Source organism: Eurytemora carolleeae, unplaced genomic scaffold (genome assembly GCF_000591075.1).
Source record: "Eurytemora carolleeae unplaced genomic scaffold, Eaff_2.0 scaffold69, whole genome shotgun sequence".
Classification (NCBI taxonomy): domain Eukaryota; kingdom Metazoa; phylum Arthropoda; class Copepoda; order Calanoida; family Temoridae; genus Eurytemora; species Eurytemora carolleeae.
The window spans coordinates 100160-172248 of record NW_019396021.1 but is presented as its reverse complement, the minus strand read 5'-3'; the positions used below and the strand labels follow the sequence as shown (position 1 = coordinate 172248).

The window sequence follows — 72089 nt, the reverse complement described above, 5'->3', positions numbered from 1 at the left end:
ACAAGAAAATACCATGTAAAAGAGTTTCATGAAAAAAGAATGTTCTGAAGTAAACAACGGACACTAGTCAAACTATTTATTGACTCCCTATATTTTGTAGAGTTTGGGTGTAGTACTGTATGTTCTGGTGTGTGGAGCTCTGCCTTTTGACGGAGCTTCTCTACCTCTTCTCAAGGAGAGAATTCTATTCGGCAGATTTAGAATTCCATTTTTCATGAGTTCAGGTGACCAATTTATTATTTTTAAATCATTATTTAAAAACCGATTCTCAAAATAATTCCTTCAAAATTAATAATCAATGATGTTTTCAAGGATTGTATTTCGCTCTTGTTGAACAAACATGCACTGTAAAAACGTCTCATAGGTCTCAAATGAATCCTAAGAAATTGCTCTACAATGCTGCATTCTCAGCTAAACTGCCAAGTCTAGCCAGACACCGCCTTTAAGCAGAGACGTAGAATAGATGTCTAGTCTGCGTGTATATTGATATGTTACCGTAACAAATCGTAACATTTTATTGTAATATAAAGAAAAAATGTGATCCTTGTATCCCGACACTCCCCCCTAGTAGATACATATTATTCATTATTTTAAAATTTAATATAATTTTAGTAATCATTTTTTATTTGTATATTTGTTTTCACCGTGCTTTTTGTTTTAGAATGTGAAACACTGGTCCGTCGTATCCTTGTAGTTGACCCTAGTAAACGATATTCTTTACAACAAATCAAGAACAGTGCTTGGATGCAGGCCCAGGTAAAGCAAGAACAGTGCTTGGATGCAGGTCCAGGTAAATCAAGAACAGTGCTTGGATGCAGGCCCAGGTAAATCAAGAACAGTGCTTGGATGCAGGCCCAGATAAAATAGGCTGAAGTGGGGGAAGGAAAAAATGTTTGAAAGGATGAAATAAGCAATGAATTCCTCTCCGCCAAACCCCACTTTTCTTCCGGTCAGTGTACTGCACATCAACGCAGCATGTACCGAAAGCTTAGTTTAAGGTGTTATATATTGAAATAGTACATTTTTCAGTTTTACTGTGTAAAATATTCATGTGTGTATACTGCTCAAAGTTTATCTCCTGATTGGTTAGATTTGCCTTCCGACCGACAAGGCTAGTAATTAGGACAATTAGGACAAACAGAGAACGAACGATGGGGGATCAAGTAACCATGCGCTTTGTATTTGTACTTTTCGATGAGCAAGATCTGTCCTCGTCCCTTTACGATATTTTACTCATAACGTTTTGATGAAAATAAAACATGCATGACTCCATGTGCACACTGAAATTTTATGAAAGCAATGCAAAACTTATGTAAAAATGATTTTCTCCGAGTATTCTATTAAATCCTGGATAATTTTCGTTTGATCAAAATGTAATCTACACTAATTGTAGGAAGAAACGATGTAATATGATAATTATTATTTTTATGATAAAATTACTTTCTTGGCTGGGTTGATTATTCAGGGGAAAAATAACTTGAAATGTTACACCAATGAGAAAAAATCTGAATTTAGTGGAAAATGTCTAATCTAAAACTCGAATCATATATTTAGGCCCCTTCGCCCAAATCTTAGCAAAAGGAAAATATCAAATTATTTCAAAATACTGGTATGACTTTGTGACCTTGGATCTCATCTAGTTTTGAGTTTACACCAAAATTTGTTGGTTCTTACTTCATTTAAAGAAAGAAGATAAGATTGAAAACTTTTATAACATTTATAACATTCTTGGAGTTACAGATGCTATTTTGTATATCGGTCAAAACTATTCTTTAAGTTTGCTAGTCTTAAAAAACCTGAAATTATATTTTAATGAAATCCATTTCAACAGGGTAAATCAAACATCATAAACATTTTAGAAGTTCTTTGTATACTTCCCCTTTACCAGTAGTAAAATAAAATGTTTGCAAATCCTTTATCTAATATTGAAGTTGACAAGAATTGAAATATTGGACGTCATAATTAATTTTGATTACGTCATAACCGCTGAATTAAACTTCTGAATTTAGAAACTGAATTAAAGAAACGGTAATTCTAACCTTTATATTTCATAAAAATTAGCTTTATCTATAATGTGATTAAGCTCTTCGCCCTATATATATATATATATATATATATATTTACATGTAAGTTGTAGCTGGTGAAACGGCTGTACCAAATTGGCTGACATTTTTTTAAGAAAACCCATTGGTATCCCAAAGGTAGCTTAGGCTAAAAATCTTTTATTTTTCAAGATGCTGATGGAACATTTATTTTTATAATGTATTAGATAGTATTAAATAATGTAGCGGGTGGTTTCGATCTTTCATCCTGATCCCAATATATCATTTAGGTTCCCGTTTCCCGAGCTCAATGTGACAGTTTAAATGATGAGCTGAACAGATCTTCTGAGACTAATGAGCTACACCTAGCTCCTGATGCTGATGAGCTGAACCTAGCTCCTGACACTGATGAGCTAAACCGAGCTCCTGTAAACGAGCAGATCTTGAGACTGATGCAGTCTCTGGGAATAGATCCAGTTAGAACAAAAGAGGTCGGATTTAACATTATTTAAAAAGTATTAAGAATTCAACGTCAACGACGACACTAAATTATCCAGAATTAAATTTTTCACAAAAAAAAAAAATATTTTTTTTGCCCTTTAAATTCTGCAGCTACGAATGATTTTTTAAAAGCATTATGCAAGATTTCTTTTATAAGATTTGTTATGGCCACAAACTAATGCACATTTTTGATGGCATATTTAAAACTGTAATACGAAAGAAAATTAATGTTTGCCGCAAACTCTTGACAACCTTAAAATGTAAACCTTTGATATTTTTAACTTTTATCATTTGATCTTACAGAATTAGTAGTTTGAAAAGTAAAGGTCTTCGAATTTGTGTTTGTGAAATATACGGATTCTTCAGATATTAGTAAATAAATCAATTTCCAAATGGAAACTATTTAGGTTGCTATTGTATTTGAGAATCCTTAAAATATGCACTAGAGGAAAAAGTTATGAAAATATCAAAATTAGGGGTAAGGGGGGCCTAGCTTCTCAAGGGGGGAGGAGGGTAGTCATCTTTGTGAGAAAAAAACTAGAAGTCTACTGAGGATAAATAGGGCGAACGGTGAAAGATTTGAAATTCTAAGATTTCCTAATACTAAAAAATGATAAACCCCCTTTAGCAAATAACTACAGTTGCGCCTTAACAGGGGCGGATACAGTATTTAAGTGAGGGGGGGGTTATTTTTACCAAACAAGGATTAGTATTTTATTTTTTCATAAACTGCATCTTCAAAAAATTAAAAATATCACAATTTTTTATATATTTTCTACATTTAAGTTTTTTTTTGGCTAAAGCAAATAATAATTGATACGGATATTTTTAATAAAGAATCTAATATAGATAAGAGAGTAAACAATAAGCTGCGGTGTAAGATAAAGTTGTTCAAGCTAAAAGTATAAAAGAAACATTGAGATCAGATGTATGTTTAAATTGCATGAAATGAATGAGTGTTAGATATGGGGGGGAGGGGGAACTTTACACAATAAGCATAGACTTTCTGCTTATAAATATCAACATAATCTTTTTTGAGCCAAAAGCTTACTTTTTAAGTACACTACGTCTTATTTTTAGAGAAAATTATTGTGAAAAATAAACTGTTGTTTATTTGTTTGGGTTTTGAGATTTCCTTTTGTCAAAAACTTATGATTTTTTTTTTATAAATTTGTGACCAACACTTTGAATCATAATGGAACTATAACGTTATTCAATTTGATGAATAAAGTGAAGGTTTAGCTGATGACTAGCTTTTCTTCGGAACATTTACTACTAAGAAATCATGTTGAAAAGTAATCTTTAAAATGGAAACAAATTACTACGCAACTTATTTCTTCAATTTTACGTACTTACATTTCACAGGGGGCTCCTTCAAGAAAAAGCTTGTGAGAACGGAAATTTACAGGACAAAAAAGATACAAATAATGAAAATCTTAACAACAAATTGTAGATAAAAAAATAGTCTATATTCTAATTTGAACTTAAAAACCTTTTATCTTTATCTTTGAAAGTTGGATATCTTTAAAATGTAACTAAAGACCTACAAATGAAAAATTTTATTTTATTTCAGTCTGTGATGAAGGACTGGTATGATCACTACTCAGCTATTTACCATTTACTTGTGGAGCGACTAAATCAGCAGAAACAGTCTGTGGGAAAAGGTCCGACTGACGTGAAGAAAAGGCGCCCAAGTACAATAGCTGAACAGCCCCTGAAGGGAATTCCTTGCACGGAGAACCTTCAAAGCCTTCGCCTTCGAACCACAAGCGAATCAGAAAAAGAGGCGTCAAGATCATCTTCTCAAATGCGTAGTGGAATGGGGCAGACTGACTTCACCTGCATCACTTGCGGGCAACAAATCCTTGAAAATACGACTAGCACCACCTCTTGTGCCAAGTGTGCTCGACTTAGGACCCGGAGAAAGAATTTCGCACATCCAGTCCAGGGCAATATCCCTAGTAATAGCCTAGGACCCTGGAGCAGTAGGGATAGTGGGGATAGCGGTATTAGCAGCCAGGATTGCGGGGAACTAACTCCTACAGTGGAACGACCACCAGCATTTCCCCGGGCTTGTCTCGGGCAGAAAGAACATCAGATGAATAAGCTTGTGCGGAAGCTATCTGAGATCGAAGGAGTGGATCACAGTAGCATATATCGTTCTATAAAAACCTCTGTGGATGAAGGAGTAGAACTAAACTTTTCAGATTCCACATTATCCGATTCTTCTACTGGATGTCTGAAAGGAGGACCTGCTCCACAGACTGCTGGAAGTAGAATGAAAGTGGAAGATGGTAAGGAATATCTGAGTAGCAGTGCTGCTAGTAACTCATCTAGCAATTGCGAAAGTATTGGAAGCTCTAACCTAGACTCAGGATGGACCCAGAGCTTACCCTCCTGTTCTCAGTCTGGTTCTACACTTCAACCAGACCAAGCCCAGGTTCAAATGTATAGAGGAGTCAGTAGATACAATCCCATAGCTCCTCATCTCCTATCAAGCGGATCAGCATATGATCGCAGTCTCACAAGATCTCCAGTTCACTTTAGAGAAGGTAGAAGAGCATCGGATGGTTTGGTTGCTCAAGGTATAGTAGCTTTCCAACAAAAACTCTATGAGCAAGATAACACTGGGGGAATGATTCAACTCCAGGAAGTTCGAGAGGAAGCACTTAAATTGAAAAACCTGTTTTCAGAATCAAAAACTGAAGACGGTAAACCTTCAGGAAGAGCTGGTATATCTAAGCGGATAAGTGTGCCTGAAAACTTTGTTTACTTTCCCCCCACAAAGCATCTTGCCCTGCAACAGCAACTGCTGCAGCATAAACTGCTGCAGAAAAGACAAATATTACAGAAGCAGAGATTTTCCCACGGAGATACTCTGACTGGGTTTCGAAGAGCACCTTATGGCAAACCTTACATGCCGACAGTAGGGCTTCCATTGGCCCAGCAGGGATCAGATTGTCTGTTTCAACCAATAGCAGAGGATGAACCGGGTTTAGATTCCCTGGACTATCTCAAGAATACTTTAACCCAGTCTGCTTCCTGTGGTTTAGTAACATATACAAACAGTAATGTGAATGAGACAACTCTTGATGGTCTACCTCGTGATATAGAGACTATATGTACACTGTCAGATTCACCAAGTAGATCACAACAGTCTTGATCATTTTGCAAACATTTAGGATTAAATATATACGTAGCGAGGTCAAGCAATATTGCCTTAATCCTCACTAGTTATTTATCTTAGGAAAAAGAGAACCTTAAATCTTATTTTCAACCAATATTTAGGATGTCAAAAAAATTACATTTAAATAGTTTTGAAAAAAATAAGATGTGTGTATGTTTAGCTAGAAGCAAAATACACGAAAAAGGTTCGAAAATTTTATTTAAATTTTAAAAATGATGCAGATTTGTTTAAAGTAGAAGTAAAGTAATACAATGTAACCACTCTGTATAAAACTTAATGAATAGTTATATCAATATTTCAAATGCTGAAAAGTCAAGAATTTAACGAAGTTCTTTTTAACAACGATATGAAAATGAGTAAATTAGTATAATATAACGTCTTATATAGATATATATACATAAATGTATAGAAAATATATGTTAGGAAGAACAAAATTAAAATTCCCCCCATATCATTTTATTAAGAAAACTATTATAGCAAAAAAATGTAACTTGCATGATTTGAAATATTAAATGAAATATTATGGCTAAAAATAGCCACTTTACATTACAAATTTATTTATGATAAAGGAATTATTAGTCTTTGCCACAAACTTAAGTTTTCTAATCTTTATATTTGCAACCTAATGGCCTACACCTATGAAATTTCTAACCTAAATTATTTGATCTAACAGAATTCATAGTTTTAAACATCTAAGGTCTACGACATACATATCGGGTTAAAAAGATATAGGGATTTATAGAAAATAAGAATTTGTGGCAAAGACTCAATTCCATTAGAAATTTAACTAAGTTTGAAAATTTTTGAATGCATTCTAAAATATGATGTTTTCATTGAAGGTAGAACTAAAAAGAGGACATTTTTACATATTTCTCTGACGCCTAGGACAGCTCAGAAACTAGATTTATTTCAAATAATAACAAAGATTATATACAAGACACTGTACGGGCAGTATGGTTGTAACTGTACAGGAAACAAGACACGGTACGGGCAGTATGGTTGTAACTGTACAGAAAACAAGTCCTGTAGAAAATGTTCAAAAAATCTTGTTTGTTTACAATTAAACCAGTTCTAAAATTGTTCTGTTACGTCATAGTAAAATATGTAAACAAACCTCTATCTTTCCTTAGTTCTAGTTCTTCTCAATGCTATTGGTAAACTGTGATAGAAACCTACTTAATTATGTTTGATTGTGAGCTAGTGTACTATATTATAGAAACCCTAACCTTGCTGCGAACACATTTAGAAATATGACTATTTTGTTTGAAATTAAAAAGAAAATTTAAAAATACTAAGTTTCTCAGCAAAATGTTTTTATTTTTGAAATGCTTTCAGTCGTTCGACTTTTATGAAAAAATAATAGTTTTTGTTCTATTAGTGCACCATACACCGAACTATAGTGTTCAGTATATGTTCAGTAATAATACACAATGAATATAATAAATACAAAATAATTTTGTTTAATTTTTTGTGAACTACTCAAGGAACAGTTGTGTACTGTAAGGACTGGGCATATTCCTCTTTAATAAAGAAACTTGAAATGAAATTAATTACAAAGAAAATCCCTTTGGTAAAAGAGAAATAAAGGAAAAAATGTTGTCAAAACTTTGAAATAACAAAGGCAAAATGTTTTTTAATAATAATGTAGTTTTTATTATTAAAACGACGATCTAGAGAAATTGTTTACGAATTCTGATGTATTTTTTATCCTAAAGAGCTTGTTCTTGTGTTTCTAAAAATTATTATAGGGAAAAATCAACGAGAGTCAGTTCGTCCAAAGCCCAAAAAATATGTTCTTTTATTGTCCTTTTCCCTTCATTTAAATATAATATCTGAAGTTTCTTTTATTTTTTTTTAAGGAAGTGTTCACGAAAAATGAGAAAGGGTATTATATAGGCTGATTAAATAGAATTCGATAGTGATCGCTACTTATTTTACTTCTATCTGTTGTGTTTATCCTCGAAATTTCAGGAATTATTATTTTCAAAAGTAACACAAGGATCCAGGGGCGGATTAGATGGGGGTCCGGGGCCCACTGGCCCCGCCCTGAGCTTCTGGAAAGGCCGGCCTTTCCTAAGGACATTTTAGTATATGAAATAATAGCATCAAGTATTCAGACGTAGCAAAAATAGAATTAAGTAAATGACCTGAAATAGTCGTTAAAATTGTTTTCTCATCTTATTATTTATACTAATTAACTAATTCTCCTTGATTTATCCTACTATGCATACATCATTACAGAGAGGAAGTGTGAGAACTGGCGTTTACAGATCGAAAGGACGATAAATGGAGATTACAGATAGATAATAGGAGAACTGGAGTTTACAGATAGAAAGTAGAAGAACTGGAGTTTACAGATAAAAAGAACGATAAATGGAGACTACAGATAGAAAGTAAGCGAACTAAAGTTTACAGATAGAAAGTAGGAGAACTGTAGTTAACAGATAGAAAGTGTGAGAACCGGAGTTTACAGATTGAAAGTATGATAACTGGAGTTTACAGATAGAAAGTAGGAGAACTGGAGTTTAAAGATTGAGAGTAGGAGAACCAAAGTTTACAGATAGAAAGTAGGAGAACTAGAGTTTACGACAAAAAGTAGGAGAGAACTAAATTTTACAGATAGAAAGTAGGAGAACTAAAGTTTACAGATAGAAAGTAGGAGAACTGGAGTTTTGCAGGCAGAAAGTAGGAGAGAACTAAAGTTTACAGATAGAAAGTAGAAGAACTGGAGTTTACAGGCAGAAAGTAGGAGAACTAAAGTTTACAGATAAAAAGTAGGAGAACTGGAGTTTACAGATAGAAAGTAGGAGAACTGGAGTTTACAGATAGAAAGTAGGAGAACTGAAGTTTACAGATTGAAAGTAGGAGAGAACTAAATTTTACAGATAGAAAGTAGGAGAACTGGAGTTTACAGATAGAAAGTAGGAGAACTGGAGTTTACAGATAGAAAGTAGGAGAACTAAAGTTTACAGATAGAAAGTAGGAGAACTGGAGTTTACAGGCAGAAAGTAGGAGAGAACTAAAGTTTAAATATAGAAAGTAGAAGAACTGGAGTTTACAGGCAGAAAGTAGGAGAACTAAAGTTTATAGACAGAAAGTTGGAGAACTAGAGTGTGTAAACTTATATTTTTTGAACAAATAAGAAATAGGAATGTATTCCTTTTTATTTAAATTTTAGGGTCCTTACTCCTTACTGCTCTGATCATTTAAAATAAAATTAGTATGAATGATAAAGTACACAATAGTTTCATACAAATCATAATTACAGGCAGACCACATTTTGAAATGTGTCCCACGAAACATGACAGTTGGTAAATAGCTTAGAATGTCTTCTTCCATAATTTTTTAATTTGTTTGTCATATTAAAGTAAAATCAATTTCAAAGTAAAATATATTGAGCAACAGATTTTTTAAGCGAAATAAACTGCAAACAGCCTTTAATATCTAAGACAGTGTATAGAAGACGACATTCAAAACTATTTACCAACTTTATGTTTAGATATTTTTTTCAACAACCATAATTTAAGCCTCTATATATTTCAGGGGATATTAGTTCCAAAAATAACACTTGGCCCATTTCTAACACTGTGTATTAGAAATGGGCCAAATCTGGAAAGTTATCTTTTTCAACAGTATATCTTTAACGCGACAATGTTTCAAATTCAGGATATGTTCAAAAATGGAAAACCTGACGTTGTCTTGAAAACGGTCAAGAGATTTATATAAAAAGAACTTCTATCATAATTTTGGTTTTTTTAAAAAGTTTAAAATTGGGAATTGTTGTCCTTGTCACGTTAAATAAAATATTGATTATAGTTTTACTCTCAACTTTTACTCTGGAATGGGCCGGGATCCCAAAAACCAAGTCTATAGATTTGTGCCCATTTCTAACACTCAGTGTCAGAGATGGACTAAGTGTTAATTTTGGAACTATAATATCTCCTGTATTTATCAAAATCAAACTTTCTTCTTTAAGTAAAGTGATCACAATAAAACAGATAGTCAACTTCTTTCTTTCTCCTATTGCTGAATATTTTTTTATGCTATTTTGAAATATTTTGTCATATCAAAAGAAAGAATGAAGATGAAAATAAATTCATTTTTTTCTCACACTTGCATTAGCTTCAGATTAGTTTTGCTAAAAAAGTTGTTGTTGTCCATCGATTATTGTAAATTTACAGCTTTTGAATGTCGTCTTCCTAGTAATCTTCATTACAGTTATCGAGGTGGATACCTCTTTGAACTACCACCGTTTGAACTATTGTTCGTTCGAACTATTGTTCATTTGAACCACTGACATGACGTCATATCCTGTAGTTCAAATCAACACATTACTTGCTTACTTGGACTATTTTTCTATAAATTCAGTTTTGTTATAATTTATGAAGTTAGGTCGTACAATTAACGATATAGTTAAAACAAATACAACAAATAATTCAAATGAACATAAAATAGTTTAAATGAACCAAAAAATAGTTCAAATGAATCAAAAAATAGTTAAAAAACAAAAGTGTTCAAATGAAATTGTTCAAATGAACCAAAAAATAGTTTGAATGTATCAATTAGGGTTAGATTAGGTTAAGACAATTTGAGGGCCGAGCGCTGCGGCTAGGACAGGCTAAGGGGCCGAGCGCTGCGGTTAGGACAGGCTAGGAGCCCGAGATCTGTGGCAAGTAACAAAAAAAATAGTTCAAATGAACAAAATAATATAGTTAAAATGTATGTATTTTTATGATTAGGTTACGACGATTTCTGGACCGAGCGCTGCGGCTAGGACATGCTAGAGGGTCAAGCGCTGTAGTAAAGGAGGTGCGAGAGGGACGAGGGCCACGGCTATAAGACAAGCAGGTGGCAGGCGCTGCGGCCACAAATTTATAAAATAATGATGCCAATGTATTCAAATAAAAAAAAAATTTTAATTAGGTCATTTGAAAATGATTATTTTTTATTTTGTTCATATGTACATAATGTTTAAATGTGCAATTGTACGTTAGTCTAATCGGCCATTGGTCCTATCGATTTAGCATCCTTAGATGATTTAACAAAAGCTTAACGAAAAAAATGGATCGTTCAGAGAAATGAAAAAACCGGCCGTTTTTTGCTGCAGGGTCACCCACAAAGAATGTTGTGGGCGATTTCCCAAGGGATGGGTTGATCCCTGGGCGTCTATGAATATCAAGAGGATTTCCTAAGGGAGGGGTTGATCCCTGGGCGTCTATGAATATCAAGAGGATTTCCTAAGGGAGGGGTTGATCCCTGGGCGTCTATGAATATCAAGAGGATTTCCCCCGGGATGTTCCCCACAGCTTTATTTGTTTCTCTTTCTTCAGTCAAATTAATCAGTTTATCCATCAAAAAAGATTTTCAAGGTACAACTTAAAATTCAGCTTTTGGATTGTCATATAAAAAAGTTTCAGGTCGTCATTGAAGTCCCATCTATTGTGGGTAAACCTGAATAGGAACAAAAAACGAAATCTCTGAAAACGTTAACAATTACTCAAAATTTTTCAAAACCGTTCGTTCATGAACAATCAAAATCGTTTACATAGTTCATTATTTCTATTCCACCATTGTTCAAAGTGTGATTTGATTATTGTTTGTGTTATTGTTATAAAATATCTCCATTTCTGTGCTGATTGATTGATTGCCAAATCCTCTCCGTCTCTCATCTGTTAAGCAGAACAGTGTGAAAAGTGTCTTTACTCCTTAGTTTTCTCCAAACCTTCTCCAAGAACGGGAGGACCACAGTTCACAATGAAAAAACGAGAAAAAAAAAATTAAGTATGCAGGATGTCTCCTAAATAACCAATTTCAGATATTTTAAGCTTTAAAATTATCGTTTGGAACAGACAAAAACATTTATCATTTAATAAAAATATTTTTGCCCAGTTTAAACTTTAGGACACACTATGATGCATTTCAGCTTTTTTTATCAGATTAGTTGATGCCACGCTCTCAGTTTTTAACCGATTTTCCGTTTTTAGGACCTTATAACTATAAATTCAACATTTGTTCGATCTAATATTTTGTCATATTTATGAAGAAATGGCTTATCTAAGAAATGTTCTATCTATAAAATTATATGTCTTTAAAATCTTCTGACCATGAAATGTCCATCTATGAAATGTCCATCTATGAAATGTCCATCTATGAAATGTCCATCCATCTATGAAATGTCCATCTATGAAATGTCCATCTATGAAATGTCCATCTATGAAATGTCCATCTATGAAATGTCCATCTATGAAATGTCCATCTATGAAATGTCCATCTATGAAATATCCATCTGTGAAATGTCCATCTATGAAATGTCCATATATGAAATGCCCTGCCTATGAATTGTCCTTTAACAGTGTTGAACAATTATATAAATACAATGAAGACGACTTTTTTAATCAAGTAATCAAAGAGATCCTCTTTTAACTGACAGCTTATTTTAACTTCTATATTTATTTGTGTGTATCCATGCTGTTTTACAGCTTTATGTAAATCAAAATTGAAGTCGAAAGTCGTCTTCATTGTATTGATATAATCAACTACCACTGTATTTAATGTCCCAACAACATTAAATTTCATTTATAATCCAAGAATTATTTTAAAACAGTGATTGAACCTAAAAAATCTTAATACGGTGATATATGCCTATTGACCATCATAATACAGACGACATTCTAGTGCAGCTTCGCTTTCTATCTAGCTTGTATGTAAACAAAAAGAAGCTTTTTATTTTACAGGCCAATATTCTTTGCTGTCAAAGAACATATTTTCTTATGACAAAGAATTATAATTGGACTACTACTTGTCACTTGAATTTGAACTGAGTATAAATACATTATCCATTTTATTATTTTTGGGAAATCAGCTAATGGCCCACGTGCAGAAGCTTTTCTGATATCCCAAATCGAAATAAAAAATGACTACATAGTTTGAAAAAAAAAAATTAAGCCGTCCTATCTAACTTTCTTTGAAATTTTATGCTTTATTATGCAGAACTAATCTATGTAGAACTGAACCAAGCAAAACTAAACCATATGTAGAACTGAACTAACAGAATTAACTATAACAACTAAACTATGTAGAACTGAACTAACAGAATTAAACTATGTACAACCAAACTATGCAGAACTGAACTAACAGAATTAAACTATGTACAACTAAACTATGTAGAACTGAACTAACAGAATTAAACTATGTACAACCAAACTATGTTGAACTGAACTAACAGAATTAAACTATGTAGAACTAAACTATGTAGAACTGAACTAAGCAAAACTAAACTATGTAGAACTGAACTAACAGAATTAAACTATTACAACTAAAATATGTAGAACTTAACCAAGCAAAACTAAACTGTGTAGAACTAAACTATGCAGAACTGAACAAAGCAGAACCTTATGTAGAACTGAACCACATAGAACTGAATTGTGCTGAACCAAGGAGAATGGAATAGAAGGGAGATACAACTGACGCGGCCTGCCATACTCCTTGGTTCAGTACTGCAGTTCAGTTCTACTTCGTTAAGTTCTACATAGTTTATTTCTACATAGTTTAAGTTCTACTTAGTTCAGTTCGGCACTAATAAGCAGCTGCAGAACTGAGCCAGACAGATTTTGAGGATTTGGAGGAAAGAACCCAGGGTCTGGAATAGATATCCTAGGGTATGGAGTAAAATCCCAGGATCTTGAGGGTCTCGAGTAAAATTTTAGGATCTGAAGTAAAATTCCAGGGTCTTGAGTAAAATCCCAGGGTCTGGAGTAATTCCCGGGGTCTGGAGTAAAATCCCAGGGTCTTAATTGTAAAATCCCAGGGTCTGGAGTAAAATCGCAGGGTCTGGAGTAAAATCCCAGGTTCTGGGAGTAATTACCGGGGTCTGGAGTAAAATCCCAGGGTCTGGAGTAAATCCCACGGTCTTGAGTAAAAACCCAGGGTCTGGAATAAAATCCCAGGATCTGGAGTAAAATCTTAGTATCTTTAGTAAAATCCCTGGGTCTGGAGTAAAATCCCAGGATCTGGAGTAAAATCCCAGGGTCTTGAGTAAATCCCAGGGTCTGGAGTAAGATCCCAGGGTCTGGAGTAAAATCCCAGGATCTTGAGTAAATCCCAGGGTTTGGAGTAAAATCCCAGGGTCTGGAGTAAAATCCCAGGATCTTAAGTAAATCACAGGGTCTGGAGTAAAATCCCAAGGTCTTGAGCAAAATCCCAGGATCTTGAGTAAATCCCAGGGTTGAGTAAAATACCAGGGTCTTGAGTTAGATCCCAGGATCTTGAGTAAATACCAGGGTCTTGAGTAAAATCCCAGGGTCTGGAGTAAATCCCAGGGTCTTGAGTAAATCCCCAGGATCTTGAGTAAAATCTCAGGGTCTTGAGTAAATCCCAAGGTCTGGAGTAAAATCTCAGGGTCTGGAGTAAAAGCCCAGGGTCTTGAGTAAATCCCAGGGTCTGGAATAAAATCCCAGGGTCATGAGAAAATCCCAGGGTCTTGAGTAAATCCCGGGATCTTGAGTAAAATCCCAGGGTCTGGAGTAAAATACCAGGATCTTGAGTAAAATCTCAGGGTCTGGAGTAAAATTCCAGGGTCTTGAGTAAAATCCCAGGGTCTTGAGTAAATCCCAGGGTCTGGAGTAAAATCCCAGGATCTGGAGTAAAACCCTAGGGTCTGGAATAAAATCCCAGGGTCTTGAGTAAATCTCAGGGTCTGGAGTAAAATCCAAGGGTCTTGAGTAAATCCCAGGGTCTGGAGTAAAACCCCAGGGTCCGGAGTAAATACCAGGATCTTGAGTAAAATCCCAGGATCTTGAGTAAAATCCCAGTATCTTGAGTAAAATCCCAGGGCCTTGAGTAAAATCCCAGGGTCTTGAGCAAAATCCCAGGGTCTTGAGTAAAATCCCAGGGTCTGGAATAAAATCCCAGGGTCTTGGGTAAATCCCAGGGTCTTGAGTAAAATCCCAGGGTCTGAAGTAAAATCCCAGGGTCTGAAGTAAAATCCCAGGGTCTTGAATAAAATCCCAGGGTCTTGGGTAAATCCCAGGGTCTTGAGTAAAATCCCAGGGTCTGAAGTAAAATCCCAGGATCTGGAGTAAAATCCCGGTGTCTTGAGTAAAATCCCAGGATCTGTAGTAAAATCCCATGAATCTTGAGTAAAATCCCATGGATCTTGAGTAAAATCCTATGGATCTTGAGTAAAATCTATGATTAAACTGAATTAATCTGCACTGAACTGGTTTTGGTGTAGCTGAAGTGAAATGTTAAGTGAATAAACTAAAGAAAGCGCACTGTAAAAACAATATCGGGGCAAATGAATATTTTCTTTTCTTCTAATTATATTTTTCTAATACAATTTTCGACCAATCTTATTTTCTATTAGGATGGATATCGGACACAGAGAAAGTACAAAAACTCTTTTGTCATCCAATCCAATCAAATAAAAAACTTTTTGTATGTTTAATATATCTAATGTACTGAGTGATGAGCATAGGTTTTTTATGTTTAAACGTTGTTTTTTCTTTTTTCAAAAGTTTTTTTAAATTCTTGGATTTTTGGAATATTTCGAGAGAAAAAATAGTGCTGCTTTAATTTTTTTAATTTATTTTAATTTCATGGGTTTAAATTTAAATACAACGGCTGACATTAAAAGTGAAAGTTCTGAAAGTGAATGAATTCCAGTTATATTGTTTAAACACCGCACTGTAACTTTAAAGTGACTGTCGAAGTTGTTTAAAGAAATCCGCCCCACCCCGCCCCGTTTAAATAGTTGCAAGTCTGATTCACAACATTACCCGACAACCCTGACTTTTAACAATACTAAATGTAACTAGTCCTTGCTTTGTATTGCATGCAATTTTAGGCAGAAAAAAGAACGAAAGTCGCCCAATTTTTTTCCAAAACCTCTAGTTCCGTTTGTTATCGATTCGAAAACTAACAGTTTTTGCCGTTTGTAAAAGGTTAAGAGGTTAAGTGCATGCAGTGCATATTGTACTGCAGTTTCGGGGGGNGGAATGCAACTCATGATTATTCATATCACTACAAAAGTGTACTGCTGTTTATGGGGGGAAATGTAAACAAACACAATACTACTCAGGCGGCTAACAATAATCACCTAAGAAGTACAGATGGGCATAGTTTTGAAGCCCGTTTAATATAAATATTTAAGGATTGTGGTTTTCATGGGGCTCATAAAGTATATGATATGTTTATCGTGTTTATCCTATCTCTAAATTGTATGCTCTATAAGTATCTATATAATATATATATGAAGTAGCAATATCTATTAGATTGTTGGTAAGAACCCCTGGACCGATTTGCCTCAAATTTAGTTGGGTGAACTCTGTAGAACCATGGAAATGTTTTCAGATTTACTTTAATTTAAGTTGCATTGGTTGGATTTCATCGCCAAAGTTTAGTTAGAACGCTGGGTTCCAAAGCTAGTATAATATATACCAATGCAATTTCTCAGAACGATTGGAATCATCATTTTGATAAATAGTTTGAAAAATCATTTTGATAATTAGTTTGAAAAATCATTTTAATTAATCGTTTTGAAAAATGATTTTTCTAAATAGTTTTGAAAAATCATTTTGTTAAATAATTTTGGTTAATATCGTTAGTCAGAGATTATTTTTCATCATCTAACAAAATTACAGTTCTGAAGAAACAAATGATGAACGAGACACATCTCAGATTTGTTGAATCACCTTTAAACGATGATCATTCCTGAAACGTGTCTGTGTTTGAATACTGTAGAACTAGTGTTACCTCTGCCTAAAAGTGGGTACGATATTTTAAACGTAGTTTTAAGTGTGTTCAGTGTTTAAGTTTACAATATATCTTGCTTTGTTTTCCAGAAAAATAACATTTTTAAAAATTTTTAAATTATAAATTAATTTTTTATTAATATTATTATTAGAAAATAATATTTGAAAATGAGCGGGATTCAAATGTTTCCTAAGCTGAACTGCACAGCATTATACAGGTAAAGGATTATTAACAACACATGATCAGACTTTCATGATCAGACTTTCCTGATCAGACTTTCATGATCAGACTTTCATGATGAGACTTTCTTGATGAGACTTTCATGATCAGACTTTCATGATCAGACTTCCATGATCAGACTTTCATGATCAGACTTCCATGATGAGACTTTCATGATCAGACTTCCATGATGAGACTTTCATGATGAGACTTTCATGATAAGACTTGCATGATCAGACTTCCATGATGAGACTTTCATGATCAGACTTCCATGATGAGACTTTCATGATGAGACTTCCATTATGAGACTTTCATGATGAGACTTTCATGATCAGACTTTTATGATCAGACTTTCATGATCAGACTTTCATGATGAGACTTTCATGATCAGACTTTCTTGATGACCTAAAACTTTTCATTTCTGATGTCTGAAGGTTTGACTTGGTCATAGGTCTTATACATTTTTTTATATAAATTTTTATATATTCTAAACTAGATCATTTTAAAGAAAGTAAAAGGTTTAAACGTTAAACAACTATGAAAAAAAACAGACTGAACGTTCTTTTATTTTTCTACTTTCACTTTTAAACTACTGTTTTAATTTCAACGTACTTTCATAATTTTTCCATAACAGCTTTTATTACTTCTCCACTTCCCAAACTCAGCAATTGTTTTCCCTTTTCATAACTTCCCAACCTTACAAAATTTTTCAAATCTTATAAATTTTCTTTACTTCATCTTTATATTTTTGCCTAAAAATGTATCTACACCATTGGTATATTAAAAATATTGGATATATGTAAGGCTACATAGATATATAAAAATATTGGATATATGTAAGGCTACATAGATATATAAAAATATTGGATATATGTAAGGCTACATAGATATATAAAAAATGCCACAACTAAATTAAAAAATAAATACTCAATAATTTGTACAAAATCGAAATGAAAATTATGAAAATTTAAAAATAAAGTTTGATATCTTTAATCACAGAAAAGTTTACGTACTTATAATTTAACTTGAAACTTATTGGTTTCATGTTTAGATTAGATTCGGTTATCGGAGATTTCTCCCACGTGGAGCACTTTCTCACCAGGTACTGTTAGAAAGACGACCTTTTCTATTATTAATTTATTTTAACTGTGTAAATTTCTTTCGGTTCATTAAAAGTTTGACAATCAACGATTCTTGCACCAATTTTGGCTTAAAGAAACTGTAAGTGTAATTTCAAGTGACCCTCCATGCAAAGATGGCAATGCCCGATTTACACCAGAACCCTTAAAAGTTTTGTCTACGAAGTATGATTAGTTATTCATCATGCATGCTTTTTTATTTAAGCTATTTATTTTCATTTGTGGTTTTTCTGCAAGAGTGACTAGCGCATTTCTTTCTGATAAGAAACAGCGGAGAAATTCACAAAAACATAAAAACAACGCTTTATCTTCAACATCTTTAATGAGATAAATGTTTAAAGGGTACCTTAGAAATCGGACATTTAGCATGGATTGGCAGTGCTTCTTTGGATATAATATTTACCAAAATATTTCTTTTCTTTAACACCGGTACTCTTAAAAGCTTTTGTCTGATCAACAAGGAATTAGGTATCAAGAGACTTGAGCATTTTTGCTTCAGAGACAATGGAGAAATTATCAGACTGAGACTTCCAGGCTACCGTTGTGATTGTAGTGAGAATCTTTTTAATAGAATTTTCATATTTTCATACTTTCATGATTGTTACGTAATTAATGCGAATAGTTAGGTTCATCTCATCTATCTAGTTAATGAGAGGGAATCATAAGTTTTCTAGGCGTAAAATAAAAGATAAGATTAAACTGTTAACGACTGCACTGGGTACGGATAATTACTTGATCCAGGAATATGACCTCTCAGATATGACTTTTGTGTTCAGAAGCATTAACCTTGAACGCTTGATCTAGAAATTCAATTGGGGTCCTTTTAGAATCAATGCTAAATCCCACAAAAAAGGTATTCCGGAGGTTGCATAAGATGAGATCAATGCTTGATCAAGAGGTTAATAGCTCAAAAGTTCTGACTTCTGAACTCACTGAACTACTTACTACCGGCTCAAATTTGAATCAACGATAGAAAGGTAAAAATCAAGTTAAGATTTAAATCGTTGATTCAAATTTGAACAGGCGGCAGGCAATTCAAATTCATTTAATTCGGCCCAAGGTTTTTTTCCAGATTAAATAACCTTGGCTTGGTTTCTGGATCAATACATGTACCTATCCTCGACCTAAAACATCAAGGTTTTGCAGGATAAACAAGCTAAGGGAGTAGGCAGATCACATTACATCCAGTTAATATTGTATTATTCATAATTCATAAATACAAGGATGGGAAGATTGTGCACGTTTTCCATACTTTGAAAATGGTATTATGTCTAAATTAAGACTATTAACCTTAGGACTCGTAACCTTTCATTTATAATATATTGTAAAAACTTTTGCAAAAAATATTTTAATTTAATTCCTCCGAAAAAAACGTTGTAAGTTATTAAAAACGATGATGAAGTGTTGACCGTTTGAACCATAGTTCCAGAGTTAGTTCCACTACAATTAATTAGTTAATTTTCACACACATATTGCATTCATTTTTAAAATTCTATTCTTGTGTTGAGACATATTCAACATTTTAGAATTGACTGGTACTTTACTTCCTAATTGCACGTACAATACCACTAATAATATTGTATCAACGACTGTCAGTTTTGTTCTTATTTGAGATACCGAATATACGTACAATACCACTAATAAAAATATATCAACGACTGTCAGTTTTGTTCTTATTTGAGATACCGAATATACGTACAATACCACTAATAATATTGTATCAACGACTGTCAGTTTTGTTCTTATTTGAGATACCGAATATACGTACAATACCACTAATAATATTGTATCAACGACTGTCAGTTTTGTTCTTATTTGAGATACCGAATATACGTACAATACCACTAATAAAAATATATCAACGACTGTAAGTTTTGTTCTTATTTGAGATACCGAATATACGTACAATACCACTAATAATATTGTATCAACGACTGTAAGTTTTGTTCTTATTTGAGATACCGAATATACGTACAATACCACTAATAATATTGTATCAACGACTGTCAGTTTTGTTCTTATTTGAGATACCGAATATTTTCTAATCCTCCTTAAAAAAGGCTTTAAAGTGAGATTCACTAAACATAAGAATTCCGAAGTAACATTTTTATTATTGAATCTAGCATTGATCCTGGTTTTTAAACACCGTGTAATGTATCCAGGGAGGAAATTTGTGAGATAAAATCTGGTTGGGTGACAATAGTTGGAGAGGATACAGGGGGACATGGAATCAACATATTTCTCAGGTAAAATTAGTTTTAAAACTAGATTTGCTTTTTTTAACTCGTCCTTTCGTTATGGTATATCTATAAAAATCTAAATTTTGTCCCCCCCCCCTCAACCGCCTAGTAATTGTTTTTACGCAAAATAGTTTAACTTTAATACAACTTGTAATGTGTATTTATCTCGACTCGTCGTTTCGTTCTGGTATATCTACATTTTTAATAAATTCTGAATCTAATTCAATCTTAAAATCGGTGTATTTAATCTTTACTCCTGTCACCGTATACTCAAATGTTATAATTCTAGCATACAAATTGTATTATTGTAATATCTGACTTCACCATGCGTATCCTGTGTCCATATGTTTGAAATTCTTACATTGATTTCTTTATGTAACAATCTTCTTGATCAACCCTGTTCTAAATCATCAATTTCTAAAAAATATTTCGCCATGCACCATTTGAATTTTTTTTAATAAAATGCTTAATTGCCCTCAAAAATATTTCTCCTGGGATATTGAATATATTCTTTGAAAATATACTTTCCAGAAATGAAAGTTGTTTTTTGTTTTGTTCACATGAACTGATGGCAAACATTGCTGGGTTCTTCTGTTTTATTGAGAGCATCTTATTAGATTCATCTACTTTCTGCTTAAAAACATATTTTTGAACCATGGATACATGGCAAGAGCATTTAAAAATGTATAAATATTTTTTGGTGCCCCCAAATTTTAACCTTCTGCTTCTTAAGAAACCTTCATCAATTATTTGGTGAACCGTATCAACATATCAACGAAAAAGCGAAATAAATTGTTTTCTGTTTTTTATCATGATAAATCAATATTTTTTTGTTCATTCAATCATTTTTTTACTGTTTAGGATGTTTAAACATTACCCTGAGTTCAGGTAAAATAAATAGATAATATACACACATGATAATACAAAATTGTTAAGAAATACAAAAATTATAATTTTTTTAAAGATCTCAATACTTTGGTTTCCTGGCGACCTTGCGTGAAGATGAACTAAGAAAAAGTCCACGGTATCACTTTACTTTCTAAAATACATCATATGCTATTTTTTTTTTCTTTAACCAATTAACCCTCACAAAGTTTATGACAGAAGTGGTTAATTAACTTACAAACTTAAGCATTAAACAAACTATTTTCAGTCTTTTTTTTAAATATTCAATTTTAGCTTTGTCAGGGTTGGCTTACGTAGTTCCAGGGGGGGGGTAATATTTGAATTACCCCCCCCCCCCACAGAAAACAGATGTATGATAAGTGCAAAAGAAGATACATCAGCCAGAGAATAAATTCACTGCCCTTTTAAAAAATGTTGTTAAAATTTAAATTTACAATTGAATGTTAAAAAAGTATACTTATATAAAAATCTAAATTTTGTCGCCTGCAGGCCAAACATTTTTTGGAATCTTTTCTTGGAAATCAAAATCGAAGGTCTAAAAGGGTCTGCTTTCTCAAATATTTTCCAGGGGAGACGTCCCCCTTCAACCGACCTGTAATTGCTTTAAAAATTTACGCAAAATAGTTTAAACTAAATACAACTTGTAATGTGTATTTATCTCAACCTCTGAGAACAATTTCTTCAAAAATTCCTCCATCATATTGATTTAACACTTGTTATGTACGCCTAAGCAAACATTTACAAGGTTTGAAAAATATTTAAAGAGAAAAGATTTTTTCACATTTACAAGGTCAAATACTGAATTTGAGAATTCTTGAATTACATAACTTTGCTTAATTTAAAGATCTAAGAGTTACTTTTAAGAAATCTTTAAAAACCAATAAATCGAGTCTTAATTTGAAGCAAACTTCTGATTTCATTTTTCTTTTTAAATCGGTTTGATTTCTATTGAATTTAATTTGTTTTCTAGAAATCAATTTTGTTTCTGAAGAAATCAATTTTGTTTCTGAAGAAATCAATTTTGTTTCTGAAGAAATCAATTTTGTTTTTTTATGATATTAATATGATTTCAAATAAAAGAATTAAGTTTTTGCCACAAACTCATATTTTCTAATCCCTAAATCTTTGCAATTCCATGTCGTTTACCTTTATATTTCAATTATATTAGATCAAATAAATCTAAGTTTGAAATATCAAAGGTTTAACAGGTTGCAAAGATATGGGGATTGGAAAATCTACGTTTGTGGCAAAGATTCATTTCATAGTTTGCTGATTATTTTATTTCTAGTTTAAACTCCCACGCATCAGGTGTTCTACTCGGGGTTACACAGATTATTAACGGATTAGACAATCAGGTAGTGTAAAGATTGTAAAACTAGATAATCATAAATCTCCCCTGCATGTTATCCTATAACTATTGCTTTCAAATTCGCCATTATTTTATCGTTGTCTCAAAACAAATATTTTGCGAAACATTCTGTTATAATAAAGGGATATTCAAATATCGTAAGAGTTCACATTTTTTCGGTCAAAATTTTCAATTTCAGCCGTCCATAAACCGTTCCTTGGCTTCGTTGCCACAACAAAATTTTGGCCTAACTGGTGTAGACATTTTGACGTTTGGTGGATGCAAACAAACAACTAATATAAATATCTATAAATGATTTTAACAGTCTATAAATATTCATTAATATTTGTTTTTTTTTTCTAGGAAAATAAATAGTTTTTATTTCCTTTTCAGTTAATTGTGGAAGATGTTGCTTCTAAATTTGCAGTTTCCCATTTCAAGCGAGGCGTGCGCGCCAAGAATGTGCGAGTTCTCACCAATATTATAGTCGAGTATCTCCAGGTGAAACTATAAGGGTTAATATGAACAAATAACAATAACGAAGAATTGCACACGACGATTTATAAATTCCGCTGGAAAGCCTAAGTGAAGCTTTTACCATATTTTCCAAAAGAATGGAGTTTATTTCAATTTTCACATTAGGATTAAAAAAGAAAATATTATGGTTAACTAATGTTAGAAACACTGCGTAAATAATGATCTATGAGGAAGATTTACTCCGGGGGTGGTGTAATGGCTGAGAATTTTTTCAACCGCCCGTTTTTATTGTTCCAATGTCGTCTTCATTTTGTTTCCTTCATGGTTAACTACAGAGGCCGTTCCTTCCATCAACTACATAAGTCGACAATCAGTGTTCCGGTCTAGTATGCGAGGAGGATAAAAGCTTCTAATTTTGATAATTCACATAATAGTTTCCTATGACCAGAACATTTCATTGATTTTTATATGAAAGATGGATTCCATGTCAGGCTGTGATATCTAAAGAGAAAAAAATATATATTAGAGTGGAATTTAGACAATCACTCGGTATGAATTTTGTCAGTCCCTTTAAGCTTAAAAGGGAGTTCAAAATGTACAAATAATGTAAATGTTCACAAATTGCATGCAGTAGAGTATATTAATACAGTATGTTCCCTAGACTATCCATTTCAATTTCGAATTTTTTAAAGCTGTTAAAAAAAACTATATAAAATGAATTAGGTGAATAAAAAACATAATTTGATTTATAGTTATAATGGAAAATCATTGTTTGTAAAGTAAAGCATAGAGTCTATGTAAATGATCATTGGTCAATTATGAAACCAGCCTATTTCATAATTTGGTTTTCTTTTAATATTGATTTTAGATTTTCTATAAAATTATGTTCCAGGGCCCAAAAGGTTATATAGCACATATATGTGAAGTACACCTGCAGTATTGAAACAGTACATCAAAATGGCCGTTTACATTTTTTTCTAGTAAATTCCACTCTAATATATATATTCCATTGTCTTTGGTGATATCCGTCTAATGTTTACTTTACAGAGACCAGAGACCAAGGTTATAGAGTATAAAATTAGATACTCTGGATATGCTGCAATGCATGAAAAATGTCGTCTTCATACCAATGGAAGATTCAAATACAGCAAAGTTAAAATGCAAGGAAAGTTAATTGCGGTTGCGTATACTCTGCGTACATATTGAAACCAGTTCTCTCTGGGCGGAATTTGTAAACAAGAATAGATGCATCCATGTTCGTTTAGTATCCGAGGATGTTAAAAGCATTAAACTTCTATAATTTTGATGTTTCACGTAATTGTTTCCTATGACATTGATTTTTTATTTAAAAGATGGATCCCATGTCAGACTTCGACTTCAGTCTTGTGTTTACATTACCGCCCAGAGACAGTACTCGCAGTACAAAAGATGCGTACACCTCTGAAATAACTTTCAGATAATGATAATGACTTCACTGATTATTCTTAAGTATAATACAAATTGTGGCAAAGGCTCACTAATCATAAACAAAATCTATAAATTTTTTAAAATTCTTAATCATTTATAATTTTCCCAATCATTTTCTTTTTTCGTTTGAGTTTTAAAACAAAGAAATAAAAAGTTAACATACAATTTTGATATATCATCTGATCATTGTTAAGCCTTTTAAGATTAAAAAGAAAAAATTAAGCATATCATTTTGTCTAATTCTTCTTTTGAAAAATTCAATCTTGGTAGGATAGTCAAATATCGCTAGTTCTAAATAATATTAAGTTTGAAGGAACATTCGTAGATAGATCAGACATCCATGTTTTTTAATAATCTTGATTTCATTATATTTATCTAAGTATTACAATGTTTTAAAATAATGAAAAAATGAGAGGGTCATATCTATCCGCAGTTCAACTACTGATTAGTCTGCAATGAAAATCATATTTTTTTCTGGAATTTAAAAAAAAAATTATTTGCTTTTTTACAGGAGACAGGAGGCTTGTCAGACCGTGCTAGTGGAGCCTTTAAGAAAATGTTCGATAAGTTCCTGGAGATTATTGAAAAAAAGTAATAAAGCAAATCATACTTTTAGAAAAAATATGTCAGATATATTCTTCTATAGACAGTTTTACACTTTACTAATTTTACTTCAAAGTGTTGAATATGAAGGCGACTGAGACTACTCCCAGACTCTAGTTATGATTTTAAAGAGTTCAATATGAACATGAATTATAGCACTATCGTACACATACCATACCTATTTCACTTATTAAGTTTATTTTCAGTCTACTGGGTGGGAATCATTTGCTTTATAACCACATCAAATAGAAATTGCTTAAATGTTGGCTCCCCATATTCTAGAATTGTATGGGTCGTATTGTGAATGGATTAATGAGAACTGTTTTTAAGGCAGGAGGACCTAGAAGATCAGGAGAGAAAGGAAAGAAGAACTAAACAGATGAAAAAAAATATTAAACTAATGGCCATTGCTCTAATTGTTCTAGGTATATTTTGTATACTACAAGGAAAACTCAGGGATAAATAAAAAAAAATAGATTGTGTAAAAAAAATTATAAATTTTATATCAAAAATGCCTTATATGATCCCATTGAGGGTTTGAGAATTATTATTCTATTATTATTCTATATGACCACAGGGAGATTGTAATGTTAAATTTTATGTATAACCAAACTTTCAGGTTAGTTCGCGCTCCTTTCCGAATAAAAATTTTAGCTCTTAATTGTTGCTAATCAAGCAGAAAATGTTTCTTAGTAATAATAAAACTCAAAATTGAGCAGATTTTTCGGCTTAAATTAGATTCCTTAAATTAGTGCATTTTCGAAAATAATAAATGAAGACATTTGTTTCCGACCCAAATTTGTCAACGTCAGCATTAAAAAAGTTAGAAGTTTTTTTTTTAAAATTCACCAATGAAACAGAAACATCGGCAAAAACTGTTGATTGTTCTTTTATTTACAATGTACGAAGAAATTAAAGTTGTTGGTCAACAATCAACATACATTCAAGATGTAAGAACTGAAAATAATAAAACAATTCTTAGTTAACAGATAAACTAATCACATGATGAGAGCAGAGAGCATGCAATGTATTTTCTTGGTAACAGCGATATTTTTCCTTCCTATTAAAGGGAGTGACCGGCAATGTGTGGTAGTTGAACTGAGAATGTAGTATTGTGGAGAAATTTCTTAGGAATCATTTGAGACCTATGAGAGGTTTTATGGTGCATATTTGTTCAGCAAGGGGGCAAATTCAATATTTTAAATCCTTAAACATTGTTCATTTTTGATGGATGATTTTGAGAATCGGTTTATAAAAAATTATTCAATAACGACGACGAAAAATGTAGTAAAAATTCTACAGTAATCTAATTAGTTGTTTAGGAACAAGTTAATAAAAAAAATAAATATTATCATAGCAAATAAGTAATCTTATTCAGTTATTGGGTTCTTTGGTCTCATTGTTCACAAATACTTTCTGCAGAATTCCTAGAATTTTTTTAACAGACGACATTTAAAGAAATCTGCGAATACATTCATAAAGAATAAGAAATTCAATACAATGATGAAAAAGAAATAATTTATTCTAAAATTGATTTGTTGAGAAAATTTCCATTGAGAAATATGTTCTTTAACTTCTAATTAGTTTACTTCAGGCGATTTTTTTCATTTTTGTCGTCGTTATTTCATAATTGAAAAAATTTATTCTCAAAACGTAATCACCCAAATGGATGATTTTGAACGTCGGCTTTGCGCTCAAACTCGGTAATTATTCATCATTTTAACGTTTTGTATGTCTCAAATGAATCTTAAAAAATTTCCGGTTACTCCCAGTAAGGTTAAGATTAATAAGATTTAAAATCTAGGAGTTGAGAAGTCTGTTGAGTTCTTAACAGCGCTGTTAAACGGAACCAATGGAAAAGCTGGACAAAACTGTGTCTGTGGTTAACATCGCTGTCAAAATAAAATAACAATGTGGTAATGTTTGAAAATATTTAACATCGACGTAAAGATATATATTTACACATTTTACAGATCGTTAAAACCTTTAAAGAAATTAATTATTTTTGTTAGTACTTCCATATTGTAAATACATTGTGAATATATACGCCGTAGTGTTTTAAATTGTTTAAAGGGACTGTAAGCAAATGATTCCCCAACAGTACATTTAAAAGCTTTGTTTGACCAAATATCAATGTTTATAATTTTGAAAACTGATTAGTTTCAATAGTGGTTTCTACTTTCTAGTAAATAGAACATTTTCATAATGTGTTTTGGTTACCTGTCCATTTGGTTTAAAATTTATCTTATTGTTATGGAACTATGGTAAAAATAATATATAGACATAGCAATTTTTTATAACCTTACTATCAAAAAGAAAATTATTGCTATACTTCTTTGTTATCTTAGTAAATAAACCTATAATCGACCGCAGCCACGTTATGGTCCTCCAGTCCAGTTTTCCTCCTCCTTTTAATTGGTATGAATTATGTAGATATCTAATTAATAATAAAAAAATTCTAATTTCGCACTCTTTGAAATAAATCTATATATATTTTTGGACCTCACAATATAACCCCGTTATGAATCAAAACTGTGTGACAGAAAGATTTCAAATAAAATAAAAACTAATAATACGCAAGATGCTCAAAATGTTTTATATTGTTGTTTTATCATCATGTACGAACGAAGAAGAAGACTTGGATGGGAAAAGCCGCAACAAAACAAGCTAAGATTATTCCCTGGAAGGGGAAGAAAAACGCCTATTTGTTTTCAAGACACTTAACAATTTTTATCATTTATTAAACTTAATGCCGACAAGGTTAAAATTGAATTTCATTGAAAAGTAAAAACAATTTTGTAGAAAAAAGATGGTAAAATATCTGGACATGGTAAGACAAAATTGTTTTTCCTATTAAATGAAAATTACATTTTGTATCTAATTTCGAGGATACAATAGTGTTAACTGTTAATAGTACATAAGGTTATTTAAAACATTTACAAAATTTGAGATTTTTGTTTAAAATGGACAAAATGGGAACATTTAATCTCGATGTTGAATTTTGTAGAACTTCTTAAAACGGATTATACAATATTATTAATGTTATAATTTCCAAAATAAAAAAGACAAAAATTAAATGCCCACTATATACTTAATTAATACAATTTAGGTTGATATATATATATAATAAAGTTGACATTGACTAGATGGTTTAACACTTATATACATTCATGTAATATCGTAGTATTTATACTTTTTCAAACAAAAACAATTTGGAAAAGTACACTTCAATGCTACAGAACAGAACTAGCAGAAAATAATAATTTGGTGGATGGTGAAACAATAAATTGCGTATTTTCGTGTACACACTTCACATCCTTGTGGCATGTCCTTTACAGAACGGTTTCCCAGATTTGACGAAAAAGCTTTGTCCCTCCAGGTTCTTCTTGCAAAGCTTGAAAAAGAAAAATATATCAATGACATATATTTCAGTAATAGATATTTAAAAAAAACTTTCAAAGGTATCACTAGAATGTCTAGCTAATTAATACAAGTATTAGCTAATTTTTATCAATATTTTAAAACTAGGAAAACAATTTTTAAGCAAATGTCGTGTTTATGGGGATTTTTCTTATTTAGTATAATATTTTTTTTATCAAAATGTAAAAGGCGCACTGCCCCTTTAATATCAACTAACTTATTAAAAAAGTTTCTTTGCAGTTCTTTTCCTCACATGATCAGTGATCAGACAAACAACGCATAGCTCCAAAATGTTAAGACAACTTACAAATTTCGCTGCTGTAAATTAGAAAATTAGCGTTTGTGGCAAAGACTCAAATACTTTATATTTTAAAATAACTAGAACATGCGGGAGGTTTTGAGAATTTTTTTCCAAGAATTACCGAAAGCATTGTGCCGACAAGATAAGAGCAAATACAAGATGAGAAGAATGATTCGGACTTTTACTAGTGATTTATTGTGATTATGAATAGTACAATGTATTCTTAAAATTACAAAAAAAATTGTCAAAAATGCCTATAAAACTATCTAAATATTTCTACACTATTTACTAATATCTAAAAACTAAAAAATTGTTGTAAAGCTTGAAGCGAGCATTGAAACCAAATTCTTGATTTTGGCTTGTTTATGGTTTAAATGTTCCCAGAGACCTTAACGCCGTGCAGCGTGTTCTTTACAAAAGACGCGTCCACCTTTTGCGTAAAAACTCATTCCTTCCAAGTTACTCTTACACATCTGAATAGATGGCTTCTTAGCAAATAAAGAAGTTTTTTGAGCATACCTTTTTTCAATTTTACGGGTAAATACATTGTCGATTTCAATGAAAATTATTTAAAAAGAGGAAAAGAATTTAAAGTTCGATTTTAACATTTGGCAGTCTGAACTACTTTTGAATGTCTATAAATGCATGTAAAAAGAATATCGCATCATTTTATGACTAAAATAAGAATTTCCAAGAAAAAGTTAACAGAAGTATTATAAAAAAAATCTTATAAATTTAAAGAAGCTGTCAACAACAAAAATCGGGCTTTTTCATTTGTATATTATGTTTACAAAACCACAAATTTAGAAGCCGTTTATCAATTTAATATAATGTTATTTAAAAACGTAGAAAATCATGTGATATTGTATAGGGCTTATTCACATTTTTGCTTTAAGCATGGAATTTGTATGAAGGCAAGTAGTTATTTTGAGTTTTGAGAAACATTTTTTTGGTTGCCTCGAAGCAATTGATAAGATTAACTACCGTTTGCAATTAAAGACCTTGGGGCATAAATGAGCAATTATAAAGCACTGAGTGCCAATATTAATAGAGGTATAGTCGTGGAACAAAATAGCATTAAATGCACTGTGAATGATGAAGCAAGGGGTATTAAAAAGCAATTAAAGTATTTGAATGGGGGGGGGGNGTGCAATTTAAGCACTGTAAGGGGGGGGATGGGTATTAATGAGGATGGTTTACCGTGCAATTATAGCACTGTGAGGGGGGATGGGTATTAATGAGCATGGTTTACCGTGCAATTGAAGCACTGTGAATGATAGTTGTTGTTTAGAGCTTCCACCCATCTATCCCCAGCTTCTATAGGAAATCCACAGGAGACACATTTAGTAGTAAACAACTCGTTCCAGTCTAATTAATTCATCAAACAATAAATCAATCAATCAATCAATCAATCAATTAATATTCTAGTAAGATTTTGAAAAAAAAGATTTTCTCAAGAGGCTACCGACATGTCTGTTCACAATAGTACCCCTGAACCTGTTGCCTGTGCAAGCCTCGAGATATGAAGGAAATAAAAGAATTCATATCTTTTCAAAATAAAATCGGTGAAATCCAATCTTTGTTCATTAGATAAATTTGATAGGATATTGTTGTGAATCGGACATTTCAGCAGCAAAATATAGAATCATGTTAATTACAAGAGCAGTCCCTTTATGATAAATAATATTTAACCTGTTTCACAATATGGTAATCCATCCTCTAGATAAAACGGAGAATTGGCAAACTGGACTCCACAGTAGGCACAGCAGAAACAATCAGGATGGAAGTTTTTTCCCATAGCTTTCAAGCAGTTCTAAACAATATAGCTTTCAAACAGTTCTTAACAATAGAGCTGTCAAGCAGTTCTAAACAATAGAACTTCCAAGCAGTTCTAAACAATAAAGCTTTCAGGCAGTTCTAAACAATAGAGCTTTCAAGCAATTCTAAACAATATAGCTTTCAAGCAGTTCTAAACAATATAGCTTTCAAGCAGTTCTAAACAATAGAGCTTTCAGGCAGTTCTTAACAATATAGCTTTCAAGCAGGTCTAAACAATAGAGCTTTCAGGCAGTTCTTAACAATATAGCTTTCAAGCAGTTCTAAACAATATAGCTTTCAAGCAGGTCTAAACAATAGAGCTTTCAGGCAGTTCTTAACAATATAGCTTTCAGGCAGTTCTAAACAATAGAGCTTTCAGACAGTTCTAAACAATAGAGCTTTCAGGCAGTTTAAAAAATGAATTTGAATAAATTTAACTGTTTTCATTGAAAATTTGGGAAGAACGAATGAAACATATTCAAAAGTGAAAAAATCTATACTAAGGAAAAAATTAGTAAAAAAAGGAATAAATCCTATTCAACGTGACTAAATTGTATTATCTGAAACATTTTACAGCTCATAAACCCTCCCTCCCCCTCCCTGCTAGCACACCCTCCCCTCCCCCTCCAAATTTTCTCAACACCTCTAGTCTGCAAGTTTTTGCACAGTGGGCTCCAGTTTAAACAAACATTTCACATTCCTTCTCAAAATCTACATTCATGAAAACTCATCGAAGCTAGGGACCTTTCATAAAATAAGTTCTATTAAAACTAGCTCAAGTACCCGGTGTTGCCCAGGTCTATGTTATTATTCATCGTCATAGTTACTCCAACCGTTTACCCGCGCTTGGTATTAACTAATAATTTTAGCTAAAGAGGAATTTCAAAAATGCCAGAACAAATTTAAGCCTATGTCATCCCCGGAATCCCTGGCCATGGATTCCATAAAAAGATGTCAACAAGCTTTGTCCAACCGTTTGGCCAGCCTTAGCTAAGTATAGATGTATCTTCTTAAAATAAGTCTAGAACATGTTCTATTGTTTATTAAGATTGATTATTGCTGTATACATGTCTATGTATGAGAGAGAAGAGCTTTATTATATACCAGCTAAAGTGCCCGGCGTTGCCTGAGGAATTTTAAAAAAATTGCATTTTCAAGAAAAAAATTATAGTTTAGATTTTTTCAAATTTTAAAAAAGAAAAAAATTCAATCTAAAAATAAGTCAATTTAACCAGCCTTTAGGCCAGCTATAGCTTTATCAAGTATCAGAAATCTTTGACGTCTATTAATTTTTATGTTTACTGGGACACCCTGTATTTTCTTAGATGAAATGGAACAATAATCTGAAAGCATGCATTTAACTTCAAACAAATGACTTATGCCTGGGGATGAACCCTATTATTAGAAAGTTACCCACTGCAACACTGCATCTTGTTTATTTTCCATTTCAAATTTATGAATTGCTAAAAACATTTTGAAAATTTATTGTGACAGTCGTGAGCTATTTCGAGTAGAAATGTTTCTATTTTTATTAAAATCATGTAAACATGATGTTAAAACAACCATAAAATCCGCTTCTTAAGCAAACAAATTCAGAAAATCCATGCTATATATTTCTTCTAACTAAGATCTTATTTTGTTTAGTGAATACTCATGATGGACATATTTTGCTTTACCAAGTGCATTTTTAAACTTATACGCAAAAAAAGAAAAAAGAAAAAATGGGAAAGGAAAAGGAGAAAATGGAGGAAGAGGGAAGGAAAAACAGAGGAAAAAGGGAATTTACTTGTTTAACATTTTTCGAATGTCAACTCATTCATTTTAAGTTTGCTTTGGCAATTTTTGTCTGTAAGAGCAACTTTCAAAGATGTTAGTTCACCATGGAGTTAATAAGAGATAAAGCAGCAAAATGCTGATTTTTTTCACTGTCTGTAAAGTGTAAAAATTGCATTGGGGTTTCTTTAAACTTAAAACCTACATATTTTATTTTGTATGACATATATATTTATAAATTTTTTGTAGATTTTATAATTTATTGTACCGCTATGTGTACGAAATAAATATAATAATAAAGAAATTGAGTTTTTGCCACAAACTCTGTTTTTTATTTTTATATCTTTGCAAACTGATGTTGCAGACCTATGAAATTTCAAACTATAAAATTTGTCAGACCAAATAGCAATAGCAGGTTGTAAAGTAAAAGGGATTTGAGTTTGTGGCAAAAACTCAATTCCTTTTTCTTCTAATCTTTTCCTACCAATAAAGAGGTTATACTTAAACATTGTGAAGACAAATATTACAGTTTTAATACAGTGTAAAATTATCGGTATAACCATGAAAAAGAAAATTAAAACAATTTTTTTTATAAAGCTTTAACTGTTAAATCTTTATATAAAAGTTCAATTAACTATCTATAACATAACACATTAAATCTATTAATGTAAATTCACCAAAATTCACACAAAAAAAAACATTTACATTTAAAATTAAAAACAAATTGAAACACTGAGGGCAAGATTTCGTCGCAAACTTAACCTTTTAGCACCAGTTACAATGTGCAAAAGGGGTTTCATGGTTTGAATATTTTTGGAACACATTAAACCTGTAAACACAGTTTGTTTAATTCTGTGAAGCATCTCTTTTTGGGACTTAATTTCAAAATGCAGAAGCATTAGTTATCGTTTCGTTTGCGTCGAATCTGTGTTGATATGCTTGCAATGTGCACTAAAAAATTGGATCCATATCCTGGAGTATTGCAGTTATTTTAAATAAGCCTAATAACATTTAAAGATACAAGTTCAGCATATATATTAATATTTCGTTCTACAATGTCAGCCAATAAACACTATGTACACTTGTAACAAGAGAACTTTTTCCGTAAGCGTATGATTATAAAGCGGTATTTTAGAGTAGGTATTTGTAACTTTGCATAACATTATCTAAAGCAATTTATGCCCCCTTCCTTTAAAACTGTACGCCGTAAACAGTTCCTAAACTATTAATAACTATAAATAAACGGCCTTCTTTTGCAAGTTGCATGTATTTTAACTTTCATTGTTCAGTTTGCACCCTCTTTACCTGAGATATAAACAAAGTGTTGAAGCAAGGTGGACCTTTAATTTTTGTCTTAACATTTTGGTCGATTTTTCGTGGTACCAAGAAAAAATTCACTTAAAAAAGAGCCCGGCTCCCCCTGAACCCCCCCTGGCCTGGCCGAGCCAAGGGGGTAGAAGGGAGGGTGTCCGGTCCGACCTTACTCGGAGAAATGGCGAATTCTAGCCAGCTTTCACAAACCTTTACCTTCTACAGGGATGAATATAAACAATACATTTTATGGAATTTAAAATAAAAGTAATATTAAAAAAGGTAAATCTTAAAATGTTTCTAAATTTCTAGTTTTTAACATGAACTGCACTATTTATCCCTGTAATTTCTGAACGCATGCGCTAAGCTAAGTAGCTCGTCGGTCAACTATAGATAGTCCAACTAGACATATAGATAGATAGATAATATTAAAAACATTGATATTGAGAGAGCTTATGTCCATGGATATCATGTTATCAACATCAAATAAAAAGCTTCCACCATTCAGAAAACATACTTAATTACACTTCACAGACTTAATAACATAATTGTCATAAAAATCTTCCAAAAAAGTATCAACTCTTCTTACTTTCAAATTGAACGTAACTGTTATCTATAAAGCTATTCATATTTTTGGGATTATTTTGATCAAGGAGCAATATAAAAAGGGAGGGGTATGATAAGGGTATTTACATTTCTACAATAACATATTGGATCTTCTTTCCACTTTGAATTGAGTTGAAATCATTTAGATTTTTTTCTCAGAAGTTAGTAATTTTTTAAATTTTTGTATCGTCGTTATGAAAAATCTAAAATGTTTCGCAAATTATCCTGTTTTCCAAAACAACGCTCTTCTAGAAAAATTGTTTAAAGTTTTTGTGGTACTTAAAAGCAAGAAAATTTCTTTCCTGTAAACTGAGGTCTTGTCATTCTCCAAGAATAATTCAAAAGATTTGAATGTTTTCAGATTCTAATGAAATTCTTTAATATGATAAAATTCAAATTCACTAACTAAACCAAGGATTAATTTTTTAAACTGTTCTAACTATTTTAATTTTGAAAATTAAACCGTGACATGTGTGTTACATGTCTCAAAGAGCGATTTTTTTACACCGTGCAGATAATTTAAGAGAATTTTCATTTTATCGGTTTTTTTTTTTAATCCTAGCCGGTCGTACCAACCCTAGTAGTGCCAATTATCAAAGTAGAGAAACGGGTGTAGGATGAGTCTTTTCAACAAAGTACAATTTTCTTATCCCTATATTTTTGTAACCTGATGGTGTACAATTAAAACTTTTTTTGGAGCTACCATAATTCATAGTTTGAAATATCTAAGGTCATATTGGGTTTCAAAGATAGGGGTTAGAAAATCTGAGTTTGAGAAAGAGACTCAATTCCTTTCAACATTGGATTTTCGCTAAAGTTTCTAAGGCTTTGATTTAAACATTAAAAATCTGCATGCAAATCATTTAAAATCTTATGCAAATTTTAAGACTGCCTTTTCCCTTCCCCCTAATGTAATAATTCAAATATTTTATCCTGAACATGATTTTTTTAAGACTGATGTGTGAAAGCTGAAAAGAAATGAGTTTTCAACCGGAAATGGATTCAAGAGAACCGGATATGATTTATTTGTAAAAACACATATAGGGTTGCAATCAATTGTACACAGTTTTAATTAACATTTAACATTGTACAATTGTACTTTTATCATTCCAATAGTATCTTGACATTCAGATGTCCTGAAGCCGAATTTAAAGAATTTGAGCCGCGGCTCAAATGTTTTTGGTTCCACTTAAATTTGTATTAAATTTTTCAAGATTTAAGCCGGCCCTCAGTCAATTGAAACCGGTTTTTGGGGCTTAAATTCATTAAATTCGGCCACTGGATTCATATTTAGTAAGCTAGAGACTTCACTTGTTTGTAAATTCTAACTTATTATTTTATTTTTATTATTTATTATACATGCATTTTATAATTTTAACTACGAATGAACCAGCCCCATTTAAAATTGTTTTCTAATGTACAGTGAGAACCATTAATCATTAATTAATGGTTAATGTATTAGAAAGACGACATCAAAGTAATACTTAAGTTTATTTGATATTACAAAGCAAATAGTTTTATAGTAACTATTAAATCTTAGTAAGTAAATGGGTTCATTTACACTGCTTAATTGCAGTATCTCATATTCATTGGACTACTTTAAATCATAACTGGAGCTTAAAGTGGTTTACCTTGTCATTTCTGGTTATCACTGTATGTAGTTATAAATAGACATTTCGTTAGCACGTTGAATAAGATACATGCGTCTTTAATTTTGCTTTAATAATGTGTCTTTAATTTCAATTTGACTTACCCCAACTATTTTCTTCCTGCATTTTTCACAATCTGGAGCCAGATACCTTGCATAGCAGTCCTCACAGTATAGTAAACCTAGACGAAATCAGATTTACTTTACAAGGGAATTCTTTTGCCACAAACTCAAACTTTTTAATCCCTATTTCTTTTCAACCTGATGTGTAAACTTTTTATATTTAAAACCTAAATAGATTATTTGATTAAACAGAATTCATGTGATTACAAACACAACCTTTAAGGTATGTTTTCAAAGGAATTGAGTTTTTACAACAAACTTTAATTTTTTAATCCCTCTATCTGTACAACCTGATTTAGTAGACCTTGAATATTTCAAACTATAAATTCTGTTAGATCAAGTAGTTTTAGTTTGAAATATCAAAAATTTAAACTATCGAATTAGAACGATTTGGGGATTAAAAATCACGGTTTGTTGCAAAAACTCGATTCCTTTATATAATAATTTTAAGGGATATGTGAGAATTAAATTAGGCTTTAATTCATCTTGCAACTTACTAAATAGATAAAACTATTTCCGTCGTCCATATTTAAAAGTTACAAGCAGTGTTTAAGTTGTAACTGAACGCTCAAAATTCAATTGTGGTTTCTCTATAAAAGTTGTTCTCATATTTCTACTTGCACTGCACAAACATTTTTAAAAAATTGTCCAAATTAAACAGTTTCCAAGATATATAAAAACGACGAAATCTTGAACATTATTTAGTTTAGAAAGGTGTAAAGGATATTGTTGTGAATGGAAGGTTACAACCACAGTCCCGGCCTTTAACTATTTTTTATTTTCATATTTTCATAAAAAAGAAAGATCATTTTAAAAGTTGTGTTTACCTTTTTCCTCTACGAATCCAACTTCTTGCAACGATTTGCGGCAATTCTCCATCCCGCACAGGAAGTGAGCCGGGCACCATGTTTTACCCATGGCAGTTATAAAGGGACCTCTGAACAATTGCTTACATATTAATGTTATTCGACATGTTTAAATAAGTTCATTTACTTTTTTATGTTAAAGAAATTCAAAAAATAACAAAATATGTTAAAACTGTCTTCCAAAGCTATTAATCACACATTACTTGCTTCAGTAAATATTTGTCCAAAATACAGGCGATTATTTCAATATAATGAAGAAGAATTTCGATGTTTATTTTGATTTCTGTCAAGCAGTTAAACAGAATTGATACCCATAAACATAGAAGTCAAGAGAAGCTCAATTAAAAAAGCTTTCCTTTGATTACTTGCAAACTTGTAATTCGAAAAAAGCTTTTTAAGAATCAAAACTTATATAAAAAAGAAGACTTTATTGTATAGATATAATCGCCTACCACTGTACTAAAAATTTTAGATTAGAATTGTTGATGTGAATCTAAAATCATTTCATTTAGAGCATGCATATTTTTCTAGAGCCTTAACAAATTTAAATTTCGTACAATAGAAACGTGAATTTAAAGAATTATCTAAAGTTCGTGCCATTCTTGCAACATCTACAAATAAGTGCATCGAAAACTATATTAGAAGCCTTCAAGATCTTAACACTGTCAAAGATCTACATGCAAGAGTGGGTTAAAGCTCTAAAAGGAGTTGAGTCTTTGTCACAAACTCTGAATAACTAATCTCTATATCTTTAAACAAAATGTCTTAAACTTTAGATATTTTAAACTAAACTTCTGTTCGATCAAATAAACTAAGTTTTAGATATCAAAGATGTACACCATCAGGTCTCAAAGATTTAAGGATTATAATATTTTTGTTTGAACCAGAGAGACTCAATTTCCTTGTCTACTAATTGTGCATCTAAAATTGTACAGTGTTATAAGTCTGTTAAAATTAAAAATAAATGGAAAAAAATGAGAAATTATCAAAAAGACTTCAAAATATTGGCATATCAGAAAAGTGTCAAAAAAGTTAAAAGCACTGTTTCTTAATGATATACACCTAAGCATAAAATTAATCATTAAGACCTTCAAGAATCAAGATTTCAAGATAAAATCCAAAGCGTCAGAACACTTCAATATATCTTTAGAATCTGATGTTGTAAATATTTGATATATAAACTTAAACTATTTGATCTATAAAAATTCCAAAAGTCTACGGCATCAGACTGAAAAGATAAAGAGATTAGAAAATTATATTTTATGGCACGTGATCCTTCAGAATTTTGAAACCCCTTCAATCACCTTTCTATTTTAGACAAACATTTTGCACAAACAGGAGCAGTGTCAGTATCATCTTCTTTCCGGGTCATTTTCCGGTAGGAAGACAAACTTTTTATAATACCCTTCTGCCTCAATTCATCCAAGTCAGATGATTGGGGTTTATGAGGTTGACTAGTGATGTTATTCATCTCTAAACAAGAATAAAATATATTAGTGCAAACTAAAAAACTGTTAATCTAATTCTACTGTGTGCAGTGTTCTAAGTGTAACCCATTATAGTATAGTGTTATAAGGTTGGGTGGAGGAATTATATCTACTTTAGGTTCATCACATATCTCGGAGATGTCAAGCATGCAGGTTAAACACAGCTTTGGGTCACCTTATCTGTCCATCACAAGCTCCACACATTGGAACCCGCATACCAGGACGCTGCTGGGTTAGCACACCACGTCCTCGTACAGGCGCGGATACATTCTGTCCTGGGCCGGCAGGGGCTGCAGCTGGTTCTTCAGGTGCAGAAGCTGCTGGTGCTGGAACAGCTGATGGCGTTGGCAACTGCTGACTCAAAAAGTTACGAGTAAAGTCTGCGGCATTGTCAGCCATTGCTACTGAGTTTGAGTTCAAGACTGATTTCCATTCTTGTTGGGAACTTCTTGTCTCCTTCTGATGTTGAACTGTCTGCTGCTGTTGTTGTTGTTGAAAAGTTTGCTGTTGTTGTTGAAAAGTCTGATGTTGGTTTTGAATAAGATTGCTTTGAGGAGTTGGATTTCCAGACAGGTTAAATTTATTATTCCCATTTTGCATGCTGTTCAAGTTTTGATCAGGACTCGCATTTTGTCCAGGCATATTGTTGAACTGAACATGATGATTATTGTGCTGGTCAGCATACTGCTGTTTCAGTATAGGAGCAGGGGACTCCAGGTTACGGGTTGGAGTAGAAATATTCCTTGGAGCAGGGATAGGAGTGGGAGTAGGAGATGCGAAGGTTCGTGGCCCAGGACTGCTGTTCCTTGATCCAGGACTGATATACATAGGACAAGCTGTAGGACCTTGGTCCTGCTGGGCAGGAGGCCACTGGAAACTGTTTCCTACTGGAGTTGGGAAATAAACTCTTCAATTTTATTTTAGTCCGACATTGGTGCCTTCATTTTTCAATATATTGAAACTTTAACAAGGAAACAAATAAACACAATGATTTCAAAATAATTAGTTGGTAAGGTTTAGGGCGAACTATTAATTTATTTAATTAAAAAAAAAACATTTTGTATTTTAATATTTTAAATGTGTAAATTTGCGTAAACATGTTTTTAAAATTTACCTTTCTTTGGTTTACATGAAGTAGTTACAATATCATCTGTTCCTTCAACATTAATTCTCCCTTGGGTCTGTACATGTGAACCCTAAATAGATCTATATTGATACTCTCTAATCTAAACTTATAGACTGACACTAGAACTAAGCTTTTCTTTAGTTGACGCATGATCTTAAATGTACAAACTGAATCAGATCAACAAAACATATTTGTCATAACTTACTCACGAGCATTGAGTAATACTAAGGTGCACCTGCAGTGCACAGTGCACACAATAATTTATTATAGTTATTTTCTTTTTCTTTTGTGATATCATTCCACCACGAGTATTTTAACAAGTTTCACAGATTAGACAAGAGAGAGTATTTTCTTTAGATCTGTGTCTTCAGCTCACAAACTCTTAGCGTACATCTTTCCCCAAATAGCAGAGGTATATCATAAAACTACTGCTTAGGATCCGGATCCGTTTGATCCGCAATATTTTGGCTTCCGGGATCCGGATAGGGATCCAAAGGGCAAATATTAATCACAAGCCAAAAAAATTTTGGCTCAAAAACATACATTTCAAATGTTAACAAATGCGAGATTAATGAAAACTTCATAGTCTCTGAATGGTTCATACAATTTTTTTAATGATATTTCATTTAACCAAAAAAAATTGAGAACCTGGATCCGGATCCTTTTTCATATTTTAATCGACGACGTTTAAGCAATCTCTTGTATTTTTAATGTTAATACAGACCAAATAATTTTACTAACATCTAGAAAATCAACTTATTAAGTGAAATTGGTCAGTGCAAATTGAAAAATTGCTGTGTTTGTCTTTCTAGCCCAGATATTTATGTGTCCCACTGTATCTGTGTAATCTTGAACTCCTTAACTACCTGAATATTCCTGGAGTAAACAGGAGAATCTTGAACTCCTATTTATCTGAATATTTCTTGAGTAAACAGGAGAATCTTGAACTCCTTAATTACCTGAATATTCCTGGAGTAAGCAGGAGAATCTTGAAATTCTTAATTGCCTGAATATTCCTGGAGTAAGCAGGAGAATCATGTACTCCTTAATTACCTGAATATTCCTGGAGTAATCAGGAGAATCATGAAATCCTTAATTACCTGAATATTCCTGGAGTAATCAGGAGAATCATGAAATCCTTAATTGCCTGAATATTCCTGGAGTAAGCAGGAGAATCTTGAAATCCTTAATTACCTGAATATTCCTGGAGTAATCAGGAGAATCATGAAATCCTTAATTACCTGAATATTCCTGGAGTAAGCAGGAGAAGGAGATGCATGACGGGGATTCCCTGCAGGAAAATCATGGCGTCTAAATATTTGTATCATACATATCATATTAAATTATCTCCAAACTTCAATCCCATAAATCCATACAAAATACGCAAAGAACCCTATATGTTATGCAAATTTGTATGTTAAACTTTTTAAAATATTTTAATCGTTTTGGATTTTTCAGGTTTATCCAAAAATTATCAATTTAAATAAATGCTCGGTAATATATGATTTACTATATGTAATTATATATGCTTTTTGGGTGTTCCATTAAACATGTACACGAAGGAAAAACTTATAGTTCACCATTGATTCATGAATTAAAGAGAATGTATCAAAATAAGCTTTTCTTTTCGAAAGGTGGCCTTGCCTTTTTATACCTTTAATCGACAAAATTATTAAAAATAAGATTTATAAAAAGCTGTGGTTCTATTTGAATTAATATCTTAATAATTTTAACAAATTTTGAAGTACATAAAATGGTAATCCGAGAGCCGAATTCTGAATACAAGATTAGAAATAAACTCTAAAATATTCTTTCTTAAATTGCTTATTGCTAATCTGGCTTTTCACATTTCAATTACATTCAGTTTAAGTGTGTGACGAGTGTGACATGGCTGGGCAACAACAATTCAATTAACCTTAGGTAGCAGTACAACTTCCTCTTCACTAGAGGTTGGGCTGGTACATTGTACACTGTAGTGTACACAGTGTTAAATACCTGTTAAGTGTGCTGACCGGACTAGGGCACATCCTGGTGGAACCTGGAGAAAGATTTGTTAAGCCACAATTAAAAGTAGTTTGTTAACTTATACATTAAATATACATTAAAATATTTTATTTACACAAAAAAAACTCATGCAATGGTTTAAAAGGGTTTAAAGGTATCTAGCATAATGCATAAAAAGGTTACAGGGATTGGGTTCTCAACTTTCAGAGTCTTTTTATACTTAACTTATTATGTTTCAGCTTGATCTAATTAAATTGAATAATGTCAACAGAAAGCTACTTTTCATTTTCAAATGAAACATACCTTCAGGGGAATCATTTAACTTGGGTGCATGGGCTCTACCCCCAAGGTCCACACTACCTACGTCTAGTTTCGAAGAAAAAACAGAAGAATTAAGAAATTCCTTTCAAATTTAGAAAATGATTTTAGATGTCGTCTTCCATGCGACGTCAAAAAATTTAAAGAAATCCTTCATGAATCAAATTTGAGAAGGTGCAGGACTATTCTATTTTCTACCTCCACGCTCCAAAGCTTTTTGTAGCATCCTGAAGGTTGCGCTCTGAACATTTTTATTGGCAAGACCCTTGTAGTGTGAGGGAGCTGCACTAGGTTCTATATCTACTCCTAGTTCAGAAACAAACTACTAGATGTCGTCAGTCATAGACAAATACTATTTAAAGAGGCTGTAAGCGTAATTGACCTTCCATGCAAAGATGACAGTGCTCGATTTACATCGGTATCCTTTAAAGCTAAATGTCTAATTAAGTATAAATTAAATATGCATGTTTTTGTTTCTTTAAACTGTGTTACTGTTTATTTTCAGATGTGGTTTCTCTGTCTCAGTAAAAGCAAATAGGTTGTCAACCTATTTGAGTAAAAGTGACTTGCGCATTTCTTGCTTATTAAAAACAAAGAATAAATTTAAATAATTTACCACTTTTCGAGTCAGAAAAAACAACGTTATCTTACAATTTTTTGCTTAGATTAAGGTTTTAGGGCTAATGTTGTAAATCGGGCATTTTTATCTTTGCAAAAAGGGATCACTTAAAATTACGCTTACAGTCCCTTTAAATGAGTAGTGCTATGTACACAATTTACACTGCCTGCACTTGAGCAAAAAACACATGAATGGATGTAGATTCAGATAATTGAGTTTAGGCCTCATAAAATAAATCGGCAGAAAAGCAAAGTGAATCCGAAGCAACATGAACGAATTTTTCACGCAGTGTAGTTTGAATTTTTGCTAAAAATAAAAATGATGTTGTTTTAAATGTGTCTATTTGTATTTTGTGGTGATGAAAGTGTTTATTTTGGGGGGGTTTTCATTTGTTTACTTTAGCTTGACCTTTTAATAGGACTCTCCCAGGACTCTGAGGAGGGGAGAAGGAAAGCATCTGAGAGGACTATTTAGATTCCTTGTAGGTGTCCAAATATATTTTGGAAATTAAAAAACTTTTTAAAAACATGTTTTTATCTAAAAAGATAAAAAGTCTAATATCTTGAACATGTGTGATTATTTAATATGATTTTTGATTGCAATTTTTTAAGCTCTTAAAAAGGTGTGTGCAATGCGAATCAAATAATTTAACAATACAAATTTCAATTATGTAATCCCTTTTGCAACCTGAAGATGTTGAAACTAAAACTCTGTTAATTTAAGACTGCTTGACTTAACAAATTTGCATGATCAGATAAAAAGCCTATGACACCAGGTTGCAAAGACATGGGATTAAAAAATTAGAAATTGCGGGGAGTATCATTTCCCTTTTGTCCAGAAATAATCATAAAAACCTATTTCTAATTTTGCAATCTAAACATATCTAACATATCTAACATATCTATTTTATAACATCTCTGTTTGCATGTATACCTGGTTCTGGTTCTGGGCCTTTAATATCCAGCTCATGAACCATTCGTAGGGTTTCACTGTTCAAACCATGGCTGATGGGTTGTTGGGTTAGGTTGGATGCTGGGTTGGTTGGGAAGGATGATTGATTATTCAATTCATGGTCGTCTTCCATTTCGCTAGTAACACATGTTGTTAGTAAATAAGGGATCAAGATCAGGATCAAAATCTGGATCAAGATCAGGACCAAGATCAGGATCAAGATTAGGATCAAGATCAGGCTCAAGATCAGGCTCAAGACCAGGATCAAGATCAGGATCAAGATCTGGATCAAGATCAGGACCAAGATCAGGACCAAGATCAGGATCAAGATCAGGATCAAGATCAGGATCAAGATCAGGATCAAGATCAGGATCAAGATCAGGATCAAGATCAGGATCAAGATCAGGATCAATATCAGGATCAATATCAGGATCAAGATCAGGATCAAGATCAGGATCAAGATCAGGATCAGGATCAGGATCAAGATCAGGATCAAGATCAGACTCAAGATCAGGATCAAGATCAGGATCAAGATCAGACTCAAGATCAGGATCAAGATCAGGATCAAGATCAGGATCAAGATCAGGATCAAGATCAGGATCAAGATCAGGCTCAAGATCAGGATCAAGATCAGTGTAAGTTTTCAGATTATTATTGTCACATTAAATTCCATAATGTTTATTGTTTCTTTAATTATAAATTAAGATGATAATTGGGAATTCAATGAAAATAATTCTGCTTTCATATTTAAATGCAGGCCTAATTTAGTTAATGCCAAATAACTTCAAATGTAAGAAATCTATGTTTATGTCAGTTTCTTATTAAATTTCTCTTTCTAACTATCTTATATTAATAGTTTAAAATGCAAAAATAATCTTCAATAAGTATTGTTAAAGGGGGCTAAAGCAGAATTTACAAATATTTAAAAATGATGACACAGCAAGTTTTGTGCTTTAGAGCGTCTTTGATTTCTCCCGTGTAGGGATAAAAATTGCAGGTAGATAAACCGTTTCATATTTATAACCAGGACAGAATTCAATCCATGATAGTTCAACTATACAGTTAAACAGAAGAGAACTGTAACGAGTTTATTTACCATTTTAGATTTAATTTTGTCCCGAGCTTTTCAATTGAAATAAAAACATTTTGGAAATATCCTAAATATTTTCATAAAATAATATTTAGAACCAGGACGTAGTTTAATCAGGGTACAGAATACAGACTACAGAGTACACAGTTAACCAGGAGAGAACTATTGAGAATATATATTGATATTTATAACCAGGACTTTTAATCCGGGTGCAGTGTACACAATTCAACAAGAGATAAATAGGAAAATATATAATAATAGTATTTAGAACCAGGCGGAGTATAATCAGGGTACACAGTTCAACAGGAGAGAACTAGGAGAATATATAATAATAGTATTTAGAACCAGGACGGAATATAATCAGGGTACACAGTTCAACAGGAGAGAACTAGGAGAATATATAATAGCATTTAGAACCATGGGTTGGAGTATAATCAGGGTACACAGTTCAACAGGAGAGAACTAGGAGAATATATAATAATAGTATTTAGAACCAGGACGGAATATAATCAGAGTACACAGTTCAACAGGAGAGAACTAGGAGAATATATAATAATAGCATTTAGAACCATGGATTGGAGTATAATCAGGGTACACAGTTCAACAGAAGAGAACTAGGAGAATAAATAATAACAGTATTTAGAACCAGGACGGAGTATAATCAGGGCACACAGTTCAACAGGAGAGAACTACGCCACCTTTACGTGTAACCTTGTTTTTATGTATGTTGAATTCTACGAAAAAATGGTTTTAATATTCAATATTTGAAAATTTAGAAAATGATGCTTGCTGAACCAGTTTCAATACTTCAAAACACAACAGTAGAGGAACCTGTTTTCCTAAATATAAACAAAACCACCACCAACAACAACAACAACAATGTCTCCAATCAAACAGATGAAATTGACTCCTTGTTAACACTACCGGGCTTTCTAGGAAATTAAAACATTAAGAACCAGAAGTACACTACAATCGAAATCATGAAGAAAAAACTTTTAAAAATTTCTCGAACTTTTTTATATGTTTGAATTATAGAGGATGGAATTGGTCTTCCGAGCTCCCTGATGCATGTTATCTATGGAGAAGTGGAGGAAGAGGGTATGTTTACCATTTATGCAAAAATAAGAAGAACAAAATTTGTTTTTTAACCAAAAATGATTACTCACCATAAACTAACCCCTCAGTTTATAAAACTTGATTTAACCTTCGACATTTCAATTTTTAACTAGATACTTCTATTTTTTGAAATATCAAAGATCTAAGATATCAGGTTGTAAAGATATACAAATTAGAAAATTAGACTTTGAGACAAGTCATAAATCCTCTGCAATTGATTTATTATACATGGGAGAGAGAATAAACATACGGCGAATGTTTTTTAATGGGAGAGCAGTGCAGAGAGCAGGAGTTAAAAATGTAATTGCTTGTAATCTTGTTTTATGAATTTAAAAACAGGGGTGGATACAGGGGGGGGCGGGGGGACATTCGCCCCCCCTCTGAGATTTCGAATTTTTTGTTCCTATTTTCAGAATAGCTTCATGCTTAAGGGAAATAAACCCTATTGCAAAACAGGAAAAATATCTGTCTTAATAAACTATAATGTGCGAAAAGTTAAAAATCTAGTTTTTTAGTCTTTAGTCATTAATTTTGACTCTTTTTGAGTCTTTTAAGTCGATTTTTTGTTCCTAATTCGGAATTTTTTTTGTTCCTAAAAAATCTCGCCCCCCCCCTCAATTAAATCCTGTATCCGCCCCTGTTCAATAATATCATACTCCAGTTCCTCTATTATCTAGTATTTTGGAAGGGGTTGTCTGAGCAAGTTTTGTCTTCTAATGCTTCTATTTGGCTTAAACACTATAATGTCAATTATTCGAAAAAACACTTTTAATAAAGTAAAGGTTATAATATTCTATTCAAATTTGTCCTGGAGAAAAAAAATAGATTTGATAATAAATCATGATAATAAATATTTACAAAAATTATTTCTGACAGTGGCCACCAATTATTGCCGTATGCGAAAAATGAAAAAGGTCCATAATGGTAGTTAAGAGTGCTGCAACCCCTCTTTTTAGGTTTCTCTCCAGTTAATTCGGAGTTCTGAGTTTAGAAGTTCGGATACAGTATACAGTATACACATTAGATTTTAAAAAGACCCATTAGGAAAAATCTAAGGGGGTTTATATCTATTTTTATGGTCTTTTGGTCCTTAAACAATTTTGGTTAACTGAAGTTAAAAGAGAGATTTTCGAATACTTAAAATAGTTTTACAACATAGGGAATGATCGGACGAAAAAAAGTTACCTTAAAGACCCCTTCCAAAATTGAAGACTATATATTTTAAAGGGTCCCCTATATGTATGATATGAATTTACTTCTATCTAATTGTAGAATATGGGACTGCTAGGAGCGGATGCAATGATGCCTTCTCAGTTTTTGGATTCCTTGCTTTCTTACTTGCTCTGGTAGATCTTATCATGAGACTTCAGGTAAACTTAGCTTTCTTACTTGCTCTGGTAGATCTTATCATGAGACTTTAGGTAAACTTAGCTTTCTTACTTGCTCTGGTAGATCTTATCATGAGACTTCAGGTAAACTTAGCTTTCTTACTTGCTCTGGTAGATCTTATCATGAGACTTCTTGTAAACTTAGGAATATTCTGATTTTCATCTTACATGATTATAGGAAGAAAACTGAGCACATGGTAGTGTTATGGTGGTAAAGTATTGGTTTAATATTACTTATCAAGTCTGGTAAGGTATACATGGATTGGTATTTAGGCCAGTAACGGATTGATGTTGTAGTATTAAGGTTGGTAACAGATTAATGGTTTACTATTTAGGCCAGTAACAGATAAATGGTTTAGTTTTTGGCTTGTAACAAATTATTGTTTAAGTATGAAGGCTGGTAACTGACTATAGGTTTAGTATTAAGGCTTGTAACGGATTACTGGTTTGTTATTGAGGCTGGTAACGGATTAATGGTTTAGTGTTAAGGCTGGCTACCTATCAATGGTTTAGAATTAAGGCTGGTATGGATTAATGGTGTGTTGTTAAGGCTGGTAATGAATTAATTATGTGTTATTAAGGCTGGTAATGGATTAATGATTTCTTATTAATGCTGATAATTGATTAAGGGTTTGTTGTTAAGGCTGGTAATGAATTAATGATGTGTTATTAAGGCTGGTAATGGATTAATGATTTGTCATTAAGGCTGGTAATGGATTAATGGTTTGTTGTTAAGGCTGGTAATGGATTAATGATGTGTTATTAAGACTTGTAATGGATTAATGGTTTGTTATTAAGGCTTGTAATGGATTAATGGTTTGTTATTAAAGCTGGTAATGGATTAATGATTTGTTATTAAGGCTTGTAATGGATTAATGGTTTGTTATTAAGGCTGGTAATGGATTAATGGTTTGTTATTAAGGCTGGTAATGGATAAATGGTTTGTTATTAAGGCTGGTAATGGATTAATGGTTTGTTATTAAGGCTGATAATGGATTAATGGTTTGTTATTAAGGCTGGTAATGGATCAATGATGTGTTATTAAGGCTGGTAATGGATTAATGGTTTGTTATTAAGGCTGATAATGGATTAATGGTTTGTTATTAAGGCTGGTAATGGATTAATGGTTCGTTGTTAAGGCTGGTAACAAACGACGTAAAAGAGAAGATTCCTCAACATGTACCGTCAGGGTCTCCAGTCAAGATAATCCACAGCTAAAGGTAAATAATCCATAAAAGAACGAAGTTTTGAAAACCTTTTCAATTTAAATACATGTAATTCTAGTTGTTTTCTTCTGCCAGCAAAAGAAATAAATTGAAAATTTGTTACTTGGAACTAAAAGCGTTATGATTATCATAGTTTGAAATATAAATCTATTTTAAATGGGCTGTTAACTGTATCTTTGGTGACCCACTGTTTGTACAGTGTCATGTTCTATTCACAACGGTACCATTTAAACATCTACCTGGGTAAGAAAGATATCATCGTTTTTCCATTTAAAATAGTGTATTTTTTTAATTGTCTTTCATTGTCTCTGAAGCATAAATTTGCAACTGCAAGTCAATTTCAAAGAAAACCGCAATTGAGAATAATCAATTTTTAGCTAGAAAAATAAGGAAATCTCATTCATTCTGAAACAGACAAATAGTTTTAAAGGTATCATGGTCACATATCATTTTGTCTCCACTCTACATGTCATTTAAGGAAGGAACCCTGGCAGCCTACTCTATGTTTCGTGGATTTCTGAATTCAATGGAAAATGAAGAAGAAAATAAATCTAGCTGCGCCAAGCTGTCTATGTGTGAAGCTGCCAGGTAAATATACCTATCTATGCCAAGCTGTCTATGTGTGAAGCTGCCAGGTAAATATACCTATCTACGCCAAGCTGTCTATGTGTGAAGCTGCCAGGTAAATATACCTATCTATGCCAAGCTGTCTATGTGTGAAGCTGCCAGGTAAATATACCTATCTATGCCAAGCTGTCTATGTGTGAAGCTGCCAGGTAAATATACCTATCTATGCCAAGCTGTCTATGTGTGAAGCTGCCAGGTAAATATACCTATCTATGCCAAGCTGGCTATGTGTGAAGCTGCCAGGTAAATATACCTATCTATGCCAAGCTGGCTATTTGTCAAGCTGCAAGGTAAATACACCTACATTAAATAACCACTTCATAATTAATTAAGATTTTCATGTGCAAAAGTTCCAGAATCGTTTCAAAACTAACATATGTGTTCATTTTTTTTTAAATGAGATTATTTGTTTTCAAACAGATCATTTGTCTGAATAATTTTTTTCAAAGTTCAGTTTCTAGGGTCATTTTCGGAATTTAATAATAGAAAATATATTTATATCAATGCAAGAGGAAGAAATTGAAAACGGTTCTGAACAAACCATATTTTGGGGCACGTTGGTTGATTACTCAAATAATTTAAGAGAAGCTGCAAACCTGGGTGAAATAGGTGAAGTAATTGCAAGAGTTGGAAGTATGAACGCTGTTGGTTGGCTCAGGTAAACCTCAGGAAATAATTTACAGGGTGAATCTTATTTCATTGGAATATTATTGAACCCTGAATAGTTTTTTTTGAGTAATTAAGCAGAAAAGAAAAGAAAGAGCAAATTCTAAACATGGGTTTCACTTAAAATGTTAATCTGATTATTTTTGTGTATTTGCTAAACACTAGAGTATATTGTCTGTTCCAGAATCCACCATTTTTGTGGCTTTGCAAATCTACGCTAAATCTGGGTTTGAAAGTGATTGTCTTCTGATACTTGAACCGGACTTTAAGATTAGGAGCCAGTTTTAACTGAGATACATCTTAACTGTAAATGCAATGTTAAGCTTTTCTGAATTATCGGAATTAAACATTTTTAAACATGAAAACTGTCAGTATCTTCCCCCCTATTGATCAGATAAAGGTTTCAAGGGTACCGTTGTGAATCGGGATTGCCATCTTTGAATGGAGGGCCCCTTGAAATTACGGTAACAGTCCCTTTAGAAATAATAATCAAATATTTATGATTTATCTTTAATTGTTATACGTCAACTTTTCCAGGAATATGGATCAAAAGATCGCTAAAGGGATCAAGCAAGCTGGGCATCTTGGATCCAGAAAAGGGGATTGCTCCGCTCTGTACAAATGCTCTTCAAGACCTAACCATTACCGACATCCGGGTCATTCCTTTCAGAACCTAACCAGGGGTTCACAAACATTTTCTAAACTTGCTCATCACATCAATTCAAACAATTTGGACTGGGAGTCTATATTTTAGGAACATGTGTGTTTTTGCCGCAAATAAAAACCAAGATAAAAAATGTTTACTGTTTATATTAGTCACATACATAACTGCCAAAAATAAGCAGAGCTATGTTTATACTTCAAGTTTAGTGTTGAGAGAGAATGTTAGACATAATATATAATTCAAATTATATTGCAAGAAAATCTGAAAACTTACACAAATATTTAGTGAGAGAGAAACTGTACAGAAAACACATGTTCTGTGTGATCAAGATAGATTTCATGTAGTCGATCAATGAAACCCCAGTGGTTAGTATTGAATTATAAAGGGGTCAATCGGGTTGGGGAAGTTTGGGGGAAATGGGGATAAAAAGGGATTACATAACGCAATAATTACTATAATTTCTGTTCTCTTGATGTGAACTCATATTCGCGACACCGCCATTTTTTTGCCCGGCTTCTTGTTCACATTCTCGTAGATACTTGAGAACAGCAGATTCATGGGGGAGTTTAGGCTCACTCTTTTTGTATTGATTGAAATCAATTCTGAAGCAAAATTATTCGTAAAATCTTTTCTATAAAGTCTTAGTCAAGTTCGTGAAAAATTACTTACCCTTTCACTCCGTTGGAAAGGACTTCAGCCTGCTGATTGAGGACTTCTTGTATATTATCCTGAAACAGAAGTCTTGTATATTATCCTAAAGCGGAAGTCTTGTATATTATCCTGAAACGGAAGTCTTGTATATTATTCTGAAACGGAAGTCTTGTATATTATCCTGAAACGGAAGTCTTGTATATTATCCTAAAACGGAAGTCTTGTATATTGTTCTGAAACGGAAGTCTTGTATATTATCCTGAAACGGAAGTCTTGTATATTATCCTGAAACGGAAGTCTTGTATATTATCCTGAAACGGAAGTCTTGTATATTATCCTGAAACGGAAGTCTTGTATATTATTCTGAAACGGAAGTCTTGTATATTATCCTGAAACGGAAGTCTTGTACTTTATCCTGAAACAGAAGTCTTGTATATTATCCTGAAACGGAAGTATTGTATATTATCCTGAAACGGAAGTCTTGTATATTATTCTGAAACGGAAGTCTTGCATATTATCCTGAAACGGAAGTCTTTTATATTATCCTAAAATGGAAGTATTGTATATTATCCTAAAACGGAAGTCTTGTATATTATCCTCAACCGAAAGTCTTGTAAATTATCCTAAACGGAAGTCTTGTATATTATCCTAAAACGGAAATCTGAGATATACATGGTATTTCAGACATTTGCTCTTTTGACATTTGCTATAACGTACCATTTGCTCTTATAAGAACGGAATTTTAAACAACATAAAAAGTTTGATATGTCTTAAATTAATCCGAAAGAAGTTTTCCACAAGACTGCATACTTAGTTCAACTACCTTACATAGCCGGCCACTCCATTTAAACAACCTAGCTTTTATAGGGTGGCGCGGCCAATTTACAACAATACCCTTTAAGATTTGCATGATCAAAGGCAACCTATTTTTTATTAAGAAAATACAGTCCCTTTAAGTAAAACTAACCTCAGAGTAGAGTGCTTGAGGAGAATTATACTGGCGATTCATCAGATTCTTCGGCTAAAAAAGGAAAACATTTAAACACTGACTTTTTCAAAGTCAGATAAAGAGTAGCCTTTTCCATGCAGAGTAAAAGATTTCAACGCTCAAGTTTGATATAAAATACTTTAATGGTTCTAAAGGAGCTGAACACTGGCCATACACTCGAATTTTATTATCCATTTATCTTTGTAACCTCGTGGTGTAAACCTTTGATATTTCAAGCACAGACTATTTGAAGTAACAAAATGCCTAGTATGAAATACCAAAAGTTTACTAAATTAGGTTGGAAAGAAGTATAAGAAAATTTTAATTGGCATGAGGAGTATTCAGTTCCTTTTTAAATGGTAACCAGACAATTTTTTTCATTAGACAAAATGTGAAGATTTATTGATTTATTTGAAAATAATTTTTTTGTTCCACAATACAGCGTAACCACAAGGATGAGAATACCCAGACAAACTATTTTTTTGTTGTTGTAACTCTTAAATTATATAGTGCTATGATCCATTCGTTACTTTCTTATTATGTATTTTTTATTTTATTCCATTTCAACAAAAAATGTTTCATCAACGGGACTGAGTATTTGCCACAAACTAAAATTTTCTTAATCTCTGCAGACGGGATGGTGGCAATTGTGGCAAAAACTGAATTTCTTTGAATTGCATCTGGATATTTTTTCTCTGGTATTAAGGACGGACCCATCACCAATCCTAAAGATCCATTATGATTTAACTGCATGCAGGATGCATATTCTAGAATGAACATGCCTATACCTCATGATATTTTCCCCCACGTGAACGCATTTCCGTTTCCTGTCTAAGGTAGAAGGTTAGGAAGCTGAAGGATGTTGGAGGAAGGGAAGAAGACGAACAAATATTGAACTTTGAATTAGTTATTCAAAAAAGGATTGATATTTTTAACGAAAAAAAGTAATAATGAAGTACATATTATTTTGTTTTGATATATTTCCTTGTTTTTAGAAGGTATAAAGGATATAAATTGTCCCGTTGACTCCAGGATAACAGGAAACATAGGAGTGGGAGGTAGGTTGGAGAAACTGGAAAATTTATTCGGCTTCAAGATGTTCCAGTACCTAATGCACGAGGTTTTGATACTTTGATTGATTATTTTATAGATAACAGACTTTATATAGGTTTAACTAAAAAATACCTCCTCTACCAAAATAAAAATTATTAAATTGATAAATATGTTTTTTTTAGTGTTTTTAGGTTGTAGATGTTTCGGCATTAATTGAAGATTTTTATCCTTTCAAGGAATTATCATATATGAATATAGAACTCTACATCATGGAATTGATACACCAAGATCATCATGAGTTTACCTAGATTCATCAGCATAGGATTTAGGAAGGGTCAGCCTAGGATGAGATGATGGGCAAGGAAGAAGCTTTGAGGGAAACAAGGATTTCCCACTCTTTTTGAAATCTCCCTTCTGAGGTACATTTTTTGTTTTTGAAATCTTTGGCGGATTTTTAGGTATCCTGTCGAAGGAGAAAATTGGATGTAGATATGGTTAAGCAAAGTTGGGATTGTGAGTAGGATTTATTGGTTCAGGAATGGCGGGTTCTTGATCAGGGTTCAATTGTTTAGGAGAGGCGGGTTCTTGATCAGGGTTCAACTGTTTAGGATAAGTGGGTTTGTGGGAAGGGTTCAATGGTTCTGGATAAGCAGGTTCATGAGCAGGGTTCAACTGTTTAGGAGAGGTGGATTCGTGATTAGGGTTTAAGGGTTCAAGAACTCTTCGAACTGGATTTATGAACCTTGAGCTTAACTTTAAGGAAAAGATTATTCTCAGATTGATTTTTTGACAAATTTCTAATGAGAAATGTGTTCTTAAACATCTAAAACCAATTCTCAAAATCATCCTTCCAAATTGGAAAATCAATAATGATTTAAATATCGAACTTGCGCTCTTATTGAACAAATATACACCGTTAAAACGTCTAAATCCTAAAAAAACTCTCAATAATACTGCAATCGCAGCTCAACTATCATAATTCATGCCTGTCACTCAATTTAACGAAAAATAACTTTAAAACTTTAAAAACTTAAGGAAATATTAAAAATCTAAGCAATAAAGCAATAACAGTTTAAGATCAATTTTGATTAACATTTTACACGCTGCAGTTTTTTAACAAAAAGTTTAAATTTTATTTATTTTAATCTTCTAGCACACCTTTGGCTCCACTTGGGCAGGATTTTTTTGTTTCTTGCCTATCTTTAAAATCATTTTCATTCAATTTTTTAATATCTATTTATTACCAATAATTAATTTTTGAATTCCTCCCCCCACCCCCCCACCCCCCCAAAAAAAACTGAAAAAAATTGAATAAACCTTGTTTACAATAACAGATTCTGGAGATTTTTTAAGTTCAGACTTGAGGAAATGTGACCTGGAGGGAAGGATCTGTTGGGTTTAAACGCAATAAGAAGGAATTTCGATTGTGAAATAGAACAGGATGGATATAAGCAATATTGGGTAGCAGAAAATTATGGACAATGATTTATATAAAAAATGATAAAATATTGGACGTTTGAGAAAGATTGCTACAGTTAGTTTTTTGAGTAATCGAACAGGACGGATAAAGAGGATTTTTGTGTACGAAAAAATGGATGTAAATTATTTTTAATAAAAGAAAAGGATGGAAATTAATTTTTTTTGATAAAGAATAAATATTAATGAATTTTGAACATTTAAAGGATGTATGTACATTGTACATGATTTGTTAGGTAATTAAAAGGAGGGATATAGATAAATTTGGGCAAGAAAAAGAGAAGGATTTTCAGCTATAAAATATTTAAATATTTTTGTTTCCGAGATCTTTGCCTAGGAAACTCTGGGATAGATGAAACAGGAGCTGAATGATCCTGTCCAGGTTTAAATATCAACGGTTCATTATCAACATTTCCGTTCTTTAAATCATATTCATTTTTATCATGGCACAGGCTTCAAAAGTTTGTAAACAACAACAAAAGTTCGTGGATTAAAAGAATAGCCCTGAATTTAAAAACAATATATAACAAAAATATAAGACAATATTAAAATCATATTTGGGAAGAGTAATTTATAACTACATGTAGTAGGGCTCATGATAGAAAGACGACATTTCAGTAATCTTATGTCTGTTTGATGTTATTATAAACCAACTCATTTTATCAGTAGCCTAAAAATCAAATTATCACAATTGCTTTCTATTCATGTTTTTTCCCTTACAAATTTAAATCATAACTTTAGTGTAACGTTCGTTTTACAGTTTTTTTGTTCCATTATGTTAGAAACATGAACAATGAAAAGATATAAAAATAATAAGCTAAAAAGCTATAAAACTGCTGACTTTAAATCAAAAATGCAATTTAATACTTGTATCACTCTTAAATCATGATTTTTTCCAATCGGAATAATTTATTGGAAAAGTATGTCAATAGTAATATTTAGTGCCAGGTTGGGTTGGACAGATGAATAGAGTAATATTTTGTGCCAGGTTGGGTTGGACAGATGAATAGAGTAATATTTTGTGCCAGGTTGGGTTGGACAGATGAATATGGAATTTTCCTTGTCGTTAATAATTTCTATATAAGTACCACAAGATGAGGAGGAGAGGAGAGGAGCAAATGATGCGGGGTGGAGAGGAGAGGATGATGAAAGAGGAGGAGGGGTAGGAGATAGTAAAGGAGAGAGAGAGGAAAACTGTTTGCGAGGCTTAGGAATGGGGTTATATCTCTAAAATTAAATGGGATAAATAAGGACATTGTGAACATTATAAAACTAGACTTACGATTTGAACTGGTGTCTGAGTCCTGGATTTGTTTTGAAGTGTACTATGCTGCACACCAGTGTACTGAGTACCACCGTTAGGTACGGTTTGATGTACTGGAGTACTAGAGAGCTCTCGCCTGCCATAAATTGATTTTCAACATTTTTAACAATTTTGAATTTAATAAATTTTTGAAAAAAGTTTTATTTAATTTTAAGAAAAAAAACCTTAGCAAACTGTTTTTTATCTTCAAATTCAATTATTAAGATTAAATCATTCCTGAAATTTCCGTTTTGTTTTCCAGGAGAGGGTAAAACAGAAGGAATATCTCCTTTCAGCTGAGCCATAAACTGTCTGAAATATAATTTATCTTGATTTCAGTCCAGCAACACATTTCTCGTTCAGAGAAAAGAAAGTTCACGAATCCAGATAATACGGTGAAAATATGTTAAAAACGGGAATGAATTCGATTCTAACTTTTTAAATGTTTTTAGACCACGGTTGCATAACCTTTTCTTAGAAACTAACATTTTTTAAAAGGTCTGTTCTTCGAGTATTTTTAACAATTCCGGATAATAATTATATTTGGCACTTTTCTAGTGAGAGTGTCTTGTTACCTTGCGCATTCTCTTGAGCTACCATATGTATATAAGGAACCGTCAGCACACCATTGAGACTGGTTTTATCAAGTTAAACCATTTCCAATCAATTCATTATTATTATTTACCTGGTGAAATCTTCTGCATTATCAGCTGATCCTGCCGCGTCAGCTTCCAAACTAGATTTCCACTCTCGACCCTCAGGGTTCGGACGTGGGATTGAGCTCTGGGGAGCAACTGGAGCTGGTTTAAGTGCCTGGCTCAATACTCCACCTCTACAGGAAGAAAAAACCATTAAAGGGACTGTAGTCGTAATTTATAGTGCGCTCTGTAACTATCGTAGTAGCATTTTGGAATGATTTGCCCATCATTATATTAAAGATTTTAATTAAGAAGCAAGATTTATCAAAATTATAGATATTTTTTGCCTTTAAATAAATTATTAACAATTGTTTGGTTAAACTATAGCAATCTTTCAATCCTTATCAGAAAAAATTAGATTTTTATGAAATCCACGCATTGCATTTTTTAACAAGTTTTTCGGACACAGGTATTTTAAAATCATCTTTACATTTGTAAACATGGTATGTTGCAGAAAACTATGAAAGCTTAAACCTTAAAAAAATTTAAACTTAAATAATTCTGTCTACCAGAATTCTAAGTTTGAAATAACAAAATTCTTCTACATCAGGTTGTAAAGATATAGGGATTAAAAAAATCAGAGATTATTGCAAAAAATCTATTTCTTTCTGTACGGCAGATGTTCTATTTATAAAAAAATGTAGCATACATCTGAGAGCAAAAAATTTAACAACATAACTGTTCTTTGCCTAGTTACGTCATATTGTAAACAAGATCCCAGATTTCAAACTGTAAATCATTTCAATGCAAGCTTTCATTACTTATTCAGAATACTTTCAATTTTTATTTCAAAATAACATGCTTTACTTAAAGGGACTGAAATGGGGTTTTCCAATTAGAAAGATATCGTCATAATTTTATCTAAAAATGTTAAAATCTGATTCTTTTCTTTTCTCTATTTATCTAAAGCATAAATGCGCGAGTCAAAATTATAGAAAAACCACAATTTAAAATATATAGTTTTTAGCTGAACAAATACGGTTATCACATTCATCATTGCTCAGACTCTAAAATCTTATTAAGTACGACACTATACCTGTTAACCGTAAGATTAAAGTTATTTCCAGCTCTAACTATTTTCTCTTGAACCTCCTTGTGTCTTAGATTTTCAACATTCTCTCCGTTCACCTTAACAATATTTTGGTTACTTTCTATACAATTATTATTCCAGGAGGTCATGTCAGGTCCCATCAATTCATTTGACGTTTATTAGACTCGAACAAAAATCAAAATATCAGGCAAATATGTAAAAATAAAGAAACTGATTATTCGGCTTAAATTGCAACTAATTTCAGCCGATGAAAAACAGAATAAATTCAAAATATTTTTCCCACGATATTTCTGGTTGCCTAGTTTTTAATTTTGTATTAAATAACAACAAAATAATCAAGTAAATTTGTAATTGTAAAATTATTTTTATATAAATCTAATTGATTTGACAAATATTTTCATATAACATTCAAAAAGGTAGAATAATTTTAATAATTAAAAAAATTATATTGAAGAAAAGAACCTTGACAACGATATCTCCAGGTTGTAGGCCGGCAGATTCAGATAATGAACTGATATTAACCTGAAATATAAAAAGATTGTATAAAAAATATTCTCATCAGCAAAACAGTTCTGGTTCTGCATTTTTAATAAAAAAGTTTAAATTACTGTGCTCTGCATGTTTCATTATGAAACAATTATAATGATGTTTCTGTCAAAAAGAGTACCAGTAGATATAAACGATGCTATAGCACAATGCAAATTATCAGAAAGTGTAAAATTCAAATTTTCAAAAAATCCAGCCAAGTCATGCAAAAGATATATATATATATATATATATATATATATATATATACAAAGATCTTTATATTTAAGTTATGAATTGAAATAATGAGGATTCCTTTTGATTTAAACTATAAACTTATGTTTCCCAAAAAATAAATTCAATCTTTCCTCTGAAATGGCTTATCTTTTAAACATTTTTTTAAACAATAAAAATGATGCATCATAACATACTCTTAAAGTTCAAAGGGCGCCATGACTGAAAATTTGCACTATTTAACGAGAAACTTACAAAAAAATGTTGTAACGATCAGGTAATGACAGTTAATATTGCTAAGCTAATATGTGCCATGGAAGGGGAAAATGTTGTGGCTTAAAGCCGCCTGCCTTCCCCCACTCGTGTTGCAGAATATAACTTGCCGAGTGAAGAGTGATGAGCGCAGAAGTGTAAAGGGATAAAGTAAAGAGTGTAAAATAAAGAGTGAAAACTTTGCATTGTTGAATGCACATATGGTTTCGAGTGACAAGTGCTGAGTGTAAAGTGTCGAGGGAAAACTGAGGAGTTTGAGTGTAGAGGGAAGATCGAGTGTGGACTGTAAGGGTAGAGTGTAGAGTGTAGAGTGTAGAGTGATGAGTGTAGAGTGTAGAGTGTACAGTGTAGAGTGTAGAGTGTAGAGTGTAGAGTGTAGAGTGTAGTACAATAATAATAATAATTATAATAATAATAATAATAATTTCTAGGGAATGAACTTATTTTGTGGTATTTTGGAAATACTGTTGGGTTTGCGGTTTATTAAAATCGTAATTTATTCTCGTAAAAATCGAAAGACTTAAGAAACAGAAAGAAGAAAAGACAATAAAATAGAAATAAAACGACAAGAGTCTAAAATGAAATTGAGATATAAAAGATTTAAAAACTTGCGGATAATAAAAGTGGTTAAATGCAATAAACCCCTGAATTAGGAAGGAAGAGGAATGATATTGAAACCGAAAAAGTGACAAACAAACGAACATTAGTATAAGTATATCAAAGATTGAAGAAGGATATGAAGATTTTGTGTTAATTTCCGTTTAGACAGATAGATCGATAGAAAGAACATTATATCATTTGATTAATCCTTCATGCATGGCGTAAAGATACAATATGTGCAGTGTACGCATTTTGACATTGACAAAATACTCGTAATCTACCCAAATCTGCGTAAAATATAGATAAAACATTGCGACACAGTGTGTTCCGGAAAATATATAGTAACTTCGTGAGGAAGTGTGTCCAAAAATAAGTATATTATATTTTGTCAAAATGTGGTCCTAAAACATGAATAAAACATTGTACCGATGTGTTTCATTGCAAAGTGAATAAACAATTAATATTTGATCACTTTGGTGTCATTGAGCCTTGTATAAAAAATTCTAACGAAGTGTGTCCCAACACAATGGTAAAACATTGAAACGAAGTTTTTCCCTAAACAAGGATAAAACATTCTGCCGAAGTGTGTCCCAAAACAAGAATAAAACATTGTAACGATGTGTGTCCGTAAACAAGGATAAACATTGTAACAAAGTGTGTCCCCACTCCCTAAACAAGAATAAGACAATGTAACGAAGTGTGTCCCTAACTAAGGATAAAACATTGAAAAGAAGTGTGTCCCTAAACAAGGATAAAACATTGAAAAGAAGTGTGTCCCTGAACAAGGATAAAACATTGAAAAGAAGTGTGTCCCAAACCAAGGATAAAACATTGAAACGAAGTGTGTCCCTAACTAAGGATAAAACATTGAAACAAAGTGTGTCCCAAACCAAGGATAAAACATTGAAACGAAGTGTGTCCCTAACTAAGGATAAAACATTGAAACAAAGTGTGTCCCTAAACAAGGATAAAACATTGAAACGAAGTGTGTCCCTAACTAAGGATAAAACATTGAAACAAAGTGTGTCCCTAAACAAGGATAAAACATTGAAACGAAGTGTGTCCCTAAACAAGGATAAAACATTGTAACGAAGTGTGTCCCAAACCAAGGATAAAATATTGTAACGAAGTGTGTCCCTAACCAAGGATAAAACATTGTAACAAAATGTGTTCCAAAACAAGGATACAAAATTGTAACGAAGTGTGTCCCTAAACAAGGATAAAACATTGTAACGAAGTGTGTCCCTAACAAGGATAAAACATTGTAACGAAGTGTGTCCCTAAACAAGGAAAAAGCATTGAAGCGAAGTGTGTCCCCAACCAAGGATAAAACATTGTAACAAAATGTGTTCCAAAACAAGGATAAAACATTGTAACAAAATGTGTTCCAAAACAAGGATACAAAATTGTAACGAAGTGTGTCCCTAACCAAGGATAAAACATTGTAACAAAATGTGTTCCCAAACAAGGATACAAAATTGTAACGAAGTGTGTCCCTAAACAAGGATAAAACATTGTAACGAAGTGTGTCCGTAAACAAGGATAAAACATTGTAACGAAGTGTGTCCGTAAACAAGAATAAACATTGTAAAGAAGTGTGTCCGTAAACAAGAATAAACATTGTAACGAAGTGTGTCCCTAAGTAATGATACAACATTTTAACGAAGTGTGTCCCTCAACAAGGAAAACATTTTGATAAATTGTGTCTCAAAACCAGGACAAAACATTTTTGCTAAGTGTGTCCCAAAACAAGGATAAACATTTTGACAAATTGTGTCTCAAAACCAGGATAAAATATTTTAACGAAATGTGTCCCAAACCATGGATAAAATATCGTAACGAAATGTGTCCCAAAACAAGGATAAAACATCTTAACGAAGTGTGTCCCTCAACAAGGATAAACATTCTGACAAATTGTGTCTCAAAACATGGATAAAACATTGTAACGAAGTGTGTCCCAAACCAAGGATAAAACATTGTAACGAAGTGTGTCCCTAAACAAGGATAAAACATTNAGAATGAATTGTATCTAGATGAAGGGTGTATCCTGGATGAATTGAATGAATTGTATCTAGAACGAAGTGTGTCCCAAACCAAGGATAAAACATTGTAACGAAGTGTGTCACTAAACAAGGATAAAACATTGTAACGAAGTGTGTCCCTAAACAAGGATAAAACGTTTTAACGAAGTGTGTCCCTAAACAAGGATAAAACGTTTTAACGAAGTGTGTCCCTCGACAAGGATAATCATTTTGACAAATTGTGTCTCAAAACAATATTAAAATAACCTACGGCTATTTAAATTAATGAATTTAACTCAACCATTTTCATCTCAATTATTTTATATTTTAGATCAATGTTTTCGCAAAAACAAATGCTACGTAAATGTTTAAATAAGGTCGGGTAAAAATAATCCATCCACTATAATTAACATGGAGACACAAGGATCTAGGACAAACTTTTTATCAACTTTTTATTTCAGGAATTCCAGGAAAGGAAACAAGACTTTTTATATTCCAAGAAACTTATAAAGCAAAAGTTCAGTTCCCTACACGATGTTTTCTATGTTATCTAAATATAATGTTCGAATCTAATCTATATTTATGTATAAAGTTGTGTGACGTAATAATAAGAACTGACGGCTGGTTGTAACGTAGTTCACTCTGATTTAAAGGCATAGAGAATAGAATATATATTAGAGGGGAATTTAATGAATCTCTCGATATGAGTTTTTTCAGTCCCTTTCAGTCTGAAAGGGAGTTCAAAGTGTACAAATCATGTAAATGTTCACAAATTATATGCAGTAGAGTACATTAATACGTATGTTCCCTAGACTATTCATTTCAATTTCGAATTTTTTAAAGCTGTTAAATAAACTTTATAATGAATTAGGTGAATAAAAAACATCATTTAATTTATAGTTATAACGGAAAATCATCGTTTGTAAAGTGAAAGGCATAGAGTCTATGTGAAATGATCATTGGTCAATTATGAAACCAGCCTATTTCATAATTTGGTTTTCTTTTAACATTAATTTTAGATTTTCTATAAAATAATATTCCAGGGCCCAACAGGTTATATAGCATAAATATGCGAAGTACACCTGCAGTATGGAAACAGTACAACAAAATGGCCGTTTTGCACTTTTTTCTAGTAAATTCCACTCTAATATATATTCTATTCTCTTTGTTTAAAGGTCTCAAGCTCTCAATTGTCAATTACTTCTTAAAAACCAAAAGCTAACAACAAGTGCTTTATAGTGCCAAAATGTACATGTAAAGTGCTACAGAAATACATGAGTGCCTTATAGCTGTAAAATCAAAGCCCAAGGCGTTGCGACACTTTAAACTCGACTCTGGCTTAAAAATCTATGAGCCTTTTTATAAGCAGGTTGAATCTATGTGGGTTGTAAATTTAAAATATAAGTACGATGTACAATGTACATATATTAACATTTAAAACTTTATTTCCTGAATACTAAAATTAAATAAATGTTCACAGATGTTTTTAACTGCTTCATTTGGCTTTAAAATTATGCAAATACGGGGTTAGAGAGTGGAAAATTTTAATTTTTTTGATTAAAATGGATGAAGATACAGGATATATTTAGAATGAATGTAGGATACAGGATTTATCTAGATTGGCCTAGGATACAGGATCTATGTAGAATGGATGAGGATACAGGATTTATGGATGTTAAATGAGCATACAGGATTTTAATGGCATGAATAAGGATACAAAACTTATGTAGAATGGATGAGGATACAGGATATTTGTAACATGAATAAGGATACTTAAAAGCTATGTAGAATGGATGAGGATACAGAATCTACTTAGAATGGAGGAATATAATGAATTGTATCCAGATGAAGGGTGCATCCATGGGATGAAAAGAATGAATTGTATCAAGATGAAGGGTGAATCCCGGATTTAAAGAATGAATTGTATCCAGTTGAAGGGTGCATCAATGGGATGAAAAGAATGAATTGTATCAAGATGAAGGGTGAATCCTGGATTTAAAGAATGAATTGTATCCAGATGAAGGGTGCATCCATGGGATGAAAAGAATGAATTGTATCAAGATAAAGGGTGTATCCTGGATTTAAAGAATGAATTGTATCCAGATGAAGGGTGTATCCTGGATGAATAGATTTAATTGTATCCTGGTGAAAGATGTATTCTGGATGTGTAGAATGAAATGTATCCTGGATAAATAGAACATGGATTGTATTCAGATGAAGGGTGTATCCTGGATGTGTAAAATGAATTGTATCTAGGTGAAGGGTGTATGCTGGAAGAATAGAATGGATTGTATCCAGATGAAGGGTGTATCCTGGATGTGTAGAATGAATTGTGTCTAGGTGAAGGGTGTATCCTGGAAGAATAGAATGGATTGTATCCAGATGAAGGGTGTATCCTGGATGTGTAGAATGAATTGTATCTAGGTGAAGGGTGTATCCTGGAAGAATAGAATGGATTGTATCCAGATGAAGGGTGTATCCTGGATTTGAAGAATGGGGTGTATCAAGTTGAAGGGTGTATGCTGGAAGAATAGAATGGATTGTATCCAGATGAAGGGTGTATCCTGGATGTGAAGAATGGGGTGTATCAAGGTAAAGGGTATATGCTGGAAGAATATAATGGATTGTATCCAGATGAAGGGTGTATCCTGGATGTGAAGAATGGGGTGTATCAAGGTGAAGGGTGTATCCTAGATGTGTAGAATGAATTGTATCCAGATGAAGGGTGTATCCTGGATGTGTAGAATGAATTGTATCCAGATGAAGGGTGTATCCTGGATGTGTAGAATGAATTGTATCCAGATGAACGGTGTATCCTGGATGTGTAGAATGAATTGTATCTAGATGAAGGGTGTATCCTGGATGAATTGAATGAATTGTATCTAGATGAAGGGTGTATCCTGGATGAAGAATGACTGAGTTGAAATATGACTCTTCTTGAACTAGAAAGAATCAGATTTTGAATTTTACATTAAACGGGTCGGAATGCACAGATATGAAAGAGGGGGGGGGGGTCAAACTTTAAAATATTTTCTGATAAAAAAGATACGATTCAGTCAATGCCATTTCACCAAAAAATCAAACCAGACTTTGAATCATAACGAAACCGTGAGAAAATAGAAGATTAATTATACATTTTACTTCACCGAACATTTCAAGTTTAGATGAAAACATCCCCCAGATAAGGATGTAAACAAAATTTACATATGCGCAAATCTTAACATTCACACACTACATTTAAACAGAGTAACTTAATAGTAAAAATCAAGGAAGCCTTCAGAACTGGTAATTTCAGACGTAAACTATGCAGATTATAAGTACGAAACAGATTAAAGGACAGTAGTCACCAAAATTTAAATTTTTAAATTTAAACCTGATACTTTTAAAATGTTCAATGTTCGTAAATTTATGATAACAAATATCAAAATTCTTTTTTTTTTGTTATTATTAAAAAGAATGAAGAAACCAATTATTCTACAGATTTCTGGTTAATGATTATTAATAAAAATACAAAAATAGGAAGAAGGTAAACAGGGAAAAATAAATTGAAATTAAACATGACGAATGCAAGCAAGAATTGCTGTGTATGACGCAATACTTATTTTTGTCCTAAAATCTATTTATCCCAGTATCAGTCCCCAGCCCCCAGGAATCAGAAGACAAAATAGAAAATGGATAAACATTTATAATTCGCGCGCTAACTTTCTTAACTTGCGTGTGTGTTTTAATTAGAAAGACAGCTTGGTGGTTTTCATTATCATAACCTGATGCCATAAACCTTTGATATTTCAAACTATGAGTCATGTTAGCTCTGTAGGCTCAAATATTAAATATCAATTAGAAACTCGTCTATCTTTACATTATAAAAAAGTTTAAAATCTGTATTCGAGTGGGTTCGATCAAACTAAGTTTAATTACGAAGTGTAATTTTACCAATTTAATTTAGTTTTAAATAATAAATATATATGGAATTGTTTTTTTACTTCTTTGATTTTATCTTTGCTCTCGTCTAGACAGGTAAATAGGTGTCTAGCAAAACATGGAGGTGTTGATTTAACTCAAATAAATCAAGGTAAAATGCAGTTTTGCTGAAAAGTTGAAATTGATTTAAATATAATTGACATGATAAAATGCTTACTTGTTCCGGAGAAAAATTTATGACAAATTTTTCTGCATTTCGAAAAAGAGGAACATTTTGTAAAAATAAAATTGTTAAAACATCAAAAATCATTTAAATAACTCTTTAATCAAAATTGTTTCGCATAATTTAAACTTTAAAATCTAATTTTGAAGTTGAGTTGGAGCTTATAGAGCAAGGTATTGAAATCTGGGCCAGTTGCCAGCATCACTTTTCTTCCCCTGGAACACATATAATCCCCGTACAACCCCTATCCTACTTGTTTTTAACATATAATATCCTTCCTTTCTTACCTTTTTAGAGAAACACTCTCGATCCTCTTTTATTAGCAAGCAAAAACTAATTTTAGCAAGGAAAACCTAATTGTTAGCAATCAAAACCTAAGGTTTATAACAAGGAAAACCTAATTTTAGCAAGCAAAACCTAATTTGTTCTAACCTTCCTAAAGAGCCATGTCAAGTAAAAGACCAAACCGGATTTTGAGTTTCATGTAGGAATATTACTGTGAAACCCACCTAATTTGTAGGTCTCTAACAAAAAGACTCAGCTCAATAGAAAGTAGAACGAAAAAAATCTGTATTTACACACCGCTTTACCTTCTCACAATGGGTGTAATTTGTAATTGATCGATATCACGATAAAATACCCCAACTTTTCAACGTTACTCGGTTTTCAAATTGTATTTCCTAATATCCATGTACTATATGTACTATGTACAATTTATGTAAAATATATTTTTAACATCTTAAAAATAAACACGAGTGAATAACTCTATAGAGTTATTCTTTTCAATTTAAAAATAGAATTCTTATGTTCCAAAGTTTTAAATCACATCTCTGAAATGTTCCTATATAGCTGTATTTTCTAAATTGAATTAAAATTATTTTTTCTAAAAACCAATCCGCAAACATGTAACACCGTAACATATGTAAAAACAATCCGCAAACATATAACGCCGTAACATATGTAAAAACAATCCGCAAACATATAACGCCGTAACATATGTAAAAACAATCCGCAAACATGTAACGCCGTAACATATGTAAAAACAATCCGCAAACATGTAACACCGTAACATATGCAAAAACAATCCGCAAACATGTAACACCGTAACATATGCAAAAACAATCCGCAAACATGTAACGCCTTAACATATGCAAAAACAATCCGCAAACATGTAACGCCGTAACATATGTAAAAAATTGTAATATCTTAATTCACATGTAATTTCGCATAAAATGTATGTTAACATTAAACTATCAGATTTTAAATAAATATCTAGATTTCAAAAAAAAATTCTCTTTTAATCCTTTAAATTCAAGGATTAAAGCAAACCAAACATGAATCCTTACAGTATTCACCCTCCTCGCTTTTTCCTCCCCCTTCCCCCCTAATTCCCCCCCTTCTCCCCCTAATTCTCCCTCTCCTTTCAAATTCCTGAAAGCAGGGAAATATCCCTAACTTCATCACGTGACACCTGAATCTAATATCACCTAAATGCCCCCCCCATTCTTCACCTTTGTATCCCCAAATACATTTCCCCACTTTCACTTCGCTCCTTTTTCTAAAAATTCCCCAGTAAAGATCTCTGTTTCCTCATCTCCTTAAAGCATATGAGGTTTACAAGATTTACTACTTAAATTGTAACAAACCGATTATTTAAATGAAATGCGGATGAAAATTTTAAAATAAAGATTTAACCCATTGACATTTCTGACTTTCCGAGTTTTTATTTTCGGAATTCGTTCATTTTTTACTTTTCCAGAATTGTCTGGTTTAGGTTTTCAGGTACTAATATTCGTCTCAGACTTCGATTTTCTAATTCCTTTATCTTTGCAACCGGGATGGTGAAGTTGTTTCACGCTTAAAACTTTGACGATTTGATCAAAGCATAATTCAAAGTTGAAAATATCAAAGGTTTACGACTTCAGGTTCCAAAGGATACGGATTAGAAAATTTAAGGATCCGTTTCTAGCTTAGGATAGTTATCTTTAGAATCAGTTTCTTTTTCATTCTGACTTAATAATATGACCTACTGGATTGTTTTTAAGTTGTAAATCCTCGAAATTTTTAGGGTTTTTACCTCGCTGATTATTCCAAGATGTGATCTTGAATTAATTACAGGATTGTGTCATGCATTTTTAGGATTTAAACTGAAGGACGAACTTAGAGGGCAACATTTTCAAGAATACATGAAATGTAAAGGTATTGATATAAAATTGTTATTAAGGATTTTTGTACTTCTCTTTTCAAATATAAAGGCTCGACGTATGTAAAAGTACAACTAGACGTATTAAGAGGAGGCTCATCAGTGAAATCTATGATTTCCAGGAGGTTTTGGGCCCCAACGGGTGCTGACAGAAAATAAATGTTATGCCCCCCCTGGACAATTTCCTAAATACGCCCTTGTAAGCAGTAAGAATTTACTTATATATATATATATATATAAAGGGGGGAGGGTAGAAATTCAGGATAGCATTAGTGCGTAAGGTCAGGTATATGCATATATTAGGTCAAGTACATTACCTGGAATATCTGGAATATTCCAGAAGTATAATCACAAATATTCTAATAACGAAACAATTTGTTCAATTTCAAATATTTCTCTCAGAAAACATTTATTACATTAAATTGAAGTTTCTTTAATAAGTGCCTCGTACAAATATAACAGTCAACAATATTTAGAGTTGCATGTACATGTAGTTTTACACAATCATGCTAAAAGCAGTGCTTAGGACCCATTTAATTTGGTCACACCATTTCTTCATAATTTAGAGTTGCAGTACATGCAGGTTTAAACAATCATGCTAAAAAGCAGTGCTTAGGACCTATTTAATTTGGTCACACCATTTCTTCATAATTTACTGATTTTTTAAACAAAAGAAAAATTGGCCAGCTAAAATTTTTAGAACGATTCTAATCATTTCTCTTTAGTCAGAGTAATCCTAAACTAATGTAACATCTTAAAGAGAAAAGTTGCGATAATTTAAAAGGGGGATATTTAAAGGACGAATCATTAAATAGTTTTGAATCATTAATCATGTTTGATGATCATTAAATTCCAGCAGATATTTCAGAAGAAAACCCAAACGGATTTTTAAGGATAACTTAAATTGGCGAATTTTTCCAATTTCACCGAAGATAAACCCTTTAATTTTCAGCTTTGGAATCTTATCAAAGACTACAAAGAATAATGATTTCAATTTTTCAAAACCTTTCCCTTTAAACTATAATTTTGTAAATGATTGGATTCAGCGCCTAATATGAGATAAGTTTACAAAAAGAATATTAGGTTACATTCCGTAGTTTTAAAATCAGTTTCCGTCACAAATAAACGTCAGCATACTAACAGATATATTATACAACACGAATAGAATAAAGTAAAAAATAAAAAATAAATCGTACCGCTCAAAGTATGCAATATTTGTATGTGAAAAATTCTATTATAATTGTATCTTTTTCCATTTTATTACTTCTTTGCACGACCTATATGATAGAAAATATAAGATCTTTCAGAAACTTCTTTATTCTTTCAATTTATTTTTCATCAGACAGTTTTTGATTTAAAAACCAAAGCATTCAATTTGATCGCAAAAATCATTTCAAATATTTTTTTACAACCAAAAAGATTAATTCTAAAAAATATCGAATTTTTGTTTTTGGCTCGAAACCTTTTTAAATATACATAATTCAAATGCAAATATGAATAAAGTATAAATACATGTATTAATTATACACTCCGGATATAAAAATACTAAATATAAAGGAAAACTCGCATTACTTTCTGATACCTATAATTCTAACTGTTTAACTAGTATCCTGTATCAGGCAGTAAGGACGGATTTAAACTGGAATAAAACAATACATAGGACAAGGTATCCAAAAAATATTTGAAAAAATGCAAATGTAGAGCAATACATGACAAATTTTTATCAATTATATGAATCATTAACATTTATAAACGGTAATTTCTATTATATTCAATCTATGGCTATCATTTTGTGAGTTAAATGTATATAAGGATGTATTCACAATTTTTTTAGACACCCGGTTTCAATGATGTAGTTTGCGCAGAATAATTTGACTAAATGTATAAAAGGATGTATTCACAATGTTTTTTGACACCCGGTTTCAATGCTGTAGTCTGCGCAGAATAATTAGACTAAATGTATAAAAGGATGTATTCACAATATTTATAGACACCCGGTTTTAATGCAGTAGTCTGCGCAGAATAATTAGACTAAATGTATAAAAGGATGTATTCACAATATTTATAGACACCCGGTTTTAATGCAGTAGTCTGCGCAGAATAATTAGACTAAATGTATAAAAGGATGTATTCACAATGTTTTAGACACCCGGTTTCAATGCTGTAGTCTGCGCAGAATAATTAGACTAAATGAATGGATGAAATGTTTTCAGGTAGAAACGGATCATTTAAAATAAAAAATAAAAAAATTTTGTAAGATATTTTTTTACTAAAAAAGATTTACAGATTGGGCAATTGGTATTGTAATGCAACCCTCTAACCCTTCACCCACTACTGGTGCACCTCTTCCTCCACCATTCCTTCACCAACTATCTGGTGCACCTCCCCCTCCACCATCCCTTCACCCACTCCTGGTGCACCTCCCCCTCCACCATCCCTTCACCCACTACTGGTGCACCTCCCCCTCCACCATCCCTTCACCCACTACTGGTGCACCTCCCCCTCCACCATCCCTTCACCAACTACTGGTGCACCTCCCCCTCCACCATCCCTTCACCCACTACTGGTGCACCTGTAATTTATATAAAACATATTTCCTTTCATACCTGGACTCTATATTTTTTACTGAAAACACTTGATATTGATTTATAGTTTGAGATTGGAAGAGCACTACAATTATCCCTTTTATCGCAAAAATATTAATAAATCTATTTAAAAGTTAGTTTAAGGGACGTTTTTGGGACATAGTCAATGTAGAGATTTTGAGAACTTTAATTGATTTAGGGAACGTTTGGGACACCTAAAGTTCTGCACTGAGTTCCTGATCCTACATTCTCACTGAGAAGAGCACCAATATCCTTTACATACACTCAGTTCCTGATTCTTGCTTTTGAGTATATACTCCATTTATAGATTCAGTTCCTGGTCCTACCTTCTGACTGAAGGAGTTCCAAAATTTTATATATAAAATATACTCAGTAGCTGATCCAATTTTCTGAATGAGAGAAGTTCCTAAATACATTTCAAATAATTCCTGGTCCCACATCCTGGATGAGGGGAGTTCCAAAACATTTTTTTACACTAATTGTTCCTAATCCTATACCTTCTGACTGAGAAGAGTTTCAAAATCATCGGTTCCTGATCCTACCTTCTGAATGAGAAGAGGAGTTCCAAAATCAGTTCCTCCATGAAGTCTGAATCCCCAGGGAGAGTTCTCAAACCTTTCGGTACAACTTTTCAAAAAAAATCGTGCACAGCGTTCAGCGTACAGCGTACAAAATACTTTTGAGATCATTAATCTTGATCCCAATTAATTGATAATTATTAATTTGAAGGAAAACATCATCATCCCAGGACAACTGTTCTGGGTTTAAGCAGTAATAAAATAACCAAACAAACTGTGGGAAAAAATTAAATCACATCATTTATGTTGTTTCCTGATTTTAATTTTGTACGTATTTTTTATGTTAAGATTTTTATTTTCGTCACATTGATGGGAACTTTGAGAAGAGATTTCTGAAAAAATGAATAAAGTGCAATGTGATGTGCGCCACTTTACACTTGAGATTCGATCATTAAAGACAAGTTTTAAATGAAAGGCCAAAAACAATGTTTCTTTATTTTTTAAGATCTTTCTACACATTCTTTTTTTTAAATTATATTTTCGACAGAATTTTCTAACAATATTAATTTTTAGAGTTCGCAATTTTGAATGTTTTCCTGGAAAGTTTGATGTCCACAATTTGGCTCATTCTATCTGAAAATACTTTGCTCTCTGTTACCACATTAACCTTTTCCAGCAATCCTTGCAATGTCCTTTTCTGATCACCAAGCCTTACATAATATCATAAATTATATTAAATAAATAAATTAAATTCAACAGTGAACTGAACCTTGCAATGTCCGTTTCACAACGGTACCCTTTGAACCTTTGACTGGACGGCGACGAGGACAGCTGGGAAATCTTATAAGAATCTTAAATGAATGTTTCACATCGAAAAAGAGTATTATTATTATTTTCAAAAACAATATGTTTGTTTAGAATATTCAGGATTATCGAGAAAAAAGAATTTAATTGCGTGAAGTTCACGTTTAGTTTCACAATGTCTATAGTCAGAAAACCACAAAATATTCCGCTGTCGAGAGTAACTACAGGGTGTCCCAAAAAACATAGAATTCAGTGACGAATTCGATATCGTCTTTTCAAATAATTCTTCGATTTTGTATAGTGATACCTACTGAGAAAGCTGTAATCTGTAAGAGTTTCGTCTGCTATGTTTACATTTTGTTTGTTTATGTTTTGACTGCATACGGTTGTACTTAGTAAAACAAGAAAATTGCAGTATACAAACAGAGTAAACTTGTCCGTCTTCACTGTTCATCTTGCGGAGACATTATAGACACATCTTTACAGTCTTTTACCCTTTTCATAAAATAAACTCTAGCAGACATAATAATATTATGGCTTTTGAAATTAGGTATTACAATGCTAATTCATAACAAAGACGATATCGAATTCGTCACTGAATTCCCATGTTTTTTGGGACACCCTGTATAATATTAAGGACATTAAATGGTTTGCAGAAACTGAAAAAAAATTCCCCTAAACCCTCAAGGTCCTCATGCTGATAAAGCATGGAATACTAAATATTTTAAAATTCCGTTATTTTGGAAGAAATCCTTATCTTTATAAAGATTAATAATAATAAATTTTCTTATCAAAATTCTAGTTTGTGTTAGAGACAGGCACCTGTACAGTTTAATGCGTTTTTTTCAGTTAAAGGAATGTAAAAATGTAATTTAAAATTCGAAAACTTAAGATACTTGTTCAAGCATTCTT

At 32.3% G+C, this 72089-nt stretch overlaps 4 protein-coding genes across 12 annotated transcripts in view; 3 read left to right on the top strand and 1 right to left on the bottom strand.

Moving 5' to 3' along the window:
* LOC111696355 (serine/threonine-protein kinase SIK2) overlaps nt 1-5769 on the top strand; it is a gene marked incomplete at its 5' end in the record, with an annotated part of 12309 nt that extends 6540 nt beyond the window's left edge. Inside the window, 4 exon segments of the mRNA XM_023465984.1 lie at nt 101-224; nt 662-756; nt 2333-2533; nt 4117-5769. Of these exon segments, the coding sequence (XP_023321752.1) occupies nt 101-224; nt 662-756; nt 2333-2533; nt 4117-5706 (2010 nt within the window). The 3' untranslated portion in view covers nt 5707-5769.
* Nucleotides 5770-16611: 10842 nt separating this feature from the next.
* Nucleotides 16612-27300, top strand: LOC111695894 (globin-like). The gene is made up of 10 exons (XM_023465397.1): nt 16612-16699; nt 17753-17803; nt 20003-20086; nt 20942-20968; nt 21045-21104; nt 22275-22341; nt 22728-22835; nt 24790-24869; nt 25212-25306; nt 26686-27300. The coding sequence occupies exons 1-10, from the start codon at nt 16650-16652 to the stop codon at nt 26766-26768; spliced, it is 705 nt and encodes a 234-aa protein (XP_023321165.1). The 5' UTR covers nt 16612-16649; the 3' UTR covers nt 26769-27300.
* Nucleotides 27301-27997: 697 nt separating this feature from the next.
* LOC111695276 (PDZ and LIM domain protein Zasp) lies at nt 27998-71063 on the bottom strand. Of its 8 annotated transcripts, XM_023464652.1 has the most exons (22): nt 70970-71061; nt 70398-70470; nt 57712-57771; nt 57235-57326; nt 56186-56332; nt 55738-55812; nt 55480-55597; nt 51648-51701; nt 50699-50757; nt 43235-43389; nt 41881-41988; nt 41668-41730; nt 41356-41398; nt 40602-40671; nt 39349-39430; nt 38410-39121; nt 36709-36818; nt 35864-35940; nt 30295-30415; nt 29855-29970; nt 28991-29075; nt 28189-28275 (listed from the first exon to the last, which is right to left on the bottom strand). In XM_023464652.1, the coding sequence occupies exons 1-21, from the start codon at nt 70999-71001 to the stop codon at nt 28992-28994; spliced, it is 2451 nt and encodes an 816-aa protein (XP_023320420.1). In that variant the 5' UTR covers nt 71002-71061; the 3' UTR covers nt 28189-28275; nt 28991. The 8 variants fall into 8 exon arrangements, with proteins under 8 accessions (XP_023320341.1, XP_023320496.1, XP_023320646.1 ...); XM_023464573.1 differs by lacking the exon at nt 28991-29075 and having other exon boundaries at nt 27998-28275; nt 70970-71059; XM_023464728.1 differs by lacking the exons at nt 28991-29075; nt 41668-41730 and having other exon boundaries at nt 27998-28275; nt 70970-71059.
* On the top strand, nt 39459-50476 carry LOC111695748 (uncharacterized). 2 transcript variants are annotated; one of them, XM_023465287.1, is made up of 8 exons: nt 39459-39772; nt 45119-45278; nt 45378-45440; nt 46731-46828; nt 47986-48066; nt 48551-48660; nt 49283-49357; nt 49903-50476. In XM_023465287.1, the coding sequence occupies exons 2-8, from the start codon at nt 45122-45124 to the stop codon at nt 50117-50119; spliced, it is 801 nt and encodes a 266-aa protein (XP_023321055.1). In that variant the 5' UTR covers nt 39459-39772; nt 45119-45121; the 3' UTR covers nt 50120-50476. The 2 variants fall into 2 exon arrangements, with proteins under 2 accessions (XP_023321055.1, XP_023320981.1); XM_023465213.1 differs by lacking the exon at nt 39459-39772 and having other exon boundaries at nt 43879-45278.
* Nucleotides 71064-72089: the final 1026 nt, after the last annotated feature.

Coding starts and splice junctions, on each gene's coding strand:
- LOC111695894 (XM_023465397.1), top strand. CDS start 16,650: ATGAGCGGGATTCAAATGTTTCCTAAGCTGAACTGCACAGCATTATAC. Junction 21,105..22,274: donor GAACTAAGAAAAAGTCCACG/GTATCACTTTAC, acceptor TTTTATTTCTAG/TTTAAACTCCCACGCATCAG. Junction 24,870..25,211: donor CTGGAGATTATTGAAAAAAA/GTAATAAAGCAA, acceptor ACTGTTTTTAAG/GCAGGAGGACCTAGAAGATC.
- LOC111695748 (XM_023465287.1), top strand. CDS start 45,122: ATGATGCTTGCTGAACCAGTTTCAATACTTCAAAACACAACAGTAGAG. Junction 45,279..45,377: donor AACACTACCGGGCTTTCTAG/GAAATTAAAACA, acceptor TTTGAATTATAG/AGGATGGAATTGGTCTTCCG. Junction 48,067..48,550: donor AAGATAATCCACAGCTAAAG/GTAAATAATCCA, acceptor ATGTCATTTAAG/GAAGGAACCCTGGCAGCCTA.
- LOC111695276 (XM_023464652.1), bottom strand. CDS start 71,001: ATGAGCCAAATTGTGGACATCAAACTTTCCAG. Junction 35,941..36,708: donor TGGATTCGTAGAGGAAAAAG/GTAAACACAACT, acceptor GATTTCGTCTAG/GTTTACTATACTGTGAGGAC. Junction 29,971..30,294: donor ATTACCATATTGTGAAACAG/GTTAAATATTAT, acceptor TGAATTAATTAG/ACTGGAACGAGTTGTTTACT.